Raw genomic sequence first — 60,948 nt, 5'->3', positions numbered from 1 at the left:
TTTGAAACAAAGAGTAGAAGCGAATACTCCCTTTGTTCCAAAATTTACATCCGTCTTTAGACAAATCTAAGACAAGAATTTAGAATTTTGGGACAGAGGGAGTATAATGCAAACCGAATAATAAGGATTTTTTTAAGAAGGATTACATTAGCTGGCATTATTATCATAACTATCCGCCTTCGTTGTTCATTTGACTGCACTCAGTGTACAGAATGCAACAAATCAAGAATGCTCGTGATGATCGGACGACAAATATCACCCAAAAAATAAAAACTAATGTATTGCATGGTAGTGATGATAACCAAATCCAGGTTACCAGATGCAGGCAAAGTTTATTTCACCAGCCTCTGTCAAACCATACAGAGACATGCTTGAGCGATGTTCAACAAATCGTACCGACAAAACTGGATTCACTGAATCCTCCAACGACAGAAAAAAAATAATGAAACCATCGTATTGGTAATCCACCAATAACCGCCCAATCATATACACTCTACACCGGACCTTCCTAGGCTATAAGACAACTTGGGGACGCGCCCCACCCACAGGGCTCATTTAACAAATTTCATCAACCAAACGGAGCCGGAGCTCTGGACCAAAACAGCATCATAACAAGTGTGTAGTATCATCCGTAGGGCTCGCACCGCCCATAAACAAATAGACCGAGGCTGCAAGAGATTATCCCACGATGGTAATGTTGTCTGACTTCTTCTATTCCAAGAATTGTGTGCCTCAGGCCTCCAAAAACAAGTAGACCAAGGCTGCAAAAACCCATTGCCTGCGATCACCAAATCACAGGCACTGGCCTGCAACAAAACTCAAGACAAACAACCATTGCTATAATTCATTCATCACTGTGCATTTGCTTTCTCCAACTTCTCTTTCTCAATTTCAACTTTTCTTTCCTCAGCATGCTGAGCAACGCCATTAGCCAGTGCCTGGTAGTGAAAATCCAGTGTCTGCATAAGGCTCTGGAACCTGGCTGGGTCGGATGCTTGTACAGCTGGACAAAATAATTATTGCCTTGTCAACAACTTTTGGGCACAAATAAATACTGCAAAAGAATATACAGTGGGAAATATTCTCTACCTTGGATGGTTCCAACAAAGAAGATAAATGGATCAACCTCATCTATCGGGGTCTGCAGCTCCTCGTCATCACTAAAATCATCATCAGAATCATCATCATCATCATCCTCATCATGGAGCTGAAAACCTCTTGCCTGAATTACCACAAGGGTGTAAAGAGTGATCACAGGGTGCTATAAAAACGCAAAGAAAATTATACCCAAAATACTGATGTGACATCGTTGCTACAGTATCTTTTCACTTGTTCTTTGCAGACAACATTGTTAACAAAAGGAGACTGAGGAGTTCTTTCCAGTGCAGCTAACAGCACATGAACTGTGTCCGTGTGTACACAGGGAGGCAAAAGGCTCATCAAGCTGCTAACAGGCCTATGAAACAAGGGCAGGTGATTTTATGAAGCCACAAGTGAAGTGTGCGCTTTACTTATCATCTTTCCCTAGAGTACTAGTATTGAAGATATAAATTTCTTGTTGGAGATGTGCTATTCATGCAGATTAAGGCCCCAGCTCCAGGTACCATTCGCCCCTGCCTACCAGAGGGGAGATCTTCTGTGAACCTCAGGAGTCCAAAGCAAGGTGAAGTTACCTGCCAATGCTACCCAACTTCCCAACATACATATATTTGAAGCAGCCCTTTCATCGCAGACCTCTCTTTCAGTGTTTCTAGAGCCAATAACATTGTTTTTAGGACTTATCTACTAATCGCTGCCAGAATCAAGCATATTCTATTCTGTATGCTTTTATCAGGAGCTGGTTGGCTGGAAAATTGGGATCTGGAACTCTACCAAGCAGTCTACGAATTTATGTAATGATAATGACTTCCTCTTGGCAATTCTCTGATGCTCATATTTGAAGGTAATAAGCACCTTCACCAGAGATTGCGTTAGCTCTATTAACCATTCCATCATGACAAGCACTTGTAGATAAAATTCACATGGTGGGCATATAAAATAAAAATTAAACCATGCCAATAGGATCTCCTAATGCGAATTTTACTCGAGACAAGATATGAAAACAAACCTGCACTAGCTTCTGTATATTAAGACTATTTACTTCATCCTGATCTTCATCATCAACCCCCATCTCCCCATCATCCTCATCCTCCTCATTCTCTTCTTCATCAGCATCAAATTCATCCACATCATCATCAGCAGCATCATTTTGCCTCTTAGATTCTGGTATATTAAGGCAAAAGATTAAGATTTAACTGAAGAAGAAATTTAAGCATTTCACTAATACACTACATATATAATAAGTTCTATAACAGCAAGAGGCAAAATAAAGTTGGAAGTCTTAGTATGTTATTTCCTTTTTTTTCTTGCATAAATATGCAGTGGGAGTCTCTCCTACTTTCTCTGACAGAATACAAGGAAACTCTTGATTTGCAAAAGTGCGAAACAATATATGAAAGTGCTTAATCAACCCGGTGCCTGAAATCTCAGGAATATATGGTAGTTTTTCAAGGGCTAGCGCTTTATATCATACAATAAATAAGAGATGCACCTGCAACTTGCTCCTTGTATGCAACAAGCAGCTCCAGTGTTGCCTTGAAAATGCGTTCTAGAGCCTCTGCTGGAATATGATTAGCTGGAAGTCCAATAAGTGAAGTCAATCCTAAGCAGCAGACTTTCTTGTCATGCTCTCTGAAAATAAAGCAAAGCACCATTTGTCGAGTCAGTACAGCAAATAAACACAAAGGAATAATTTTACAGGCGAGCTAATTAAACTTACCTCTTGAAGTTCACCCTCTTGCCACTTTTTTTCACTTGTTGTAACATGACAAACCAAAGATTGAAAATTTCTGTCGCAACTCCAAGTTTGTGCAACATTGCAAGTGTCAACGAAGGATTGTAGTAGAATACGTTAGCTATCTGCAGTAGGCATGGAGAGTGTGATAAGTAACTTTGCTGACTCAACATGAGTACATGGCTGTCAAGAGGGCCAACCCACGCAATCAGTAGTATCAATTCTAGACACAGAAATCAGAAGGAACACACGGTCTGCCTACTATGACATGAGGTTGCTTCATACAATATGAAATACACAAATGTGCTCATTTAAGATACATGAAATTATATAGTGATTTTACTTTGAGCAATAGCTACGGACCTATGGCACTGTAGGCCTAGAAAACCATATGTGCTTTACCTTCACAGGAAAAAATAACATTTTACAAACAAGAACAAGGCATTATATATCTTGCTGCATTCTGAATATACCCCACATGTCAGAAATTATCTTCAGGAAAAAAGGCATGCAAAAATGAACCCCATGAACATGTAAAACGGTTGCTCCATATGAATCTAAAGTTTGAAACGACTGATCATAATATATAAAAATATATATGATAATGATTTTGGTTTATATAATTTCTTACAGAGAACAGTACGTACCCAGCATAAAGCAGTTGGACAGTCTATCACATAGTTCAATAAACTGAGGTTAGTATTGCTGATTAGTTACTGTAAATCATGGCAAACAAGGTACTCCCTCCTTCCATCTATATAGGGCCTAATGCATTTTTCGAGGCTAACTTTGACCAAATGTTAGAGCAATAATATATGACATGCAACTTACTACACAAAGCACATCGTCAAATTCGTATGTGAAAGGAGCTTTCAATGACATAATTTTCACATTATGCATGTCATGTACTATTAATCTTGTCAATAGTCAAACGCGGTCTTGAAAAACGCATTAGGCCCTATACAAATTACAGAAGCCCTGTTTGGAATCAACTTATTTTGAAAAAAATGTATTAAAAAATTGCAAAAAAAAAGGTTGCATCTATGGAGTGGCAGAGCTCACATGTATTAGCAAAGCCCAAGGTGAGTTTACCAACTAACCGATCTAAAAATAATTTGAATAAGATTGCATTCATGCATATATATAATTACCTGAATGTATTTGGCTATCTAGCTTTATAGTTTGTGGTAAGCAGTTAAAGTATTTAGGAGCATTTTTTTATTGAACTCTTTGAACTCACCGGTCTACAAATAATTAACACAAGATTGCATGCATCCATGCACACAATTAAAATGCCACAGTTTATAAGAGTAGTCCTTATATCCAAATGGCTCAGATTATTTAAAACTCTAATTTTCCAGAAACAATGGTGTTTCAAGAGAGCGCCAATATATTATGTATCCAAACGGGGTCTTAATAGTTCACTTTGGAAAAGTGACCAAAAGAAGGGAGGTAAATGTAGGCCAACAGTTAACAGCTCAGGGTTACCAAACCAGGCTGCGGAATACATTTTAAGTTGATCATTTATGTTTAACACTACACTTAGATATCGTCTATTTTTTAAGTACTACTCAAAGTCCACTCTACACTGACAGACAATGTTACTTATACACAACTGATACAGAAAAGCTAAAAACAGCAAAACCAAATAATGCATACTATGATAGAGATCTTTAGCTGGTCAGCATGTTTTGGAACAGATAAAGGGAAATATGCACATTTCATACCACTTGCACAAGGAGAGATTTCAGATAAGGCTTCTCTGCTCGACGGAGCCTATCAATCGTAAGCCTGAGATACGGCTCAACCCAATGATCAACTTGCCCTTTGCAGTTTTGGAAAAACACTTCAATGAGCTTGGGTGCCGGCACAATATCTGAATCTTCCATATTTTGGTCTGTCATAACCTAGAGAAATGTTGATATGCCACTGTAAGAGCAGAACTACTTACACATTCAGAACAAATTAAAGCTAAAAATGAATCAAATCTACACTCACAGATGACAGTCCTTTCCATAAGCTTTGTTGATAATCAGGATCTTTGCAGGTAACAAAATGTTCAGTGCCACGAGAAATGTAATTGTCTAGTGGGACAAGAATATCTGCACGGCAACAAAAGTATTTAACAATGAGCTGCTGTAAAAAAATAATGTATGTCTATCAAAATTAATCCAACTAGTAGGAGATTGGCTATCAGGTCAGTTTGCTAACAAGTAGCCTAGCAGATAAGCACTTTATAATAACAGCCCACAGACCAGACCAGATACTGTACCAATTATGTCAAATGGAGCAAGAAAAGGCACAACATGCCTGCTGTTTATATATCTAAAAAAGAGAAACAACACGCCGATGAATTAGCGTTTTACCCAAAAGATATCAGATACCAGGATGCTAAATTACTGTTTTGGACATCATGATGCTGGTTTTGGACTTGTTTGGATGTTGCGTTGTCTTTCGGATATTATTATGATTTCTAAAAAATACCATAGTACCATAGAACTTTGAGATCTTTACACGCAAAAGAAAATCACTCTTACATCCCATATTAATTGACGCTCAAACGGATGTATCTAGCACTGAAACACATCTAGATACATCCGTTTGAGTGTCAATTAGTATGGGACGGAGGTAACGGAGGTAGTACTTATAAACATGTTCATCCCAGATAACATGTCTTTCTAAAGCAAACTACGGATGTCACTTGACTTTTGATCATCACCGAGCAATATTGTAACAGATGTGTACATGGTGGAAAAACTGTGGAGCATCCGTACTTGGTAGGGGAACTGCAATGGTATCCAATACCTCATCGGACACAGAAAGGTGCAGATACATCACCAGTGACATATCTGGCTGGATAAACATCAAGAATAGACAGTATGTACCAGGGATACTTCATGGACACGCTGTCCAACAAGACAAAAAGGTTCAACCCTTGGTGGGTGTCCCTCGCATGCAAACACTCGCATGAGAACTTCCTGTACCCACTGGGACATGCCCATGGCGACCAGGCGACCACCACCAGCCAGCAGCAAGAATCTTCCCACCCCAACATCAAGTGCTTATATGAAAAGAGCAAGCAGCTATGTTCATGTTGTTCTTCAAAGTTACTATTGTTTTTTGGTTTCCTGATTCCAAGGAAAACTCATCACTGAGAAATTATTTGGACACAACTAATCGATGAGCATGACAAAATCACATGCAAACTAGTCAGCTAATTAAGACACAGAGCAAAACAAATACAACTTGCAAACATAAAGGAAATGGAAAAATAATATAATAAGTAGCATGGTATCCAAATAACCAAATGAAGACACCACACACAAAGATAGCGAAGTCCCTTCGTTCCCAAATACTTAGCACCGTTAACGAGACAGGAAAACTATGTTTTGGATGAAATATGACCATAGTACTTTCAGTTATATCTCAAGTTCCCTTCTCGGCCCACTTTCGGGTGTTTGGTAGAGTGTATGAAGGGTGCATGAGTCCACACTAGCTCAACACAAATACACTATGAGCATGCATGAGGAGAGCATGCATGAAGAGGGATGTTGAGATGAGCATGCACGAAGAGGGAACAACTATGCTGAGATGAGAATGCAACCAAACACACCCTTAAAAAGGTGGCAAAGTGAGGGGTGCGAGTGGAGATAATCAAGGTGATCTAGGAAAGTGCCAGTGATTTGGAAAGACCTTTTTCCTCAGAAGTGATAATTATTTGGACGCAGAAAGCGTAACAGACAAAAAGCAAGAATTCAGTTTCCAGCATATAACAAATTTAACAGCAACATGTTCAAAACTAGACTTACTCTCAAAGAAATCAATGGCCCAATCATTAAGAGCCTCCATCATCAATGGCCACAAGCTCCACATGTCCAAAGAAATTGTTGGTGAGTAAAAGGTCAGATAGGACACTATTTCTAGAACCTCTTCATAAACATCTGCAAAACAGAGTCGAATGCATCAGCACAAATTGAAGGAAGAAAAAACAAAGTTTATAAAATCAAAACTGATATTAACACAAAAAAACTTCATCTCCCATAAACCGCTAATAATTATCAAGTTCTTACATCTTTCCTAGCAAATTTAGGGGAGGGAGTGTAGAGATAACTGTAAATACCTACAAGCTTCTAATGAGCTGAAAGGTTTTATCACTGTCATCAAAAGGAAAGTCTAAAGAAAGAGAAGACTACCACAATTCAGAAACCAATTATGTGTCATCAAAAGGAAAGTCTAAAGAAAGAGAAGACTACCACAATTCAGAAACCAATTACGTCTAAGTTCGCTTTAACTACATCTATCCAAGCTTCTAATGAGCTGAAAGGTTTTATCACAGTCATCAAAAGGAAAGTTTAAAGAAAGAGAAGACTACCACAATTCAGAAACCAATTATGTCTAAGTTCGCTTTAACTACATCTAGAGGAATCGATATCCTGAACAACCAAGATTAGTTCCAGTAAGGGACTGACAAAACTGATGTGTAAACAACCAGTTGAGACTATAAATATCCTTGAAATGTAACACACTCTGTTGTTATAATTAGACAACAAAATACCTTGACCATCCGAAGTCAACATCCTGCGCAAAATAGGCAACAAAGTGGGCTCTATTTGGATAAAAAGATGGGGAAGACTGCTAATGGACTCAAGGATTGTGCTTAAAGCACGTAAGCAACCAACAGCAGCCAAAGCACCAGAGTCCTCTACTTCATCATCAGCTTCTGAACTAGCCATGCATCTCCAGAAGGCAGCAGCCTATAAAATTAGTAAGCATGAAGTTTCAGGAAGGTAGATTCAGTGCAGCATGTGACCATATATTGAGTTAAACTTAAATCAAGGGCCAACATACCAAACTCTGGCACAAGCCAAGGGCATATGGTGCCATCTCTTCACCAAATCTATCAACAATTGTCTCGAGAGTGAAAACAAGATCCTCATTCTCAACTTCACCCATAAGCTTAAAAAATTCTGCAAATAAATAACAATCAAACCACAACAAAATCACCATTCCTACCAAGGTTGAATAAAGTAGTTCTTACCATCAAGAAGCTGTGGAAGGATAGGACGGATCTCATCCAGATCTGTAGAATGGGACAGAAATTGTAAGGAACAAACAGAGCAAAGTTGATAACTGACTAGGTATCAAGAAGCTCACCTTTGCATGCTTCAACGAAAGAACGGAGAGCAAAGACTGAATCGACCCTGACAGGAAGTTCTGGATCACGCAAACCAGAGATTACACAATGCATAGCTTTGCGAAAATTGTCCTGGTCTGAGAAGGTGATGTGCGCATACTGCCCTGCCACCCATGCTGCCTATTGTCCATATGATATATTAGTCTGATGTCACATAGAAGTAGCGAGTACATCAAGGAAAACTAGGGAAGGTGAGCATAACCATAGAAATAAAGAAAAATAAGAACTTTAATACTACTCCCTCCGTCCCATAATGTAATACATTTTTTTACACTACACTAGTGTAAAGAAACGTCTTAAATTATGGGACAGAGGGAGTAATTATTAAACAAATAAACTTGGATTATAACAGAGCATATAAAGTGTTCTGTTAAAATAAAATTGAATAAAGGGTTCCCTAAGGATAGCAATTAATTAAAATATGACAAGTGGTCACAATGTGCAGTCAACTTTTGAGATTGTGGTCAGCAGCTCATCTTCTCGTGGACTAATACTAGACTTGATGGCATACTGGTTATGTTGCTGGCACCTAATATCAGATAATCTAAGGTGGTAACCCAGGTGCTGAGAGTAACACTTGGATCCAAGGTAGTTACAGTGCTCTCTCAGCTCAAGACATTATTAGCATCTGTCACTTTGAACTGCATCTGGACAAATTCCCTTTCGGATACAAGAGAAGACGCCATTTTCTGGCGCTTATCTCCAAAACTTCAGTAGTCCGGCCAAGTCAGAGTATAAGGATTCCTTCTCTGAACAAATTAACTTCCATTGTCCTCATTTATTTTGTTAAGATAATGTAGCGCTCAAGAGTTGATTCTTTGGATTGAGCTGCAACACCATTGCTTGGCTACAGGTTACCTTGCGCACTGTCAGCTCCCAACCATGATTTCTGTCCTCTACGCACAAGAGCCAGAGACGATACAGCACTTCTTTGTGTGTTGCTCCTGGATCTGGCAGCTTTCAATCAGGACGACTGCATGCAGCTTGGAATATTCAGTTTGGAAGAAAGAGCCAGTTTTTTCAGGTCTATCAGCATGATCTGAGAACGGTGGACAATGCTATCAAAACAGAAGTAGAGCGTTGGAGGGCAAGCTTCACATTAGGCTGTGAGAGCTACTGAGATTAGCATTTTGTTTCATGTTGAAAAGTTGTGTGTCGTTGTTCCCTAGTGAATTGCTGGCTCATGGCTAGACCATCCAGAACCTAAAGCATGCCCTTCAGCCCTTCTCCTTAATGACAACTTGTTGCAGGAATACATCCCCTGTTCCTAAATATAAGACGTTTTTGTGGTAGTGGATAGAATATTCACAAGACACAATTAATTGTGTTTGGTTTTAAGATGAAAATTCCCAGCACCCTTTCTTAAACTATTATACAGGCTGTTACAAAGAGGAATAGTGGACAGAGGTATCTTGGAAAAGTACAAGTGAACATGGTAACTTTTGGACCTGAGGTGGGGGAAATTTCTGGGACAAATAAACATATTTCTAACTTTCTAATTAAAAAGGTAGAACGCTTCAATGCACAGGCTTCAACAAATTGTACACATGATCTGAATGTTTAAATGATAATAAGGAACAAAAGGTAGAACTGCTGGCCAAGTTGGAGCATACTACCTTCGCACGCAAGTGCCCAACATGACTACTGAACTCTGGAAAGACATGCTGAACTAACATTCGCTCTAGCTCAGCCTTGTACGGATCAGTTTGTTTCAGCCTATCACATAATGTCCCAATGGCAAGAAGGGCACCATCTTTTTGGCGATAGGGCTTCACTTCAATTGATGCCTCATTATACCTACCAAGTTATTCTTGAATTAGGTAGCTCATAAAGGTTGAGGATCACAGCACAAATCACAAAAACGATGCATACCTCATGAATATCTCCACAATAAATTGGATGAACTTTTGTAGGTTGCCTTTTCCCCGTTTTCTTACCAATTCGCTGACAAAATCCATAGCAGCTGTTCGAGGACTATACAAATCTTCAATTATATCTGTATGCAAAAAAATGGCATCATGAGTAAACAGATGAACACTGAAAACAGTGCATGTTACCTTACATCATTGAGAGGAATTTGATCATGCAATTTTACCATAGCCTTTCCGAACATACTCATGTGGATCTTCATCCCATAACATTTGGTCATTGTCATTGAAGCACATTAGTGGAAATATTATCTCAAAAAGAATTATGTCGATTTGTGGTTGCATCAGCTGGTACATGCTGTTCTTTGTGAGACTGCAAGAACAAGTAACCCATTACAGTTAGTCATCGCACATTTAATGATCACCAGGTACACATATTTTGCGTGGTAGATCCAACATGCATATGAGGAGATATCAGTAAGCTACAGATAAATATGCCAAACAAGAAATTTTCAACATACAGCTAGTAAATGTCAAACACAAAACTACTACGTTCAAAAAGGAAGAACATAAATCTAACAGTGGTTATTAAAGATACATTCTGCTAGGCAAATTATACACTCACAGGAAAGATGGAAGATGAAAGAGAATTTGTAACATTAGTAATCTCAGTAGAGCAAGTTGTGTTGCTGAAATTATCTAACAGGCATAGAGAGACATGCACAGCAAGCTCATGACTAGTGGGACATGCAGAAACCAGAAATTATGGAAGGTGGCAATCTGAACATTATGAAAGCTGGTTTGTCCTTTGGAAGTACATAATGCTGCTGCATAAAAAGTCTCCCACGAACCTGTTGGTGAGATATTGAAGGATAAGATTGATAACCCTATCAGGCAAATAGCCACCAGTGCGAATTGCATTGAGCAACTGTAGATGGCATCCCAGAATTTTTCCAGCATAGTTCTTTTGAAACATTTGAGCAAAAGCTTTACTCTCTGGTTTATGAACCTTCATATCAGCAAACCTGTCAATGACAAATGAGTAACCAAGTAAAAAATAATGATTTACGAAAAACAAACCAACTTCTTTCAATACTGACCGACTGTATAAACGGTTCAAGATATGGGTAATCCATTTCTTGACTTTCCACCAGCCCCAAGCTTTCCTAGCGTCAGGATCAGATGGTTGCCCTTCCAATGGAACTGGCCTTTCCAACAAGTTTAAGAATAGAACAATCCATGCATTGAAGATGTTTGGTTCAAACAGTTGCTTTGGAATTTCTAGCTGCAGAAAGCACATGACACGAGCATAAGCGTACATGAAAAGGGGGGGGGGTGTAAATTAATAAGTTAATAAGACCATGAACGTACATAAATTGAGGACCAGAATATTTTGCAGATCAGCTTGATCAAGTCAGCAACTTCAATTGGAGGATTCACAATCTGGACAAGTGTGCTGAATATATTCAACAAACGAGGAAAACACTCCTCAACAATTTGATACAAAGGTATCCTTTCCTCCTCTGATTTGAACCTAAACCATGAGGCATATAAATAGGATAAGTGTGCCAACTCATATAGAAGTAAAACAAAAGCATTGTGCTGCAATGTCATCAAGACCAACAGCAAAATTTCAGTAAAGATTTATGATAGATGGAAAAGGTGGTATGTATGCTCACTCATATTTCCGGGATAGGATCCTTAGCACATAAAGTGCTCCGAAAATTTGATCCTGTGATTCCATGTTATGTGTAACCCAATGTAGAAGACTAGGCCACTGCTCAGGGTAATCCGCAAGGATCAAGGTCTTGATACTTTCTCCAAGCTGTGCTCTAAAGATATTCATGAAAGATGTGTCAATTATCCATATGTTTATCATCAACAAATGCCAAATGTTATGCTTCCGCCATTAAGAAAACTTATATAAGACAAGAATATGTGAACCGGTATGGCTAGCCAAAAAAAATTACCATGTGGCCACATTACAACTTGAGAAAGTACTTTGCATAATGCTTCTCTACAAATGGAGGTTTAATACAGAGAAAAAAAGGGAACAGATGCATTCAAGAACTAACAACAAGCCAGCGTCTATTATTACCCATAATGTGTTTCATGAAGGCAAAGTCAATATTTTTTTACTACATATTGCTTCTATTAGAAACAAAATGGAGCTTCAAGCAGCATAAAGAAAAACATAAAAGCTTCATTTTTAATTGCAATTAGCTGGAAGATGAAGTATAAGTAGGCCGAAACTAAAATTGGTCGACATTATTTTCCCTCCATTGGAGCTCTATGGTGAAGGCGGAGTCACCCGTTCGAGGCAACCGGTGATGACGATGACGCTTGCGACTCCTCGGCAAATGTCTTTCTTCTTTGCACCTTCAGGTTTCATGTCGGTGGCCAGATTGGCCGGTGGTGCCCAGGTCATATGGGTTGGGTTGTATCGGTTTTAGCTCGGTTTTCCGTCAATTAACCGGGCAATTCTCTTCTTCTTAATCAACAAAAATGGCAAGTCTTTTGCCTCGTTTCAAAAAAAAAAATACACTATTGAAAACTACAGGCACTAGAATTCAGTTTATCTGGTAAAAAACTGACAATATAACAAAATAACCAAAAACAATGAGCAGTACAATTGTAGCAAGCAGCTATGACAGTAAAACGTTACTACTTGTTAAGGAAAGGACAGGTGGATTGCGGCAAAGTTATTTTTACCTTAGCAGTGGAGGCAATTGAGTAACAAAGCCCAGTATATTCTCACGAACCATAGACTTGTCACCTTCTGGAATTTTACGTGTTTCATCTACAGAAAGGAAGAAAAATTGTCAAGTTACCAAAATGAAGGGAACAATGCCCAGGTATTACCCTCCACGTACCAGGATCAATAGGTGACCAGGCTTTTGAAACAAAGTTCTTGAAGTGAATGCTTGCGACCTGTCTCACAGCCATATCACAACTTCCATCGATGATGATCTGTAACAATCTCACCAGATGTTGTTGCGTATACTGAAGCTGCAGGAATCGCAGGAACTTCAGTACAAGGGTCCGAAATGAAATAACATATGCATATAGCATTGCAACATGTATAGAACAAAAAAGACAGGAAACACTGAATAAGAATGAACAATACAAAACAAAATGGCCAGCTTAGTTAGAGCATTCTGCATTATTCCTTTGGGTATGTTAACAAGTAATGCACTGTAGTTAATCCATTTCTCATTCTTGGAAAAGGGGTAGCTATTCATCAATCACAAACAAATGCAAATTAAGTTTCTAAGAAAAATAAGAACATGGCAATATGAGCTGCTTTGCAATTTTCTGGGTACATGGTAACTTTCTATTTCAAAATACTAAATCTTCCACGAGTGTTGGTTTTGGCTCAAATTCTGTTAGCGCATATTGTAGTATTGAAATTCACTATTATACAATAAAAGAACAAAAACAAGTTTGAACTTCAGAAAACACAGCAGCAGTCGCTTCATATATGATTAATAACTATAGGCAAACACACTTACAATAGGTTATTAAGGCGACCGGGTAGATTTGTCTGTTCTGTATACAGATCAGCTCAAATACAATTTCAACACTGATGGTCTTACACTCAGTGCGCTCTCATGAACAATAATTTCAATTACATAATATGTAAACAAGCGCTGTCCAAAATGCAGTGCACTCGAGAGCGTCATTACAACAAACATAACGATATACCAAACAGCTCCTTCTATGCACAGAAGTTGGCTAAGAAACTCTCTTTACAGACAGTTCGTCCAAGTGGACGTGTGCGGATAGCTAAAAGAAAGGATATTATCACTCTGCTCCAACAAATTTACAATCTTGTGAAAAGATTTGACTGCATCCTTACAAAGCATATAATATTATGACATTAAAAAGGAAGGGAGCAAACAAGCACCTCTGTGATGTACAAATGTTCATCGTTAAATAAGTGCTCTGTGTGCGGAGTACATGATTATATGCCACTAAAAGATTTAAATTTTATATGCTGTCTTATAGTTTCAGGTGTAATGGCAGCCTGCTTGATTGAACAGGTTGCTAAGCCTACCAACTCTGAGGTGTTCATGAGCTGGAAGTCAATAATGCCACTCGCATGAGCTAATAACACTGAGCATAGCTCCACAACAAAGTCGAACTAGATGACAACGGACAGCAAGCATCAAACCGGTCCAGAAGTGAAGCTCATACAGATAACCGGTTCAAACTGATCCAATTCAGCAACCTAGCTCCAGATCACGGAAAACATAGCAACAGCAATCAACTCGACACGGAACAGAGAAGATGCGTTGACGTGACTGGTTCGATTGAGCAGGATTCCACGGCAAAACGCACCAGCGGAGGAGGCGCGAGGCAGTGATCCGACGAACCCCTACCCCCAATCCAACCCCTTCCGCCACGGTAGGAACCCCAGGCTCCCGATAGTGGCGTCAACGATGCAAGCAACGGAGCGAGAGGCTAGAGCGGCATCAAGGCGGCAGTGGAGGGGCTAACCTGCTCGAGGCTGGCCTCAGCAGCTTTGCGCTCCTCGGGGGCGTGGCTGAGCGCCGCGCGCAGCACCAGGGTCAGGTTGGACAGATCCATCGCGGCGGGCCGGCCGAGCTCGAGCACCGACGGCGGCGGCGGGAGGGGCGAGGCCGCAACCCCGAGCTAGGGTTCTCGATGGGCGACGCGGGGTGGTGGAGAGGGAGGGGGCGGGGGTGGGGGTGGCGAGTGGGGAGAGTCGGGGTCGCCTCCTCCCACTTCAGGAGGGCCTCGCGGTCGCGGAGACCTGGGGAGTTGAGAAGCGTGCGTGCGTGCGCGCCGCACCGTGCCGTGCGTGCTCGAGGCAGAGAAAGGAGGGGTGGATCAGTGGAAGTGGTGGTGGGTATTTAAATCTAGGGTTTGGTCGAGGGGTTTTGCTCGGCCGAGCCCGAGCAAGAAGCAAGCCCGGCCTGCTGCGCGTGTGCCGCTGCTACGACCACCCCCACCGGCCGGCAGCAGCAACTTTTCTGGGGGCAAAGGCCCTCGTCCGAACCCGAGGCCCAGTATTAAGGGTGAAATTTTGGATCCGATTTATATACTCCTAGATGGATAAATGTTCATACCATATCAATATTTCGCATTCTTTTGGATTCAGATGTCATTTATAGGAGCATTGCACGTGTTGCGCCCTAGTGTCGTCACGTGTCCCACTTTGTTGAAGTGGTTTTTTTGGACGAATTATTTTTGTAATTTTCTCGCTAAGTTAAGCACGAACCCATTTTGAAAGAAAAAATTATCTTACATTTTTTTGTCACGACAATATCCTTGGTGTCTCTTTTGCATGGAAGACACATGGTCTTTGCCGTTTTCCCCTGGTCCACACGTTGCGTTGGCTCGTTGTAGCAAAGGGGGAAACACCATGGAACCCCCCCCCCCTCGACTCAGAACGTCACAAACTGTGTCGTTTTCTCCTGATAAGTCATCCAGTCGCGCAGGCCTAGCCCACCACATCTTCCCTATTCTCCCTATCTTTTTGTGGTGGCCGAGCGCACTAACAAAGAAGGGTTCTTTCTCGCCCCCTTCCCTCTCCCCTCGCCAAATATTCAAGATCTACTCATTCCGCACTCAAAATCATGGATCTAAGGGCCCCGGGCATCCTTGAGGTATTCTCCCCCCCCCCCCCCTTCTCTCATTTTTTCGGTTGAATCATCTTCTTATTATGCATTAATATTCAATATTGAGTGGTGTTAGATGAGTAGATGATTTCTTCATCTTTGGAATTTTTTTGTAGTTGGTAGACAATTTTAGAAGATTAGTGGGTACTAGATGATGTGTTCTTGAATATGTAGGCCATATTATTTCATATTGGTGCCTGTACAGGCTATTCATATGTTGCCATAGGAACCCGCATGAAGAGAGATGATGAACTCTTCAGAGTTCATTTATGGGAGCATTGCACATGTTGCGCCCTAGTGCCGTAACGTGTCGCACTTCGTTGTAGTGGGTTTTTTCGCGCGAAATTACTGTTCTGACTTTTTGGCTAAGTTAAGCACGAATTCACCCTGTTTGAAAAAAGTGTATCTGACCTTTTTTAGTGACGCCAACATCCCGCGTCCCGTTTGCATGGGAGACATCGTGGTCCCTGGTGTTTCCTCCTGGTCCACACATCATAGACCTCGACTTTTACCCTCGACCCAAAACGCCACGGACCATGGTGTTTTCTCCTGATAAGTCATCCAGCCGCGCAGGCCCAACCCACTCCATCTCCCCTATCCTCTAGCGGCGATTGAGCTAGCGCACGAACAGAGAGGGTTCTCTCTCGCCCCTTCCCTCTCCCCTCACCAAATCCTCAAGATATACTCATTCCACCACTCAAATTCGTGGATCTGAGGCCCCTAAGCATCCTCAAGGTACTCTTGCCCCTTCCCTCCAATTTATTTCGATTGAATCCTCTTCTTTTTTATTATGGTGTTAGATGAGTAGATGGTTTGTTCATTTTAGGGGGGAAATGTAGTTGGTAGATTATTTTAGATGATTGATAGGTACTAGATAATGCGTTGTTGAATTTGTAGGCCATATTAATTTGGATTGGTGCCTATATAGGCTATCCGTATGTTGTCATATGAACCCACATGAAAAGATATGATGAACATCTAATGGTTGTATATGGTATGGTTTGTTTGAGATCTTGGTTTGGTTATAGATGATTAATATTTGCATATGTTGTCCCATGGGATATTGTCGAGAGAGATGATGAAGAGATGATGGTTGTATGTGATATTGTTTGTGTTGATAATCTTGCTTGGTTTATAAATGATGTGTGTGTATGTGCTAGCAATTTGGTTTTTTTGCTTGCAAGCAAGTTCATTATGTTCAGATGATGTGTGTATGTGGTATGAAAATATATGATGTGTGGGTATGTGTCGGGGTCTAGGATCTGTGTCCAAGAAACTTCTCCAACAACTAGGGTTCGAACTCTAGGGGGGTTTGCTTGGCGACCTAAGACATTGCGACGACTACGACTGGACTGCCACGGGCACGCTGGCTCTCATCAGGCACGAAGGGGATGTGCGAGCTACCCAGGTTCGGGCCACCGTGCTGGTGTAAATACCCTACTCCTGCCTATGTTGGGTTGCTCTGTAATGGAGAGCTTGTGGCTCGAGGTACACGAGAGGTTGGGAGAATGGCTCGATCCCCTTACATGGAGGCGGCGCTGCCCCCTTTGTAGTGCCTTGGTCCCCTTCCCCGGAAATATGAGCGGGAAAGGGTGGCCATAGGGCGGCAATTCAAAGGGGGGCAGGGGCCTATGCCTATCCTCACTAAAGGCAGTTTTCGCCTGGTAAAGTAGTCTTCATGACACATTGGTGGGCTCGGCGATGACCTCTGCCCTGGCGTGCTGATCCGTCCTAATCTTCTTTCACCAGAGAGGAAATGCTTTGGGAATTGCTTTGGGGGAGACAGCGGACGCTGCTCCCTTGTCACCAGAATGGAAATTGGGCTTGGTCATGCCCCACCGTCCTTATCCTGACAGCGGGCATCCATGTGATGGGCGTGGAGCCCCGCTGCCGGCGCCGTACGACCTGCCTCATGAGGCGACCTCGTGAGGGGAGCCTCGCGAGGTAGCCCGGTGCTTGGCAGCCTCGGCAGGGCTCTGCCCCGCAGCAAGGGGCCTCGCGAGGCACACCCCCCGCGAGGCATCTTCTTGCAGAGCGGCCGGAGTAGGGCCACCTGTCATGGGCCGGCCCAGGTGCCGCCCTTTTGGCCAGAGGAAGATGGGTCGTGGTACCGTGGTTCCCACTGGGCGACAGTAGCCCCCGGGCCTGCGGCGTGCATGTTCACCCATTAGGAGCGAAATGGCACGGGGCCCGTTGAGCTGTCGGGCCCAGAGGGCGACGCGTGGCGGCTTTTACGGGGCGGGACGCCCCCACTTCCCAGGAGCCTTGGTAATCGCCGACCTGGGGATAAGCCTGGGCGCGTAGGGCGCAAGCACATCATTACTTTGTTGGGGAATGCAGTATTTCAAAAAAAATCCTACGATCACGCAAGATCTATCTAGGGATGCATAGCAACGAGAGATGAACTTTATTTTGCCATGCTGTTTTGAGAAGACATGATTGCTTAGTTAGTATGCTTGAAGTATTATTATTTTTATGTCAATATTAAACTTTTGTCTTGAATCTTTTGGATCTGAACATTCATGCCACAATAAAGAAAATTACATTGAGAATTATGCTAGGTAGCATTCCACATCAAAAATCATGTTTTTCTCATTTACCTACTCAAGGACGAGCAGGAATTAAGTTTGGAGATGCTTGATACGTTAATCTATAATTTTTTATTGTTCCATGCTATTATATTATCTATTTTGGATGTTAATGGGCTTATTTATACACTTTTATATTATTTTTGGGACTAACCTACTAACCCAAGGCCCAGTGCAAATTGCTGTTTTTTTTGCCTATTTCAGTGTTTCGCAGAAAAGGAATATCAAACGGAATCCAAACAGAATGAAACCTTCGGGAGAGTTTTTTTTGGAACAAACGTGATCCAGGGGACTTGGGGTGGACGTCAAGAAATCAACGAGGAGGCCACGTGGCAGGGAGGCGCGCCTGCCCCTGGGCGCGCCCCCACCCTCGTGGGACCCTCGTGGCTCCACCGACCTACTTCTTCCTCCTATATATATCCATATACCCTGAAAACATCCAGGAGCACCACGAAACCCTATTTCCACCGCCGCAACCTTCTGTATCCAAGAGATCCCATCTTGGGACCTTTTCCGGAGCTCCGCCGGAGTGGGGATCGATCACGGAGGGCTTCTACATCAACACCATAGCCTCTCCGATGATGTGTGAGTAGTTTACCACGGACCTTCGGGTCCATAGTTATTAGCTAGATGGTTTCTTCTCTCTCTTTGAATCTCAATACAAAGTTCTCCTTGATTCTCTTGGAGATCTATTCGATGTAACTCTTTTTGCGGTGTGTTTGTCGAGATCCGATGAATTGTGTGTTTATGATCAAGTTTATCTATGAACAATATTTGATTCTTCTCTGAAATCTTTTATGTATGATTGGTTATCTTTGCAAGTCTCTTCGAATTATCAGTTTGGTTTGGCCTACTAGATTGATCTTTCTTGCAATGGGAGAAGTGCTTGGTTTTGGGTTCAATCTTGCGGTGTCCTTTCCCAGTGACAGCAGGGGCAACAAGGCATGTATTGTATTGTTGCCATCGAGGATAAAAAGATGGGGTTTATATCATATTTCTTGAGTTTATCCCTCTACATCATGTCATCTTGCCTAATGCGTTACTCTGTTCTTATGAACTTAATACTCTAGATGCATGCTGGATAGCGGCCGATGTGTGGAGTAATAGTAGTAGATGCAGAATCATTTCGGTCTACTTGTCGCGGACGTGATGCCTATATACATGATCATGCCTAGATATTCTCATAAGTATGCACTTTTCTATCAATTGCTCGACAGTAATTTGTTCACCCACCGTAATGCTTATGCTATCTTGAGAGAAGCCACTAGTGAAACCTATGGCCCCCGGGTCTATTCTCCATTATATTAATCTCCCGTCAACTAGCTATTTCTGGTGTTGTTTATTTTGCAATATTTACTTTCAATCTATATCATAGAAATACCAAAAATATTTATCTTATTATTATTATCTCTATCAGACCTCACTCTCGTAAGTGTTCATGAAGGGATTGACAACCCCTTTATCACGTTGGTTGCAAGGTTCTTATTTGTTTGTGTAGGTACGAGAGACTTGCGTGTAGTCTCCTACTGGATTGATACCTTGGTTCTCAAAAACTGAGGGAAATACTTATGCTACTTTGCTGCATCACCCTTTCCTCTTCAAGGGAAAACCAACGCAGTGCTCAAGAGATAGCAAGAAGGGTTTTTGGCGCCGTTGCCGGGGAGATCTACATCAAGTCAAGACATACCAAGTACCTATCATAAACTCTTATCCCTCGCATTACATTATTTGCCATTTGCCTCTCGTTTTCCTCTCCCCCACTTCACCCTTGCCGTTTTATTCGCCCTCTTTTTCCGTTCCCCTTCTCTTTTGCAGTTCGTCTCTTTTCACTTGCCTCTTGTGTCGCCGTGTGTCGTCATGGCTAGTCCCTTATCTGCCCCTTTGTCTCCCGAGTTTGAAGTTCTTCACTTCAAACAATGACAAGGAGAAAATTTAAAAGATGCTTGGTTTAGGATGATGGAATCTTACCGTAACTTCACCCTAGAGGTGAATTTTAGGATTTTACTTCACAATTTTTATGTTGGGCTGAATATGTCGCATAGACAACTCTTGGATTGCGTTTCCAAAGGGAATTTTATCGAAATTGATCATAGTATTGCTCATGAAATCATAGAGGGGATAGTGGGAGAACTACCTCAACAAAAGGGGTCACATCATACCCAGGAAGACACAAGTTTTTGAAAAGATTTGCGAAGTTACGAAAATTTTACAAAAGTCTCTTGAACCTCTTAAGAGTGTTAGCCGAAACCTTCACCGCATGAATATGTTGATTACCCTTTGCAATAAGCGCTTGGATTCTTTAGATATAAAAAATTCCGAATATAAAGGGAAACGTAAAGAATCTCCCGGATTTGAGCATGACTTCGCTAAAAAATTAAAACCAAAGATGATAATACATAGATATATTCTTGCTTTTATGCCTAGCTAGGGGCGTTAAATGATAGCGCTTGTTGGGAGGCAATCCAATTTTATTTCTTGCTTTTGGGTTCTCTTTAGTAATAAATAATTCATCTAGACTTTGTTTAGATGTGGTTTTATGCTTTTAATTAGTGTTTGTGCCAAGTAGAACCTTTGGGAAGACTTGGGGAAAGTCTTTGTGATCTTGCTATAAAAAACAGAAACTTTAGTGCTCACGAGATTTGCTGCCATTTTTACTGGAGAATGCGATTAGGTTGATTCTTTTTGCAGATGATTAATAGATAAATTCCTCACGTCCAGAAATTTATTTTAGAATTTTTGGGGTTACAGAAGTATTTGAAACCTACAGATTACTACAGACTGTTATGTTTTTAACAGATTCTGTTTCTCGCGTGTTGTTTGCTTATTTTGATGAAACTATGGCTAGTATCGGAGATTATGAACCATAGAGAAGTTGGAATGCATTAGGTTTAATACCAATATAAATAAAGAATGAGTTCATTACAGTATGTTAAGTGGTGGTTTATTCTCTTATACTAACGGAGCTCATGAGATTTTCTATTTAAGTATTTTGTTGTGAAGTTTTTAAGTTTTGGGTAAAGATTTGATGGATTATGGAACAAGGAGTGGCAAGAGCCTAAGCTTGGGGATGCCCAAGGAACCCCAAGTTAAAATTCAAGGACAACCAAAAGCCTAATCTTGGGGATGCCCCGGAAGGCATCCCCTCTTACGTCTTCTTCTATCGGTAACTTTACTTGGGGCTGTATTTTATTCATTACATGATATGTGTTTTTCTTGGAGCGTATTGTATGATTTGAGTCTTTGATTTTTAGTTTACCACAATAATCCTTGCTGTACACACCTTTTGGGACAGACACACATGAATTGGAATTTATTAGAATACTCTATGTGCCTCACTTATATCTTTTGAGCTAGATAATTTTGCTCTAGTGCTTCACTTATATCTTTTAGAGCACGGTGGTGGTTTTATTTTATAGAAATTATTGATCTCTCATGCTTCACTTATATTATTTTGAGAGTCCTTTAGAACAGCATGGTAATTTGCTTTGGCTATGAAATTAGTCCTAATATGATAGGCATCCAAGATGGGTATAATAAAAAACTATCATAGAAAGTGCATTGAATAATATGAGAAGTTTGATACTTGATAATTGTTTTGAGATATAAAGATGGTGATATTAGAGTGTGCTAGTTGAGTAGTTGTGAATTTGAGAAATACTTGTGTTGAAGATTGCAAGTCCCGTAGCATGCACGTATGGTAACCGTTGTGTAATAAATTTGAAACATGAGGTGTTCTTTGATTGTCTTCCTTATGAGTGGCGGTCGGGGACGAGCGATGGTCTTTTCCTACCAATCTATCCCCCTAGGAGCATGTGCGTAGTGCTTGGTTTTTGATGACTTGTAGATTTTTTCAATAAGTATGTGAGTTCTTTAGGACTAATGTTGAGTCCATGGATTATACGCACTCTCAGCCTTCCATCATTGCTAGCCTCTTCGGTACCGTGCATTGCCCTTTCTCACCTTGAGAGTTGGTGCAAACTTCGCCGGTGCATCCAAACCCCGTGATATGATACACTCTATCACACATAAACCTCCTTATATCTTCCTCAAAACAGCCACCATACCTACCTATTATGGCATTTCCATAGCCATTCCGAGATATATTGCCATGCAACTTTCCACCGTTTCATTCATGACACGCTTCATCATTGTCATATTGCTTTGCATGATCATGTAGTTGACATCGTATTTGTGGCAAAGCCATCATGCATAATTTATCATACATGTCACTCTTGGTTCATTGCCCTTCCCGGTACACCGCCGGAGGCATTCATATAGAGTCATATTTTGTTCTACTATCGAGTTGTAATCATTGAGTTGTAAATAAATAGAAGTGTGATGATCATCATTAATAGAGCATTGTCCAAAAAAGGCCAAATAAAAAAAGTCCCAAAAAAAGAAATAAAAAGGGGCAATACTACTATCCTTTTTTCCACACTTGTGCTTCAAAGTAGCACCATGATCTTTATGATAGAGAGTCTCTTATTTTGTCACTTTCATATACTAGTGGGAATTTTTTATTATAGAACTTGGCTTGTATACTCCAACAATGGGCTTCCTCGAATGCCCTAGGTCTTCATGAGCAAGCAAGTTGGATGCACACCCACTTAGTTTCTTTTGTTGAGCTTTCATACATTTATAGCTCTAGTGCATCCGTTGCATGGCAATCCCTACTCCTTGCATTGACATCAATTGATGGGCATCTCCCTAGCCCGTTGATTAGCCGTGTCGATGTGAGACTTTCTCCTTTTTGTCTTCTCCACATAACCCCCTATCATTATTCTATTCCACCCATAGTGCTATATCCATGGCTCACGCTCATGTATTGCGTGAAAGTTGAAAAAAGTTTGAGATTACTAAAGTATGAAACAATTGCTTGGCTTGTCACCGGGGTTGTGCAAGATGAGAGCATTCTTGTGTGACGAAAATGGAGCATGACCAAACTATATGATTTTGTAGGGATGAACTTTCATTTGCCATGTTGTTTTGAGAAGACATGATTGCTTAGTTAGTATGCTTGAAATATTATTATTTTTATGTCAATATTAAACTTTTGTCTTGAGTCTTTCAGATCTGAAGATTCATGCCACAATAAAGAAAATTACATTGAGAATTATGCTAGGTAGCATTCCACATCAAAAATTCTGTTTTTATCATTTACCTACTCGAGGACGAGCGAGAATTAAGCTTGGGGATGCTTGATACGTCTCCAACGTATATATAATCTTTCATTGTTCCATGCTATTATATTATCTGTTTTGGATGTTAATGAGCTTATTTATACACTTTTATATTATTTTTGGGACTAACCTACTAACCCAAGGCCCAGTGCAAATTGCTGTTTTTTTGCCTATTTCAGTGTTTCGCAGAAAAGGAATATCAAACGGAATCCAAACGGAATAAAACCTTTGGGAGAGTTGTTTTTGGAACAAACGTGATCCATGGGACTTGGAGTGGACGTCAAGAAATCAACGAGGAGGCCATGAGGCAGGGAGGCGCGCCTGCCCCCTAGGCACGCCCCCACCCTCGTGGGCCCCTCGTGGCTCCACCGACCTACTTCCAGGAGCACCACGAAACCCTATTTCCACCGCCGCAACCTTCTGTACCCAAGAGATCCCATCTTGGGGCCTTTTCCGAAGCTCCGCCGGAGGGGGAATCGATCACGGAGGGCTTCTACATCAACGCCATAGCCTCCCCAATGATGTGTGACTAGTTTACTTGAGACCTTCGGGTCCATAGTTATTAGCTAGATGGCTTCTTCTCTCTCTCTTTGGATCTCAATACAATGTTCTCCTCGATCTTCTTGGAGATCTATTTGATGTAACTCTTTTTGCGGTGTGTTTGTCGAGATCCGATGAATTGTGGGTTTATGATCAAGTTTATCTATGAACAATATTTGATTCTTCTCTGAAATCTTTTATGTATGATTGGTTATCTTTGCAAGTCTCTTCGAATTATTAGTTTGGTTTGGCCTACTAGATTGATCTTTCTTGCAATGGGAGAAGTGCTTAGCTTTGGGTTCAATCTTGCGGTGTCCTTTCCCAGTGACAGCAGGGGAAGCAAGACACGTATTGTATTGTTGCCATCGAGGATGAAAAGATGGGGTTTATATCACATTGCTTGAGTTTATCCCTCTACATCATGTCATCTTGCCTAATGCGTCACTCTGATCTTATGAACTTAATACTCTAGATGCATGCTGGATAGCGGTCGACGTGTGGAGTAATAGTAGTAGATGCAAAATCGTTTCGGTCTACTTGTCGCGGACGTGATGCCTATATACATGATCATGCCTAGATATTCTCGTAGTTATGCACTTTTATATCAATTGCTCGACAGTAGTTTGTTCACCCACCGTAATACTTATGCTATCTTGAGAGAAGCCACTAGTGAAACCTATGGCCCCCGGGTCTATTCTCCATTATATTAATCTCCCGTCAACTAGCTATTTCTGGTGCCGTTTATTTTGCAATATTTACTTTCAATCTATATCATAAAAATACCAAAAATATGTATCTTATTATTATTATCTCTATCAGATCTCACTCTCGTAAGTGACCGTGAAGGGATGACAACCCCTTTATCGCGTTGGTTGCGAGGTTCTTATTTGTTTGTGTAGGTACGAGGGACTTGCGTGTAGTCTCCTAATGTTTATACCTTGGTTCTCAAAAACTGAGGGAAATACTTACGCTACTTTGCTGCATCACCCTTTCCTCTTCAAGGGAAAACCAACGCAGTGCTGAAGAGGTAGCAAGACACCTGTAGGGCATCTTTATAATCACCCAATTACGTTGTGGTGTTTGATAGCACACCAAGTGTTTCTCCGGTATTCGGGAGTTGCATAATATCATAGTCATAGGAACATGTATAAGCTATGGAGAAAGCAATAGCAATAAACTAAACGATCATAATGTTGGGGAACATAGTAATTTCAAAGATTTCCTACGCACACGCAAGATCATGGTGATGCATAGCAACGAGAGGAAAGAGTATCGTCCACGTACCCTCGTAGACCGTAAGCGGAAGCGTTATGAGAACGTGGTTGATGTAGTTGAACGTCTTCACGATCCGACCGATCCAAGTACCGAACGCACGACACCTCCGAGTTCAGCACATGTTCAGCTCGATGACGCCCCATGAACTCTGATCCAGCAGAGCTTCACGGGAGAGTTCCGTCAACACGACGACGTGTTGACAGTGATGATGTTGCTACCGAAGCAGGGCTTCGCCTAAGCACCGCTACAATATGATCGAGGTGGATTATGGTGGAGGGGTGCACTGTCGTGGTTCTAAGTCTGACAGTAATGTAGGGGGGTAGGTATGGAGAGGCGAGATCTTAGCTATGGAGTAGTTGTAAGCACACGAGGTTTACGAGTTCAGGCCCTTCTCGGAGGAAGTAATAGTCCTATGTCTCGGAGCCCGGAGGCGGTCGACCGGATTATGTGTGTATGAATTACAGGGGTGCGAACCCTTTACACTGAGGAGGGGGGTGGCTTATATAGAGTTCGCCAGACCCCTCTGGCTCTCAGTTATGCAGGGTTTTAAGTACAGTAAGGTCGGGCGTTACTGATAACATCCCTAATAAGTGCTATGACGACCATAAAAGCTACTTAATGCCCGACCGTTAGCGTGTGGAGTGACTTTAGGTCTCCTGGCCGTCGAGTGGTCGCTTCTTGGTCGAGTGTCTTCGAGTCTGTCGAGTGGAACACCTCCAAGTCGATTGAAAGGTGATTTCTTCTAGAGATGTCCTTGGGTAGGGCAGTTAGGACAGGTCCATGACCCTACCCTAGGTACATAGCTTCATCATTAGCCCCCGAATGGATCGAGGTTTGAGTGGGGAAGGAGTTGAGAACTTCTCCGACTCATTTTTCATGCCATGAGCATATCTTGTTTCGGATCAATGAACATGAGTGATGACAACAACTTCCTTTTCAGTCGCCTTGATCCATTCTTAATTTTTGTCGAGTGAGTTTCTTTACTTGAAAAGCTCCGAGTGACAGTGTGGAGGAGATCTTCTGTCTGACAGGTTGTTCTGCTGCCCGCAGATTTCGCGGGATTCGAATTTTGGGAAGCGCGTGGGACGGGGGAGGCCGCAGTAATCGGATGGGATAGGGCGGAGCCGCCTTGATCTCCGCGCCACCTTTTTCGCCACATATCGCGCGCGCGATTGTTACGGAATTTTACAGGATCGTCCGGGCCTACCAGTCAGCCACTCGGAAGCGACCTCATATAAGGCGTCGGACCGGGGTTTCTTGAACAGTGCGTTCTCATTTCCTCTTCTCCTCTTCAGGCTTCTTCGTCGCGCTCGCTCTCGCCCCAGTGCCGCCGCTCCGTACGCGTCTCGCCGGCGACGATGGGGAAGGAGAAGACAGTGGCTCTGGAGCGGGCGAAGAAGGCGACGGGAAAGGCGGAGGGGAAGGCGACCAGTCGGGGTGGATCTTCCTCACGAGCCGGCCTGCTGAAGGGCTGGATCCAGGGCGACCGGATCCGCTCGGCGATCCGCCAAGAAGACCTCGACGAGCTAGCCGACGGAGGACTGATCCCCCATGGATCGGCGCGGCTTCCGGGGAAGGACTCCGAGCCGCAACCTTGGGAGGGTGAGCGCGTTCTCCTTGCCACTCACGTCGACCGTGGATTTTCCTTGCCTCCTCACCCTTTCTTTTGGGGATTTCTGAATTCTTTGGGGCACAACTCCACCACTTCACTCCCAACACAATCGTGTATCTCACTGCTTTTGTGTCTTTGTGCGAGAATTTCTTGGGTTGTCGGCCTCACTGGGGTCTTTTCAAGCACATTTTCACCTGTCGTTCTCAGACGGTGAAAAAGGCCAATCCGAGTGACGAGAGAACACAAGTGATTCAGATGTGCGGGGGTCTTGGTGTTCAGATGAGAGGGAAAAGTTCCTTTCCGGCCATGATTCTTCCCGACTCGCTCCGTGGATGGCAGTCGACCTGGTTTTACTGCAAAGACCAGCCGACGCCAGGGAAGCCGACTGGCCTCCCTCCTTTTACCATGGACCGAGTGAGGAAACCCTCCTCTTTGAAGGTGATCCCGGAGGAGAGGGCGCAAGTTAAGGTGCTGGTCGATCGAGTGGTACAGCTTATCCGTGACGGGGTCACTAGTATGGATCTCTTGGAGGTTTTCCTTCGGCGGCGCATCCAGCCTCTTCAAGCTCGAGACCATCTGATGTGGATGTATTCGGGTCTTGACGACACCACTCAGATTCACCCGGAGGAGGTCGATGACGACACACTGGAGGGGTGGCTGTCGGGCATCACTGGAAACAAGGACAACCCCAGGGGAGCCAGGAGAGTTCCTCCATTTGACCAGTCCCATGAACCAGAAAAGGCCCGATTCTGAGCTTTTGATTATAATCTGAATTCACTCGCGCAGCTGTCTATACTGCGTCGACTGACTTTATTCTTCCTGCTTTCTTTCAGGCCCTTATCGAAATGTATTCAATGCCCAATGGAGAGCAAGAGCAAGACCTGGAAGGAGAGGCGAGCGGCGGCGACAGTGGCGAATGGCATTCTGACGGAGAAGGGGACGAAGAAAGCGACGACCCAAGTGACGAAGAAGAAGTCGAGTCGCCTCCTCGCAGGGAGAGGCGATCCAAGCTTGACCAAGAACGATCGAGCGCCCGTGAAAAGGCGATTGCTCAGACGGGTCAGTCTTCAAAGCGTCCTCGGACCTCTTCACCAACCCCAACTGAAAAAGCGTCAAAGCATCCCAAAGTTGTAGAGCAGAAACCTCGGAAGGCGTTGCCGAAGATTAAGATTGACATCCCCGTCGCTTCTGCGTGAGTGTCTCCCTTTGTATTCACTTGATGCTCCGTGCTGTTTATTTTTTCTTGATTTAACCAGACAAACTTTGGAACTGGCAGCGCTGCTACTTCCGGGACCTCAGCTTACAGGGATGAGGATGAGGTAATGGAGGATGCAGTCACTTCCAATCTGGGTATGATTTCTGTCATTCTGTCTTTATTTGGTCGACTCAACTGCAATGTGTACCATTGGGTGATGTGATTTTGACGATTGATCTTTGAACAGCTCCTAACATTATTGACCTCCCCGATGATGATGATGAAGAGCCTAAGAGGCCTTTGATGAGGAAAAATAGGAAAGCTCATGCAAGCAAGGTGCCACAGTCGACGCCGATGGCGGAACCAGTTGTTCAGGACGCTGGTGATGCCAACCGGGGTTCTGTTACCTTCGCCGTACCATTGTCGAGTGCCCTGCCTTCTTCGTCGACTGTTCAAGCTCCTGCCGACCCACCTTCAGTTTTTGCGATCCATCATGTCCCAGAGGACAAAGTGAATGCTGCCAAGGAAGCCATACGCCAGGCGGGCATTATGATGGAGAAGATGAAGGCGGTGCGGGACGCCAGTCAGGCCGCCTATGACGCCAGCTCGGCTCTCCAAAGCAATGTTCAGGTTAGTTGGTCACCGCTTGTTCTGTTAGGATATGCTACCTGAAGACTCTCTTTCCGAAAATCTTTGCATCTGTACACCCACTGGGTGCGTCGATTGAATTTTTGGACTAGTGGGGGCGCGCTGAGCGCACCCACTGGGTGTAGTCCCCGAGACTACGGTGGACTACTGGCAGTCGTCTGTAGTCTTTGTATTTTGATTCTTTCGCTCGATCTGGTCTGGCCGTGTCGAGTGTAAACCGAATGGGTGTTGCTGTCATTTTTGGTAGTTTCGCTCTTCCACTCGGTCTGGGCGAGTGGGATCAGAACCGGTGGGGGCACGCCAAGTGCACCCACTGGGTGTAGTCCCCGAGCCCGCGGTCGACTGCTAGCAGTCGACTGGGGTCTGAATAGCTTGTTGTCCACTTCTTTCTTGACGGCGCAATTGTTCTTTCTCTCTCTCTTTTTTTACTCCCTGCACTCGACTCCGGCGGGCCGGTCGAGTGGGATCCAAACCGGTGGGGGCACGCAAAGTGCACCCACTGGGTGTAGTCCCCGAGACTATGGTGGACTGCGGGCAGTTGACCGTAGTCTTAATTATTATCTTTGTCGTTTTCGCTGTAAAATAACTTCCCCTCCCTGACTGCAGAAATCTTGTGATCTTGGAGCTCGCTTTGCCGACTTGGAGAAACAGCAGATCCAGCTAAACCTTGACTTGGAATTGGCTCAGCAAAATCTGAAAAAAGCTCAAGACGAGGCCGCTGGTATGGAAGGTAACTGATTGCCGACTGAACTTCAATATACCTCTTTGGTCTCTTTTTTTATTCGATTATTTTTTTTGCAGAGAAAATGAAGTTGGCTCTGGACAAGAAGGACTCGGACCTCGCCGCCGCGCAAAAAGCAGCCCAGGACAAAACCGTTCTCGCAGACGAGAAGCTTGCTTCAGTCGGAACGCTTGAAGGAGAGGTGACTAGACTGACATCTTGTCTTAATGAAGCTAACCGTGAAGTGACCAGCCTGAAGAAGGATAAGGTCGCCCTGAACGAAAAGTTGGAGTCTGCGATCCGCAAGAGGAACGACACAGAAGCTTATCCGAGGACCCTTGCCAAGAAGCTTTATCTCGTGCTGGGAGGTATTTCTTTTAATCCGACTGTGTTAATGCTTGCCATCGGATTTTGTTTGGTTGATTGAACTGACTTTTGGCTGCAGAACTTTGTCAAGACTTTGATGAAGAAACTGGAAGGGTCGAGACGGGTCTGGACCCTATCGCTTCCCCGGTCTGCGATGAAACTGCGATGAACGTGCTCCGACTGGAGTCCTGTATCGCCAGCGCCACAAGCTACCACGCACGCCTGAAGGAGGTTGTCTCTCGAATCGACTCGACGCTTTGGCCGGGGGTGACACTTCAGAATGATCTGGAATCTCTGATGACTCGACTGAACGAGACCCCTGACCGAGTGCAAGAATGGAAGAAATCCTCCGCCCGGTGTGGTGCTGATGTGGCTCTATCTTTGGTTCGTGTCCACTGCAAGGAGGTGCGAGAAGATAAGCTAGCAGCAATCAAGGTCGCCAACACCCAGAGGCATGACTTCCGATCTTTTATGGAGACTTTTATTGCTGCAGCCACTCGGATCGCCGACGGCGTCGACCTGGACGAGTTCGTCGAGCCTGTCAATCCTCCTCCTGCAGAGTGAACAAACTTTTATGGCCCACTTTAAATTTGCCTCGAAATGCAGAGTGGTTTTTGTAACCGTTAAACTCTTTCGGGCTGAATGCCTGAGCACTTCGATCTGTGGTCTGGAACCTTTAGGATTTATCTGAACTTGGTTTATCGTTGAATATCTTCATGAATTCTCCGTCGAGTGGAACTCGTTCTTCACTCGAGACAACTTTTGTATTTGTGGCGCAGCTCCGAAGGAAAAGGTAGCAGTCGACCTGCATCTCTTCGTCCTTGCGGGTCGGGATGGAGCACATGTTGTATTTGTGGCGAAGCTCCGAAGGAGAAGGTGGCAGTCGACCTGCACCTCGTCGTCCTTGCGGATCGTGATGGAGCGCACATTGTATTTGTGGCGAAGCTCCGAAGGAGAAGGTGGCAGTCGACCTGCACCTCGTCATCCTTGCGGATCGGGATGGAGCGCACGTTGTATTTGTGGCGAAGCTCCAAAGGAGAAGGTGGCAGTCGACCTGCACCTCGTCGTCCTTGCGGATTGGGATGTGTTTCGTACTTAGGCGAGTACTGGACTGCAGCTAAGCCTCCGAGTGGGAGGGTCGTTCTCCACTCGGTAGGATTTTTCAAACTTAGGCGAGTACTAGACTGCAGCTAAGCCTCCGAGTGGGAGGGTCGCTCTTCACTCGGTAGGATTTTTCAAACTTAGGCGAGTACTGGACTGCAGCTAAGCCCCCGAGTGGGAGGGTCGCTCTCCACTTGGTAGGATTTTCAAACTTAGGCGAGTACTGGACTACAGCTAAGCCCTCGAGTGGGAGGGTCGCTCTCCACTCGGTAGGATTTTTCAAATACTTAGGCGAGTACTGGACTGCAGCTAAGCCCCCGAGTGGGAGGGTCGCTCTCCACTCGGTAGGATTTTCAAACTTAAGCGAGTACTGGACTGCAGCTAAGCCCCCGAGTAGGAGGGTCGCTCTCCACTCGGTAGGATTTTTCAAATACTTAGGCGAGTGCTGGACTGCAGCTAAGCCCCCGAGTGGGAGGCTGGCTCACCACTCGGTAGGATTTTCAAATACTTAGGCGAGTACTGGACTGCAGCTAAGCCCCCGAGTGGGAGGGTCGCTCTCCACTCGGTAGGATTTTTCAAATACTTAGGCGAGTACTGGACTGCAGCTAAGCCCCCGAGTGGGAGGCTGGCTCACCACTCGGTAGGATTTTCAAATACTTAGGCGAGCACTGGACTGCAGCTAAGCCCCCGAGTGGGAGCCTGGCTCACCACTCGGTAGGATTTTCAAATAATTAGGCGAAACGGGTTCGTAGCTAAGCCCCCGAGTGGGAGGGTCGCTCTCCACTCGGTAGGATTTTTCAAACACTTAGGCGAGTACTGGATTGCAGCTAAGCCCCCGAGTGGGAGGGTCGCTCTCCACTCGGTAGGATTTTTCAAACTTAGGCGAGTACTGGACTGCAGCTAAGCCCCCGAGTGGGAGGGTCGCTCTCCACTCGGTAGGATTTTTCAAACTTAGGTGAGTACTGGACTGCAGCTAAGCCCCCGAGTGGGAGGATCACTCTCCACTCGATAGGATTTTTCAAATACTTAGGCGAGTACTGGACTGCAGCTAAGCCCCCGAGTGGGAGGCTGGCTCACCACTCGGTAGGATTTTCAAATACTTAGGCGAGTACTAGACTGCAGCTAAGCCCCCGAGTGGGAGGTTGGCTCACCACTCGGTAGGATTTTCAAATACTTAGGCGAAACGGGTTCGCAGCTAAGCCCCCGAGTGGGAGGCTGGCTCACCACTCGGTAGGATTTTCAAACACTTAGGCGAAACGGGTTCGCAGCTAAGCCCCCGAGTGGGAGGCTGGCTCACCACCCGGTAGGAAATTATTTTTACAAACTTAGGCGAAACGGATTCGCAGCTAAGCCACCCACTGGGGGATTTCTCACGCAAACAAAAACAATAACAATCACTAGGAAAATTATAACGCTCTTGTCTTTGATAAATAAACTACATAAGTTTTTCTTATTACATCTCATCTGAGTGAGAATTCAAGTATAAAAGGGGCGGAGCAGCTCCGCATTCCAGGCTCGTGGCTCATCAATCTGGCGATCGACATTATAAAGGTGGTACGCTCCATTGTGGAGTACTCTGGTGACTATGAAGGGACCTTCCCAAGTAGGAGCGAGTTTGTGTGGTTTCTGTTGATCCACTTGGAGGACCAAGTCTCCTTCTTGGAAGGCTCGACTCTTCACATTTCTGGCATGGAATCGACGCAAGTCTTGCTGAAAGATGGTCGATCGGATCATGGCCATTTCTCTTTCTTCTTCCAGGAGGTCGACTGCGTCCTGCTGGGCTTGTTCTGCTTCATCTTCAGAGTAGAGCTCGACTCGGGGTGCGTTGTGAAGCAGGTCACTCGGCAAAACTGCTTCGGCTCCGTAGACTAGAAAGAATGGGGTTCTTCCAATCGATCGGTTCGGGGTTGTCCTCAATCCCCAAAGAACTGACGGAAGCTCGTCGACCCATGCACCTGCTGCGTGCTTGAGATCGCGCATCAGTCGGGGTTTCAGTCCTTTGAGAATTAAGCCGTTTGCTCTTTCCGCTTGTCCATTCGACTGGGGGTGAGCGACTGAAGCGTAGTCGACTCATGTGCCTTGAGAGGCGCAAAAGGCTCTGAATTTGTCAGAATCAAAGTTTGACCCATTGTCAGTGATGATGCTATGCGGAACTCCATATCTGAATATCAACTCTCTGATGAAACTGATAGCAGTGCAAGCATCAAGATTCTTGATAGGCTTAGCTTCAATCCATTTGGTGAACTTGTCGATTGCTACTAGCACATGAGTGAAGCCGCTCCTGCCCGTTCTCAGAGGTCCAACCATGTCCAGTCCCCAAACAGCGAAGGGCCAGACGAGTGGAATGGTTTTCAGGGCGGACGCGGGTTTGTGCGACATATGGGAGTAAAACTGACATCCTTCACATTTGTCGACTATCTCTTTCGCCATTTCATTCGCTCTTGGCCAGTAGAAACCCGCTCGGTATGCTTTAGCCACAATGGTCCGAGAGGACGCATGATGACCACAGGTCCCCGAGTGGATATCATCAAGGATTATCTGACCTTCTTCTGGTGTTATACACTTCTGACTGACTCCAGTCGCGCTTTCTCTATACAACTGTCCCTTTATGACTGTAAAGGCCTTGGATCGACGGACGATCTGTCGAGCCTCTTCTTCGTCCTCTGGGAGTTCTTTCCTTAGGATGTACGCAATGTACGGTACTGTCCAGTCGGGAGTGATGACCAAAACTTCCATGGTCAGGTCGACCACAGCTGGGACTTCAACTTTAATTGGATCCGTGGCACTTTTTGGCTGCGGGGCTTCTTCAGTGAAGGGATCCTCCTGAACTGATGGTGTGTGGATGTGTTCCAAAAACACATTGCTGGGAATGGCTTCTCTTTTGGAGCCTATTTTCGCCAAATCATCAGCTGCTTGATTTTTCAGTCGGGGTATGTGATGAAGTTCTAACCCCTTGATTTTCTTCTCCAGCTTTCTCACTGCATTGCAATAACCAGTCATTGCCGGACTTCTGACCTTCCACTCCTTCATCACTTGATTAACCACCAAATCTGAGTCGCCATAGACCATGAGGCGACGGACGCCGAGTGAAATGGCCATGCGCAACCCATATAAAAGTGCTCCATATTCTGCTTCGTTATTGGAGGAATCAAAGTGGATTTGAAGAACATATCTGAGCTTATCTCCTCAGGGGGAGACCAATACTACCCCGGCACCGAAACCATTCAGCATTTTGGAACCGTCAAAGAACATGGTCCAATTCTCCGAGTGAACCTGAGTCGGCAGTTGTTGCTCAATCCACTCGGCGACGAAATCTGCTATTGCTTGGGACTTGATAGCTTTCTTTGCCTCAAACTTGATATCTAGAGGAAGGAGTTCAATCGCCCATTTGCCACTCGACCAGTTGCATCTCTGTTGTGCAGGATCTCTGACAATGGAGCGTCGCTGACGACTGTAATGGAATGATCAGAGAAGTAGTGAGCAACCTTCTTTGTGGTCATATAAATCCCATATACAAGCTTCTGATAATGAGGATATCTTTGCTTCGACGGGGTCAAAACTTCAGAAATATAATATACTGGGCGCTGAACTTTGAAGGCTTTTCCTTCCTCTTCCCGCTCGACCGTAAGTACCGTACTGACGACTTGTCCCGTGGCTGCGATGTAAAGCAGCAAAGGCACTTTGCTGATTGGGGCAGCAAGCACCGGCTGGGTGGAGAGCAGAGCTTTGAGCTCTGCAAACGCTGCATCAGCTTCAGGACTCCACTCGAACTTGTCTGACTTCTTCATCAATCGGTAAAGAGGCAATGCCTTTTCATCGAGACGAGAGATGAATCGACTTAAAGAGGCCAAGCAACCAGTAAGCTTCTGGACGTCGTGCACTCGCATAGGACTTTTCATTCGGAGTATAGTACCGACTTTTTCTGGATTGGAGTCGATTCCCCGTTCGAAAACGAGAAAACCGAGTAACTTTCCGCCAGGAACTCCGAATGTGCACTTTGATGGACTAAGCTTGATATCATACCTCCTGAGGTTGGCAAAGGTTTCAGCAAGGTCAGTCAGCAGGTCGGAACCCTTCTGTGACTTGACCACAATATCATCCATGTATGCTTCCACATTCCGACTGATTTGAGTGAGCAAACACTTCTGAATCATCCTCATGAATGTGGCTCCGGCATTCTTGAGGCCGAATGGCATGGTAACATAATAGAAGCACCCGAATGGAGTGATGAAAGCTGTTTTGATCTCGTCAGGTCCATACAGACGGATCTGATGGTACCCGGAATAGGCGTCTAAAAAAGACAGTCGCTCACATCCCGCAGTCGAGTCGACTATCTGGTCGATGCGGGGGAGAGGAAAATGATCTTTCGGGCAGGCCCGATTGATATGTTTAAAGTCAATGCACGTGCGAAGTGACTTGTCCTTCTTGGGGACCATGACAACGTTGGCGAGCCACTCGGAGTGGTAAATCTCTCGGATGAACTCCGCTGCTAAGAGCCGAGCCACCTCCTCACCAATAGCCTTTCTCTTCTGGACGGTGGACCGTCGGAGATGTTCTTTGACAGGTTTCACTTTTGAGTCGACTCGTAGGCGGTGCTCAGCCAGCCCCCTGGGAACACCTGGCATGTCAGAAGGCTTCCATGCGAAGATGTCCCAGTTCTCACGGAGGAACTGGATGAGCGCTTCTTCCTATTTGGAGTTGACTGTTGTTGAGACATGAGTCAGAGCAGCACTGGGATCGGTCGGGTGAATGTGAACCGGCTTCGTTTCTCCAGACGACTGAAAAGCTGATTCTGTAGCGGGCTTCTTGGCTCGCAACAAATCACTCGGGTCTGCAGTCTTCTGGTACTCCTGCAGCTCCACCACTGCCATCTGAGCATCAGCGATCTTTGAGCCTTTCTGAAAACACTCTTCTGCTTTCTTCCGATTTCCCGTAACAGTGATCACACCTTTGGGACCAGGCATCTTCAATTTGAGATACACATAACATGGTCGAGCCATGAAGCGTGCATAAGCTGGCCTGCCCAAAATAGCGTGGTAAGCACTCTAGAAATCCACAACTTTGAACGTCAACTTTTCTTTACGGTAATTCTTGGAATCACCGAAAACCACATCAAGAGCAATCTGGCCGAGTGACTCAGCCTTCTTCCCAGGAATGACTCCATGGAAACTCATGTTGCCGGTACTTAGTCTGGACATTGGAATGCCCATCCCTTTCAACGTCTCAGCATACAGTATGTTCAAACCACTGCCACCATCCGTCAAGACTTTGGTCAGTCGAGTGCCTTCAACAACTGGGTCGACCACCAAAGCTTGCCTCCCAGGGGTGGCAATGTGCATTGGGTGATCGGACTGGTCGAATGTGATGGCAGTCTGAGACCACTTCAGATAACTGGGTGTCACCGGAGCAACCATATTCACCTCACGGTTGATAACTTTCAGTCGACTTTTTCTTTCAACATCAGCAAAAATCATCAGGGTGGAATTGACCTGGGGATATCCATCATCACTGTCTTCCTTGTCCTCAATTTTGTCCGTCTCCTTTTCCTTATCTTTGGGCTGTTTGCCCTGGAACTGCTGGATCAAGAGCCAACACTGTCAAGTGGTATGTTTCGGGTAAATGAAGTTACCCTCTTCGTCTTTCTTGGTGTGGATGTGATATGGAAAATCCAACACATCATTTCCGTCTTGGTCTTTAACTTTCTTGGGGTTCCAAGGCCCTTTGGGTTTCCCCTTAAACTTTCCTTGAGTTACAGCCAAGGCTTCCCCAGGAGCAGCTGGCTCGGCTTTCCGCTTCTGTTTCCGATTGGAATTTCCTCCTCTGATTTCTTGGGCGTCTGACTTGTGCTTGCCACTCCGGAGTCGATCCTCATCTTCACCATTAGTGTACTTGGTGGCAATCTCCATCATCCGATTCAGAGACATGTCTCCGGTTCGATCGAATTTTAGATTCAATTCTCTGTACTTGACGCCTTCTTTGAAGGCACAGACTGCTTGGTGATCAGGCACATTCTCTACCGTGTGATGTAACGTGATCCATCTCTGGATGTAATCCCTCAAAATTTCATTCGGCTTTTGCACGCAAGACCGCAGTTCCGTCAGCCCTGCTGGTCGCTTGCATGTTCCTTCAAATGTGGTGACAAACACTCGGGCGAGATCTTCCCAAGTGTAAATGCTGCTGGGTGCTAACTGATTCAGCCATGCTCTGGCCGAGCCCTCCAACATGAGAGGCAGGTGCTTCATGGCCAGTTCATCATTGCCACCGCCAATCTGGACAGCCACTCGGTAGTCTTCAAGCCAAGTATCAGGCTTGGACTCACCAGTGAACTTACTGACTCCAGTCGCCAACCTGAAGTTGGGAGGAATCACAGCGGCCCTGATGGCTCTACTAAAGCACTCTGACCCCGAAACATGTAGTCTGCTGCTGGTAGGTGCATCTCTGTCGTGACCTTCTCGGTGAGCTCTGTTCCTGTCGACCAAACCTTGAACGAGAATGGATCTCGCATCAAAGCCTGGTTCCCTGGTGTCGACTGGAATCCTTCGCCCAACACTATGAGGGCGCCTGTCATCCTGCTGTCAAGGCACATACGATCCACTCCTTGGGGGAGGGGTGGGCACTCGACGTCGATCATCATGATCGAATCGGTGATCATACTGCTCACAGTTCCCGTACTGATCACGCCAGTCCCCATGTCCCTCACGCCTCGGGGGCGATCTTGGGCTATGAGCCGACTTGACTGTGTCTGCAGCAATGGATCTCCTATGAATCCTGTTCCGCGACTGAGAAACAGCGGAATTCTGGTCTCCTGCTGCCCGGAGTAACGCTCTGATCTGCAGCAAGCCTCTGCCAGCCTCTGACTGGGAAGGCTGAATCGACTCTGCTATATGGGCTGCAGCTGCTAAATTCTGAATCGGAGTTCGATATACCTGCGGGGGTGGAAAGAGCTGACGTCGACTGGATTCTGGAACCCGTTGTCGCGCACGCTCATTGAGTGCTCGCTGGAGGTTCTCCAGTCGAGTGCGCTCAGCCAAGTTTGCTAGGCGCGCATCCTCCAAGGCACGAGCCTCGGGGGTTTCTCCAACGATAGGAGTGTGCAGTGCAGCCATATTCCGGCGACGAAGTTCTTCTCTCTGCAGCGACGTGAGAGGCTCGAGGAGATATTCCTCATGGGGATGCGACGGGTCGTCTCCACCTGCGCCTCCGTCGGTGCAGGGAAAACCGGGAGGACTGGGCGGTCCATCGACCATCAGAACCTCCACCGCCGGATCACTGCTATCGCACTCGGATGCGGTCTCTGCGGAGCCAGTCGAACAGGCTATAGAGGGATTCGTCGGGTTCGATCGCCGCGACTTGAGGGGTGGCCGACTGGCGTGCCACCGCGTGTCTCACCCACCGCTGAAGTCTCGACCGACCGGAGCGCTTGCGTTGGCGGGAAACAGGGAGGGAGGACAACACAGGGGCCGACCGATAATGGGTCGATGGTTGCCGCAAGAGGACGCCGTGGACGCACGCGCGTAAGTGCGTTGCCCCGCGGACAGGGAGTGCGTCCACGTCGAGCGGAGCCTCTTGAAGCCAAGCGGAGTCGTCGGCGATGAACGTGAGCGCGCCGAGACGGATCTCGCGGCCCTCCACCAAAACTCCGCCAGAAACCATGATGATTTGGATCGGAAAAGATCGCAACTCCTCCAACAGATCGCTAAAACACCTGCCCCACGGTGGGCGCCAACTGTCGTGGTTCTAAGTCTGACAGTAATGTAGGGGGGTAGGTATGGAGAGGCGAGATCTTAGCTATGGAGTAGTTGTAAGCACACGAGGTTTACGAGTTTAGGCCCTTCTCGGAGGAAGTAATAGCCCTACGTCTCGGAGCCCGGAGGCGGTCGACTGGATTATGTGTGTATGAATTACAGGGGTGCGAACCCTTTACACTGAGGAGGGGGGTGGCTTATATAGAGTTCACCAGACCCCTCCGGCTCTCAGTTATGCAGGGTTTTAAGTACATTAAGGTCGGGCGTTACTGATAACGTCCCTAATAAAGTGCTATGACGACCATAAAAGCTACTTAATGCCCGACCGTTAGCGTGCGGAGTGACTTTAGGTCTCCTGGCCGTCGAGTGGTCGCTTCTTGGTCGAGTGATTGCTTCTTGGTCGAGTGTCTTCGAGTCTGTCGAGTGGAACACCTCCAAGTCGATTGAAAGGTGATTTCTTCTAGAGATGTCCTTGGGTAGGGCAGTTAGGACAGGTCCATGACCCTACCCTAGGTACATAGCTTCATCAGGCACCGCACACGGCTAAGGGATCAATGATGAACTTGTGTGTCTAGAGGTGCCCCCCTGCCCCCGTATATAAAGGAGCAAGGGGGGAGGCCGGCTGGCCCTGTAAGGCGCGCCAGGAGAGGAGTCCTCCTCCTAGTAGGAGTAGGACTCCCCTTTCCTACTCCTACTAGGAGGAGGAAAGGAAGGGGAAAGGGGAGAAGGAAGGAGAGGGAGGAAAAGGAGGAAAGGGGGGCCGCCCCCTAGTCCAATTCGGTTTGGTCTAGGGGGGGGGCATGCACCCTTCCTCCTCTCTTCCACCACTTGGCCCATTGAGGCCCAATACTTCTTCCCGTATTCCCGTAACTCCGTGGTACTTTGAAAAATACCCAAATCACTCGGAACCTTTCCGATGTCCGAATATAGTCGTCCAATATATCGATCTTTACGTCTCGACCATTTCGAGACTCCTCGTCATGTCCCCAATCTCATCCGGGACTCCGAACTACCTTCGGTACATCAAATCACATAAACTCATAATACCGATCGACACCGAACGTTAAGCGTGCGGACCCTACGGGTTCGAGAACTATGTAGACATGACCGAGACACGTCTGCGGTCAATAACCAATAGCGGAACCTGGATGCTCATATTGGCTCCTATATATTCTACGAAGATCTTTATCGGTCAAACCGCATAACAACATACGTTGTTCCCTTTGTCATCGGAATGTTACTTGCCCGAGATTCGATCATCGGTATCTCAATACCTAGTTCAATCTCGTTACCGGCAAGTCTCTTTACTCGTTCCATAATACATCATCCCGCAATTAACTCATTAGTTACACTGCTTGCAAGGCTTATAGTGATGTGCATTACCGAGTGGGCCCAGAGATACCTCTCCGACAATCGAAGTGACAAATCCTAATCTCGAAATACGCCAACTCAACAAGTACCTTCGGAGACACCTGTAGAGCACCTTTATAATCACCCAGTTACGTTGTGACATTTGGTAGCACACAAAGTGTTCCTCCGGTAAACGGGAGTTGCATAATCTCATAGTCATAGGAACATGTATAAGTCATGAAGAAAGCAATAGCAACATACTAAACGATCAAGTGCTAAGCTAACGGAATGGGTCAAGTCAATCACATCATTCTCTAATGATGTGATCCCATTAATCAAATGACAACTCATGTCTATGGTTAGGAAACATAACCATCATTGATTCAACGAGCTAGTCAAGTAGAGGCATACTAGTGACACTTTGTTTGTCTATGTATTCACACATGTACTAAGTTTCTGGTTAATACAATTCTAGCATGAATAATAAACATTTATCATGATATAAGGAAATATAAATAACAACTTTATTATTGCCTCTAGGGCATATTTCCTTCACATAATGCTAAGCTAACGGATGGGTCAAGTCAATCACATCATTCTCTAATGATGTGATCCCGTTCATAAAATGACAACTCATGTCTATGCCTAGGAAACTTAACCATCTTTGATTAACGAGCTAGTCAAGTAGAGGCATACTAGTGACACTCTGTTTGTCTATGTATTCACACATGTACTAAGTTTCCGGTTAATACAATTCTAGCATGAATAATAAAAATTTATCGTGATATAAGGAAATATAAATAAAAACTTTATTATTGCCTCTAGGGCATATTTCCTCCAGTCTCCCACTTGCACTAGAGTCAATAATCTAGTTCACATCGCCATGTGATTTAACACCAATAGTTCACATCTCCATGTGACTAATACCCAAAGGGTTTACTAGAGTCAATAATCTAGTTCACATCGCTATTTGATTAACACCCAAAGAGTGATCATGTTTTTCTTGTGAGAGAAGTTTAGTCAACGGGCCTGCCACATTCAGAGCCGTATGTATTTTGCAAATTTTCTATGTCTACAATGCTCTGCATAGAGCTACTCTAGCTAATCGCTCCCACTTTCAATATGTATCTAGATCGAGACTTAGAGTCATCCAGATCGGTGTCAAAGCTTGCATCAATGTAACTCTTTACGATGAACTCTTTGTCACCTCCATAACCGAGAAACATTTCCTTATTCCACTAAGTATAATTTTGACCGTTGTTCAGTGATCCACTCCTGGATCACTATTGTACCCTCTTGCCAAACTCATGGTGAGTTACACAATAGGTCTGGTACACAACATAGCATACTTTATAGAACCTATGACTGAGGCATGGGGAATGACTTTTCATTCTCTTTCTATTTTTCTGTCGTGGTCGGGTTTTGAGTCTTTACTCAACTTCACACATTGCAACACAGGCAAGAACTCCTTCTTTGACTGTTCCATTTTGAACTACTTCAAAAACTTGTCAAGGTATGTACTCATTGAAAAAAATTATCAAGCGTCTTGATCTATCTCTATAGATCTCGATGCTCAATATGTAAGCAGCTTCACCAAGATCTTTCTCTGAAGAACTCCTTTCAAACACTCCTTTATGCTTTCCAGAAAATTCTATATTATTTCCGATCAACAATATGTCATTCATAATATATACTTATCAGAAATGATGTAGTGCTCCCACTCACTTTCTTGTAAATACAGGCTTCACCGCAAGTCTATATAAAACTATATGCTTTGATCAACTCATCAAAGCGTATATTCGAACTCCGAGATGTTTGCACCAGTCCATAGATGGATCACTGGAGCTTGTACACTTTGTTAGCACCTTTAGGATTGACAAAACCTTCTTGTTGTATCATATACAACTCTTCTTTAAGAAATCCATTAAGGAATGTAGTTTTGACATCCATTTGCTTGATTTCATAAAATGTGGCAATTGCTAACATGATTTGGACAAACTTAAGCATCGCTACGAGTGAGAAAATCTCATCGTAGTCAACACCTTGAACTTGTCAAAAACTTTTTGCGACAATTCGAGCTTTGTAGATAGTAACACTACTATCAGCGTCCGTCTTCCTCTTGAAGATCCATTTATTCTCAATGGCTTGCTGATCAACGGGCAAGTTCACCAAAGTCCACACTTTGTTCTCATACATGAATTTTATCTCAGATTTCATGGCCTCAAGCCATTTTGTGGAATCTGGGCTCATCATCGCTTCCTCATAGTTCGTAGGTTCGTCATGGTCAAGTAACATGACCTCCAAAACAGGATTACCGTACCACTCTGTTGCGAATCTTACTCTGGTTGACCTACGAGGTTCGGTAGTAACTTGATCAGAAGTTTCATGATCATTATCATTAGCTTCCTCACTAATTGGTGTAGGAATCACTTGAACTGATTTCGATGATGAACTACTTTCCAATAAGGGAGCAGGTACAGTTACCTCATCAAGTTCTACTTTCCTCCCACTCACTTCTTTCGAGAGAAACTCCTTCTCTAGAGAGGATCCACTCTTAGCAACAAAGATCTTGCCTTCGGATCTGTGATAGAAGGTGTACCCAACAGTTTCTTTTGGGTATCACATGAAGGTGCACTTCTCCGATTTGGGTTTGAGCTTATCAGGTTGAAACTTTTTCACATAAGCATCGCAACCCCAAACTTTAAGAAACGATAGCTTAGGTTTGTTGCTAAACCACAGTTCATACGGTGTCGTCTCAACGGATTTTAGACGGTGCCCTATTTAATGTGAATGCAGCTATCTCTAATGCATAACCCCAAAACGATAGTGGTAATTCGATAAGAGACATCATAGATTGCACCATGTCTAATAAAGTACGGCTATGCCGTTAGGACACACCATTACATTGTGGTGTTCCAGGTGGCGTGAGTTGCGATACTATTCCACATTGTTTCAAATGAAGACCAAACTCGTAACTCAAATATTTGTTTCAGCAATCAGATCGTAGAAACTTTATTTTCTTGTTACGATGATTTTCCACTTCACTCTGAAATTCTTTGAACTTTTCAAATGTTTCAGACTTATGTTTCATCAAGTAGATATACCCATATCTGCTCAAATCATGTGTGAAGGTCAGAAAATAACGATACCCGCCGCAAGCCTCGACACTCATTGGACCGCACACATCAGTATATATTATTTCCAACAAGTCTGTTACTCACTCCATTGTTCCGAAGAATGGAGTCTTAGTCATCTTGCCCATGAGGCATGGTTCGCAAGCATCAAGTGATTCCAAAAGTCCATCAACATGGAGTTTCTTCATGCGCTTTACACCAATATGACCTAAACGACAGTGCCACATATAAGTTGCACTATCATTATTAACTTTGCATCTTTTGGCTTCAATATTATGAATATGTGTATCACTACGATCGAGATCAATAAACCATTTATATTGAGTGTATGACCATAGAAGGTTTTATTCATGTAAATAGAACAACACTTATTCTTTGACTTAAGTAAATAACCTTATTGCAATAAACATGATCCAATCATATATATGCTCAACGCAAACACCAAATAACATTTATTTTAGGTTCAACACTAACCCCGAAGGTAAAGGGAGTGTAAGGTGGTGATCTTATCAACCTTGGAATCACTTCCAACTCAAATCATCACCTTGCCCTTAACTAGTCTCTGTTTATTTTGCAACTCCCGTTTCAAGTTACTACTCTTAGCAACTGAACCAGTATCAAATACTGAGGGGTTGCTATAAACACTAGTAAAGTACACACCAATAACATGTATATCAAATATACCTTTGTTCACTTTGCCATCCTTCTTATCGCCAAGTATCTAGGGCAGTTCCACTTCCAGTGACCATTTCCTTTATAGTAGAAGCACTCAGTTTCAGGCTTGGGCCTAGCTTTGGGCTTCTTCATGGGAGTGGCAACTTGCTTGCCATTTTTCTTGAAGTTCCCTTTCTTTCCCTTGCCCTTTTACTTGAAACTAGTGGTCTTGTCAACCATCAACACTTGATGCTTTTCTTGATTTCTACCTTCGCTGATTTCAACATCTCGAAGAGCTCGGGAATCGTTTCCGTCATCCCTTACATATTATAGTTCATCACGAAGTTCTAGTAACTTGGTGATAGTGACTAGAGAAGTCTGCCAATCACTATCTTATCTGGAAGATTAACTCCCACTTGATTCAAGCGATTGTAGTACTCGGACATTCTGAGCACATGATCACTGGTTGAGCTATTCTCCTCCATCTTATAGGCAAAATACTTGTCAGAGGTCTCATAGCTCTCGACTCGGGCATGGGTCTAAAATACAAATTTCAGCTCTTGGAACATCTTATATGCTCCGTGGCGTTCAAAACATTTTTGAAGTCCCGGTTCTAAGCCGTAAAGCATGGTGCACTAAACTATCAAGTAGTCATCATACCGAGCTTTGCCAAACGTTCATAACGTCTGCATCTGCTCCTGAAATAGGTCCGTCACCTAGCGGTGCATCAAGGGCATAATTCTTCTGTGCAGCAATGAGGATAATCCTCAGATCACGGACCTAGTCCGCATCATTGCTACTATCATCTTTCAACTTAGTTTTCTCTAGGAACATATAAAAAATAAACGAGGAAGCTATACGCTATCAATTGATCTACAACATAGATATGCAAATACTATCAGGGCTAAGTTCATGATAAATTAAAGTTCAATTAATCATATTACTTAAGAACTCCCACTTAGATAGACATCCCTCTAATCATCTAAGTGATCACGTGATCCATATCAACAAAACCCTGTCTGATCATCACGTGAGATGGAGTAGTTTTCAATGATGAACATCACTATGTAGATCGTATATACTATATGATTCGCGCTCGACCTTTTCGGTCTCAGTGTTCTGAGGCCATATCTGCATATGCTAGGCTCGTCAAGTTTAACCCGAGTATTCTGCTTGTGCAAAACTGGCTTGCGCCCGTTGTATGTAAACGTAGAGCTTATCACACCCGATCATCACCTAGTGTCTCGACACGATGAACTGTAGCAACGGTGCATACTCAGGGAGAACACTTATACCTTGAAATTTAGTGAGATATCATCTTATAATGCTACTGCCGTACTAAGCAAAATAAGACGCATAAAGGATAAACATCACATGCAATCAATATAAGTGATGTGATATGGCCATCATCATCTTGTGCCTTTTGATCTCCATCTCCAAGGCACCGTCATGATCACCATCATCACCGGCTTGACACTTTGATCTCCATCGTAGCATCATTGTCGTCTCGCCAACTATTGCTTCTACGACTATCGCTACCGCTTAGTGATAAAGTAAATCAATTGCATGGCGATTGCATTTCATACAATAAAGCGACAACCATATGGCTCCTGGCAGTTGCCGATAACTATGTTACAAAACATGATCATCTCATACAACAATTTATATAATCACATATTGACCATATCACATCACAACATGCCCCGCAAAAACAAGTTAGACGTCCTCTACTTTGTTGTTGCAAGTTTTACGTGGCTGCTACGGGCTTAGTAAGAATTGTTCTTACCCACGCATCAAAAACCACAACTCGGTATAGTGATTGCTTTTTGATCTTCAGAAAGAACCCTGTTCATTGAATCCGATTCAACTAAAGTTGGAGAAACTGACACCCGCCAGTCATCTGTGTGCAAAGCACGTCGGTAGAACTAGTCTCATGAACATGGTCATGTAATGTCGGTCTGGGCTGCTTCATCCAACAATACCGCCGAATCAAGAAACAACTAGTGACGACAAGCAATATGTATATACCCACATCCAGAACTCCTTTGTATTCTACTCGTGTATATAACATCTACGCATAGACGTGGCTCTGATGCCACTGTTGGGGAACGCTGTATTTCAAAAAAATTCCTACGATCACGTAAGATCTATCTAGGGATGCATAGCAATGAGAGGGAAGAGTATGCCTACGTACCCTCGTAGACCTAAAGTGGAAGCGTTAAGAAACACGGTTGATGTAGTCGAATGTCTTCGCGATCCAACCGATCAAGTATCGAACGCACGACACATCTGCGATCTGCACACGTTCAGCTCGGTGATGTCCCTCGTACTCTTGATCCAGTTGAGGCCGAGGGAGAGTTTCGTCAGCATGACGACATGTTGACGGTGATGATGAAGTTACTGGCGCAGGGCTTCGCCTAAGCACTACGACGATATGATCGAGGTGTGTATCTGCGGAGGGGGGCATTGCACACGGCTAAAACAATTGTCAACTTGTGTGTCTATGGGGTGCCCCCCTCCCCCGTATATAAAGGAGGGGAGGAAGGGGTCGGCCGGCCCTCATGGTGCGCCCTCAAGGGGGATTCCTACTCCTACTAGGAGTAGGTTTCCCCCCTTTCCTAGTCCTAATAGGAGGGGGAAGGAAGGGGAAGAGAAGAAGAAGGAAAGGGGGCCGTCCCCCATCCCAATTCGGATTGGGCTTTGGGGGGGGGGGCGCCCCCACCTCTTGGCCGCCTCCTCTCTCTTCCACTAAAGCCCATTGAGGGAGTCCTGGACTAAGGGGTCCTCGGGCGTCCGACCTATTGGATATGGGCCGGACTGATGGGCCATTTAGATACAAAGACTGAAGACTCTGCCCGTGTCCGGAATGGACTCTCCTTGGCGTGGAAGGCAAGCTTGGAGACCAAATATGAAGATTCCTTTCTCTGTAACTGACCTTGTGTAACCCTAGATCCCTCCTGTGTCTATATAAACCGGAGGGCTAGGTTCGTAGATAGTCATAATCATAGTCAGGCTAGACTTTTAGGGTTTTAGCCATTACGATCTCGTGGTAGATCAACTCTTGTAATATTCATATTCATCAAGATCAATCAAGCAAGAAGTAGGGTATTACCTCCATAGAGAGGGCCCGAACCTAGGTAAACATTGTGTCCCCCGTCTCCTGTTACCATCGATCCTAGACGCACAGTTCGGGACCCCCTACCCGAGATCCGCCGGTTTTGACACCGACATTGGTGCCTTCATTGAGAGTTCCACTGTGCCGTCGTCAAGAGGTTTGATGGCTCCTTCGATCACTTACAATGATGCTGTCCAAGGGGAAGTCTTCCTCCCCGGACAGATCTTCGTGTTCAGCGGCTTCGCACTGCGGGCCAACTCGCTTGGCCATCTGGAGCAGATCGAAAGCTACGCGCCTGGCCACCAGGTCAGATTTGGAAGATTGAACTATGTCGCAGATATCCGTGGGGACTTGATCTTCGATGGATTCGAGACCATGGCAGCCGCTCCCTGCCACCACGATGAACATGACGTAAATCTGTCATTGGTCCATACGCAGGAGATAGTACCTGTAGTTGCTCTAGCCATAGATTTTGAGCATATCGTGCCATCCGAAGACGGGAAGCTCAACCCCGCCGCGGAAGCCGCAGACTCAGCGGCATTGGAGCCGCACACAGACTTAACTTCAAGTGACATCTATGTCACCGAAGCTACAGACTCGTCTTAGGCTATAGGTTCCGAACCTTGTGCGTCCGCGTACGTCGAGCTTGATCGGTCATCGATCGTTGAATTCAACTCCGCGGACATCTTCCGACACTCGCCCTTGGGCGACATGTTAAACTCGTTAAGAGCACTATCCTTAGCGGGGGGCTCACAGCTGAACTATATCCGGTTTGAACTGGAGATTGATAATGGAGAATTTTGCTTCCCACCCACCGCCCACTTCATACACACTGTCGAAGACTTAACCGACACGCTCGACTACGTCTCTGAAGACATCGATGGTATGGATGACGATGCCGATGAGGAGCTGGGCCAAGACCTGCCGTTTACTGAACGCCTGGCGGCCACCTCTTCCTACGACGTGTACATGGTGGATACACCTAAAAGAACTAACGACGATGAGAAAGAAGATCCAGTTGAGGACGAACCTCCTGTGATACAACCAAAACGCCGGTGTCAGCGGTGCCGCTCCAAGTCGCATCATGGAATAGACGGCGATACTGGCACAGGGGAAAATAACACTCCGGAAGGTGCCGAAGACAACAAAGACCCCGTCGATGCAACTGATGTACAAAACGAACGGGAAGACGGGCAAGTTAGCCCTGATGGACAGGCCACGCATGAAGACTCGGAGAACAGTAATTATCTTCCGCTCTCCGAGGATGAGGCAAGCCTCGGCAGTGAGGATTTCATCATGCCTGAGGAACCTCAGGAGCAGGAGCGCCTTAAACGCCGGCTAATAGCCATCGCAAGGAGCCTGAAAAAGAAGCGGCAGTAGCTTCAAGCTGACCAAGATCTGCTCAACGACAGATGGACTGATGTCCTGGCAGCCGAAGAACACGGCCTCAAGCGCCCAGCCAAAAGCTACCCGAAGCGCAAATTACTGCCTCAGTTCGACGACGAGGCGCCGGAGCTCATACCATCATCGCGCAATGCGGCTGACCGACCACCATGTGGTTAGGATAAAGCGGCAACTCAAGCCGAACACCGCCTCATCATAAAGGCAGAGGCAAAACAACTCGAGGTCACACATATGACCTTCTATAAGACCTGGACAACAGAACATGACATACTAGATCGATCTACGGATCACGAGGACGTGCCCCGACATGCGACGATAGCTATCTAGACGGACATAACAAGCCTAGTCACTCCCGGGCCGAAAACCGCAGACTGACTCTGATGCGGAGCATCCCAAGGTCATCCCCATGGACCTACCATCGTCTCACCAAGTGCCTAGCGGACCCATGACACGAGCACGTGCAAGAGCTCTCGAAACCGAGGTGACATCTCTCCTCTCACAAGTTCACTTCGATGCACGTGAGACATGGCTACTACCTCAAACGGAGACATTATGCATACTGAGGTGTCAAGGAGTTAGCCATGAAGAAGCTAAGGAGCAAGGAGAATCAGAAGAGGAAGATGGACATGAAGAAGAAGAGATGCGGAAGAAGCTACAGGCTCCGGACGACCGACCAGGGCCGGACGTCCGACGATCCCTAGGCTCCGGACGTCCGACCCAGACCGGACGTCCGACACACCCACACCCGAGCCAAAACTACGGATTTCCGAAGCCACCCGGACGACCGATCCCGACCGGACGTCCGACCGAAGCACACCCGAGCCGAATCTACCGGACGACCGGTGACTCCCGGACGTCAGACGCCTGTGTGCTAATTTGTGTTGGGCCGCAGCCCATGTACCCCCACTTCGTCCCCTTTTTGCACTAAGACTATAAATAGACCTATTTTTCCTTCTAGCTAGGGTTAGCATTGGTTTAGCTCATATTAGAGATAGAGCATTGCTCATCCACATCGGATCTACTCCACGAGAGAGACCGCGGCCCCTCTTCGGAGAAGATCCCTTTGGATTCAAGACCTCCTTGCGGAGAAGAACCTCAAGACCTCCTCACGGAGAAGACCAGCTACCTTTGTATCATCCTTAGTTGTCCGTGGATCATGTGATCTCTTATTACTCGAGGATCTAGCATATGTGTGACTATTTCTTGTTGGTTTAGTGATTTTCTCGTGTTTCCCCTCGTGTTTTCCCTCGTGTTCTTCGTGTTCTTTGCGGGATTCGCTCCTTTCATGAAATATCGGCCAATTAGGGTTCTACCCTACATCATCTTGGTATCTAGAGCAACGTTGATCATGATTTCGGAGCCTCCCTGTTGTGTTTCTAGCCTAGTTTTTGTTCATTTTGTCCCTAATTCGAAAATTCCGCACAAAAATAGCACCAATTTTTTTTTGTGATTTGTTGGTGTGTTGAAATTTTGTTGGATTTGATCCATGGATTTGCTTTGCCTTGAGTGGATCTACCTTTTCCCCCTTGTCTCCACCCTTTCCATCCACAAAATCCTCCGGATTTAACCATTTTAGTCATCCCCATCACGAACCCTAGCTGTTCTTCCTGTGCCCGAAATTTCGCCCAGGCACCGGATGTCCGACCGTCTTCGGACGTCCGATGACCGGACGACCGGCCCATCCCAGACGTCCGACGTTCCCTGACGAAACTGAATTTTTTTCCGTTTTGTCACCACCACCGCCCCACAACATCCGCAATTCCACAATTCCACTTACACACTCCCACCACCATTACACCATCACCACTTCCGCATAGCACCACCATTCCTTACCCGTTTCGCACTACAACACGTGTTGCCACTTCGAGATTTGAGAATTTGAGTTGCGGTTTTGTGTCCTATTGTGTTTCGGCTATTTAGGTACGGTTCGACATCAACATCACCGCCGCTCATCCTCGCCACGGACGCGTCATCAACAACGACCACCTCGACTACATCTTGGTATTCGTGCCATCATTTTGACACAATACCGTAAGCAAGAAGCGGTAACCTCACCGTGGTATCGGACATATCATTCTTGCCATTACATTGATAGCCTTCATAGCCTTACTCCTTTGCGTCGCTTACCCATCAAGACTAGCTGTTGAGTATTGCCGGCAACGAGACTTGTGCACATTAGTGATCATACTTCCCATAGCATACATACACCATTGGTGCATATCTTGGTATCATCTCTTGTGTCACATGGTTGTCATCGCATACACAATTGCTATCTTGGTTCGTGAAGCATTGCATGAGAAAAGAGCTCAAACACCAAAGAGCCAAACAAGCTTTTAAGCAAAAGGGAAAGATAAGCAAAGAGCTTTTAAGCAAGAACCATAGCATCATACAACATTAAGATTGTCATACTAGATCATCTTGGATCATATCATAGAAACACCTTGCATAGAGCAGACTTGGGATAGAAGTTGTTGCATTTTTTCTAAGTAGGTTGTGCACAAGTCTTTGTATCCGCCTATTTGTGAAATCGTGCTAGCATCTCTCTAGAGTTGTGCAACAAGAGCATTTTTGTGGATCCCACATTTTGGCTCATCCTTGGTTGCATGACCCACTTATCTTTTTGCGTGTGTGTTTCCGTGTACCGTATATTGCTTGGTCTACTTGTTGCATTGCAAACTTGTGAATCTTTTCCAACATTATTGAAGCTCACTTACAATTGCATCAAATTTTGTGCCACCATCCTAACCAAGCTCCCACATAAGCTTTTACTTGTGTAGGTGTGAGAAACCGACAAGAATTGGTACCAATTGTGCTATTTCCTTGTCCACATTGGAGTGATCATTGGTCCACCTTCAACTTCGGTCAAGGTACATTTGGTATACGTTCTTCTCTTTCTCCCACTCCCATTTTTTTCTTGGAATGATGGATAGGCCAAGTACTTCTACCAACCCACTCTTCATCGAGCACGACGACGACATGAACTCCTACGTCACCAAAAGCCACCTCTTTGGTGCACAACGTGCTTTGCATCAAGAGCAACAAGCAATGAGTGAACGCATCGACAACCTCGCCGCCGACTTGCGACTCTCCGAGCAACGTACAAGGGACTACTTCGACCACAAGCTCGACGATCACAAGCAAGAGAACGGCGCAAGAATGGACGAGATTTGCGCTTTGTTGCTCAACCACTCTTCTTCCACTTCGTCCTCATCAAGACGGAGCCGCTCAAGTCGACACTCCGACTTCACCCTCTCCGGCTCAAGTACACCGACATCGAACACTCTTCGACGTGTCGCGCGCAACGATCGTCAAGCAAGCCTCAATCCTCTACGTGACACCGACTCTCAAGAGCACCAACAACGTCAAACCCAAGCGGCCTTTGCGCTAACACGAGAACGTCAACGACAATGCCAACATGAAGAGGAAGAGCAAGCGCGTCTACACCAAGATGCACAAGATGCCGAGGCACAACGCTAAGAACAACAACTCCGTGAAGCTCAAGCACTTGAGGCGCAACGTGCCCTCCAAGATTCAAGTCGAGCCGTACCAACTGAGGCCGACAAGTTCGTGAACATGAAGAAGCACTTCGCGAAGAAGCTCACGAACGACGATATCAAGCTCGTGTGCAACGTCAAGCTCGACAAGTTCCTCCACAAGCTCGCCAAGAACATCAAGTTCACCAAGCGCATGGCGACAATGGAAATCATCCACAACAAGACCAACATGAGGTCTACAACCCTCCTCGCCAAGAGCAAAACGAGCTTGACAATCATCAACAACATGGGCGTCATCATCCCCGACCCCAACACAATGAAGATCAACGCTAAGGCAAGCTAAAGTTCACCATGCCCAAGTTCAATGGAAGCAACGATCCCGAAGAGTACCTTTCATGGGCATTGAAGGTCGACAAAATTTTCCGTTTGCACAACTATGAAGAAGAGAAGAAGATCGCGATTGCATCCCTTGAGTTCCAAGACTATGTCCTCATTTGGTGGGAACAAGTCATCGAGCGTCGTGAGGCAAGAGGTGAACCACCCATCACTATGTGGGCACAAATGAAGGATGTCATGAGAGCACGCTCCGTGCCTACCTACTACAACCGCGAACTATTCAAGAAACTTCAACTACTCAAGCAAGGAACCAAGAGCGTTAAAGAGTACTACAAGGAAATGGAGATTGCCATGATGAGAGCCAATGTCACGGAAGATGATGAGCAAACAATGACATGTTTCTTGAATGGACTCAATCATCCTATCAAGAAGATCGCTGACTTCCAACCATACTCGAACCTCATCGAGCTCGTGCATCAAGCTACAAAAGCGGAACGTCAAGTGCAAGACGATTACAAGTATGCCAAGTTCTCATCCAAGTCATACGGCTTCTCCAACACCCAAGCTTCAACGACTCCAACACCGTTTACAAAGCCTTCTACAACCAACGTCGACAAGTCGAGTTCCAAGAAAACTTCAACTACTCCAAGTCATCCTACTACAAGCAACTTCAAGCCGAGAGCTTCATCATCATCAACCCCCACCGACGAGACTGTCAAGACAAGTTCCTTCAAATGCTTCACATGTGGAGGCCGAGGCCACAAGTCCTACAAGTGCACCAACAAGCGGACCATGATCCTCAACGACGACGGCACTTATGACTCAATGAGTGAAGGAGAAATGGAAGCCCTTGAGCAAGTGGCCACACACCGACAAGTGAATGAAGAAGACACAGAACAAGTCTTTTGCGATGAAGATTCAAGTCCCGCTCTAGTCGTCTCCAAGGTCTTGACTCTTCAACATCACCAAGAAGAAGACCAACGATGCCACATCTTTCATACCAAGGTCGGCATCAATGGAAGATCCGTCAAGGTCATCATCGATGGAGGGACTTGTCATGACCTCGCAAGTGAAGAACTTTGCTTCAAGCTCCAATTGCCCAAGATGAAGCATCCACATCCCTACAAAGTTCGATGGCTTAGCGACTCCGGCACTATCCAAGTCGAGCATCGAGTACAAGTCTCCTTCAAAATTGGTGCCTACGAAGACACTTTGGAGTGCGACGTTGTTCCAATGACCGTTTGCCACCTTCTTCTTGGACGCCCATGGCAATTTGATAGAGGTGTCATCCACAACGGCCGAACGAACCACTACATCTTCAAGATGAAAGGAAAGGAGTATGTACTTCGCCCCATGTCGCCAAGCCAAGTGATCGCCGACAAGCAAGCCACCCATCATGGATAGAATAGTGAGAGAGAGAGCCACCAAAAAGAGAGTGAGCACCACAAGCCCAAATCGAGTGCCTCCACGATGAGCGAAAAGAAGAACTTAGTCCTATTTGCCACAAAAAGTGAGATAAGAGGAGTGTGTGAGAACCCATCTAGTGTCCTACACTATGTCCTTTTGTGCAAGGATGACGCACCAAACGCTAACACCTCTCACGCTCTACCTTTAGTGTTGTCTTCTCTTTTGCAGGAATTTCAAGATGTTTTCCCCGATGAGCTACCTCCGGGACTACCTCCACTATGAGGCATCGAGCATCGCATCGAACTCATCCCCGAAGGCCTCTTCCGAACAAAGCTCCCTACTGTGTCAACCCCGAAGAAACCAAAGAAATACAAAGGCAAGCAAAGAATCTCATAGACCATGGACATGTGCATGAAAGTTTGAGCCCTTGTGCCGTCCCGGTCATTCTTGTGCCAAAATGAGACGGTACCTTTCACATGTGCTCCAATTGTAGACCTATCAATGCTATCACCATTCGCTATAGGTATCCCATTCCACGTCTTGATGATATGCTTGATGAACTTAGTGGTGCCACTATATTCTCCAAGATTGATCTTAAAAGTGGTTACTATCAAATCCGCATACATGAGGGTGATGAATGGAAAACTACTTTTAAAACCAAGTTTGGGTTGTATGAGTGGTTAGTCATGCCTATGGGTCTATCGGAAGCACCAGGTACTTTTATGCGTCTTATGAATCATGTCTTTCGCCCTTACATTGGTGTGTTTGTTGTGGTCTACTTCGATGATATCCTTGTTTATAGCAAATCTCTTCAAGATCATGTCACCCATGTTCGAACCGTTTTGCAAACTCTTCGAAAAGAGCGTCTCTATGCTAACATGGAAAAGTGCCTTTTCGGCGTTGATAAGCTCGTTTTCTTGGGTTTTGTTGTTTCCACTAAGGGTGTTCATGTTGATGACTCTAATATCAATGCTATTAAAACTTGGCCACAACCAACCAACTTGCATCAAGTGCGTAGCTTTCCTGGCCTTGCGGGTTTCTATCGTTGCTTTGTGAAAGATTTTAGCACCATTGCTTCTCCTTTGCATGCTTTGAGCAAGAAAAATGCGCCTTTTGTTTGGGGACCATCCCGAGATACCGCTTTCAATGAGCTTAAGAATTTGCTTACTCATGCTCCCGTGCTTGCATTACCCAACTTTGACAAACCCTTTGAGATTCATTGTGATGCTAGTGGTAATGGAATAGGAGGTGTGTTAACGCAAGAGAAGCGCTCCATAGCTTACTTTAGTGAGAAACTTTCCGGAGCGCAACTCAATTACCCCATCTATGACAAAGAGCTATATGCTTTAGTGCGAGTTTTGCATGAATGGGAACACTATCTTCGCCCTCATGAATTCATCATTCATACCGATCATGAAACGCTCAAGTACCTTAAGGGCCAAACCAAGTTGAACAAGCGTCATGCTAAATGGAGTGAATTCATTTAGTCTTTTCCTTATGTCATCAAGTACATCAAAGGTAAGGAAAACGTTGTGGCGGACGCTCTTTCCCGCATATGCATGCTTGTTACTCAACTTGAATTGGATGTTATTGGCTTTGAGCACATAAAAGACTTGTATGAGCATGATCCTACTTTTGCTACTCCTTATGCCAAATGTTCGACGCATACATCTTGGGAACGCTATTACATAAAAGATGGATATCTTATGAGAGCTAACAAGCTTTTCATCCCCGAGTCTTCTCTTCGTTTGTTGCTTTTGCAGGAATCTCATGGAGGAGGACTAATGGGACATTTTGGACGCAACAAGACTTTCACTACGCTCTCCAAGAACTACTATTGGCCCAAGATGTTTCGCGACGTCAACCGCTTCACCAACCGATGCTCTACATATCGCAAAGCTAAGTCTAAAGCTCAATCCCATGGCCTTTACACGCCTCTCCCAATTCCATATCAACCATGGGAAGACATTAGCATGGATTTTGTACGTGGATTTCCTAGGACTGGAAATGGAAAGGATTCGGTATTTGTCGTTGTGGATCGATTCTCTAAGATGGCACATTTCATTCCTTGCAACAAGATAGACGATGCTTCACATGTTGCCAATCTCTTTTGTAGGGAAATATTGCGTCTACATGGAGTGCCAAAGACGATCGTCTCGGACCGCGGCGTCAAGTTTCTAAGCTACTTTTGGAAGACCCTATGCACCAAGCTCGGAATCAAGCTACTCTTCTCCACGGCATATCATCCACAAACCGACGGCCAAACGGAGGTGACCAACCGCACACTCTCCGCTCTACTTCGCGTGCTCATCAAGAAGAACATCAAGCAACGGGAGGAGTGCCTACCTATCGCCGAGTTCGCCTACAACCGAGCAAGACACTCAAGAACCGACAAGTCCCCCTTCGAGGTCGTCTATGGATTCAACACATTGTCACCATTGGACATCCTTCCTCTACCACTACAAGAGCGCATCAATATGGACGCAAGTGCACGTGTGAACCATCTCAAGACGGTGCATGAAGATACAAGGCACACCATTGAGCGCCAAGTACAATGACTTGCGACCAAGCTCAACATCAACAAGCAACCCATGGTATTCGACATTGGTGATCTTGTGTGGCTACACCTTCGCAAAGACCGCTTCCCCACCGAACGCAAGTCCAAGCTTCTACCTCGAGCGGATGGACCCTTCGAGGTGCTTGCACGATACAACAACAATGCTTACAAGATCGACCTCCCGCGCGACAAGTACAATGTGAGCGACATCTTCAATGTCAAGGACCTCTCGCCCTACCATGGTGATGGAAGAATTTGATCCGAGGTCGGATCTTCCCCAAGGGAGGGGAGATGATGCGGAGCATCCCAAGGTCATCCCCATGGACCTACCATCGTCTCACCAAGTGCCTAGCAGACCCATGACACAAGAACATGCAAGAGCTCTCGAAACCAAGGTGACATCTCTCCTCTCACAAGTTCACTTCGATGCACATGAGACATGGCTACTACCTCAAACGGAGACATTAGGCATACTCAGGTGTCAAGGAGTTAGCCATGAAGAAGCTAAGGATCAAGGAGAATCAGAAGAGGAAGATGGACGTGAAGAAGAAGAGATGCAGAAGAAGCTACAGGCTCCGGACGACCGACCAGGGCCGGACGTCCGACGATCTCCAGGCTCCGGATGTCCGACCCAGACCGGATGTCCGACACACCCACACCCGAGCCAAAACTACGGATTTCCTAAGCCACCCAGACGACCGATCCCGACCGGACGTCCGATCGAAGCACACTCGAGCCAAATCTACGGACGTCCGACAAGCATCGGACGTCCGGACCCTCATGAGCCTCCAGACGACCGGTGACTCCTGGACGTCCGACACCTGTGTGCTGATTTGTGTTGGGCTGCAGCCCATGTACCCCCACTTTGTCCCCTTTTTGCACTAAGACTATAAATAGACTTCTTATTCCTTCTAGCTAGGGTTAGCATTGGTTTAGCTCATATTAGAGATAGAGCATTCCTCATACACATCGTATCTACTCCACGAGAGAGACCGCGGCCCCTCTTCGGAGAAGATCCCTTTGGATTCAAGACCTCCTTGCGGAGAAGAACCTCAAGACCTCCTCACGGAGAAGACTGACTACCCTTGTATCGTCCTTAGTTGTCCGTGGATCGTGTGATCTCTTATGTACTCGAGGATCTAGCATATGTGCGACTATTTCTTGTTGGTTTAGTGATTTTCTCGTGTTTCCTCTCGTGTTTCCCCTTGTGTTTTCCCTCGAGTTCTTCGTGTTCTTCGCGGGATCCGCTCCTTTCGTGAAAGATCGGCCGATCAGGGTTCTACCCTACATAAGACTCCATCGGAGCTATGTCATAATGTGGCCCAACATAGAGGCGCCGCACACCCTCTTTTCTTCACACACGAAGTAATGGAGCACGAATTCCCAGAAGGGTTTAAACCCATAAATATCGAATCATATGATGGAACAACTGATCCCGTGGTATGGATTGAGGATTTCCTTCTCCATATCCATATGGCCCACGGTGATGACCTTCATGCCATCAAATACCTCCCGTTAAAACTCAAAGGTCTAGCTCGGCACTGGTTGAACAGTCTGCCCGAAAATTCTATTGGCAGCTGGGAGGATTTGGAAGACGCCTTCTACGACAACTTCCAAGGCACATATGTCCGGCCACCAGACGCCGATGACTTAAGCCATATAGTTCAACAGTCAGGAGAATCAACCATGAAGCTCTAGACTAGGTTCTTAGTTAAAAAGAACCAAATCATCGACTGTCCGAACGCGAAAGCCCTAGCATCCTTCAAACACAGCGTACGGGACGGGTGGCTCGCCCGCCACATTGCTGAAGAAGAACCAAAATCCATGTCAGCCCTTACCACTCTGATGACCCGCTTTTGCGTGGGAGAAGACAACTGCCTCGCTCGTAGAAGCAACAACGCCAACGATTCGGGCACTTTCGAAGTCCAAAACGGCAATGGCAAACCTCGATGCAACAAACACAAACGTCGCAATGATAATGAAAGAACGCGCGACACAACGGTCAATGCTAGATTCAGCGCCCCCAAACCCGGTCAACGGAAAAAACCATTCAAGGCAAACAAAGACGAACCATCCACCTTACACAAGATATTGGATCGACCCTGCCTGATTTATGGCAACCCCGATAAACTAGCTAATCACACCAATAGAAGCTGTTGGGTCTTCAAGTAGGCCGGCAAGCTCAACGCCGGACACAAGGGGGAAAGACCGCCCAGTGATAGCGATGATGAAGAGATTCACCACCCAGATACCGGTAAAAACAGTGAACATGGTATACATGACACACGGCCCTACAGAGGAGCATGAGACGTACGCCCTCCGGACTGAGGATCATACTACGTTCCCTCCAGCCAGAGTACAAGTCGGCCTTATTAAACCACGTACCTTGTCGGCCATTAAGCCGTCTGTCTCCATTTAGCAGGACCGACCAATTATGGAGCTGGACTAGCAGTTCGGCCTTCGCCGTCCGCCTCATACACCTGCGAAATCCATAACGCGCATACATAACTATGCACTTAAAATACCATGGGCATCGGCGGAGGCACAATACGGACGGGCCTACAAGTACTTCTATAACCCCTTCCTTTTCAATTCTTTTCTGACCACTCTTCTTTTTTCATTATCCTTTATCATAGGTGACTCGTAGGCTGGTCATCTCACCGACTCCATCGGAGTTCCGGTTTGTACATTCATCCAAAAGTTACTCCCTTTAAGGAGCCCCTTCATTGAGGAAAGGCGGCACAGACGTGCGACAGGAGGTCCAAAACAACTTCTTTTAGACCGTACTCTCTATTTTGCGAGCCTGTAAAGTGCCTTCTACCTGAGTCGTCGACCCTTGGCATGTCAAATAGCGAGGTTCGTGGCGTTATTATATACGAAACAGTGATTGGCATGTTACTCAAGTTCTAGTAAATATAATCTATATCTCGTATTCACTTTTCGCTAAAAAAACTATATTTTGCTCCTTGTGTTATTTCACACGCCCCGCCAGGGGCTCGATATGGGAACAAACTAAATTGCCAATAAGTCTGAACAGCTTTATAGCATACTTCGGCGTCGCGAGTTTGGCCTTATATGCATCAACTCCGAATCATGTCTTGGGTCAATAGTTGGGTTGCCCGGCTCCTGTGCTTGCTACATTACGTTCCGCTCTATCGGCTAAGGTAGTAAAGGGAGAACTACTGTGATTGTGCCCTGGTTTACCCAGACGAGCAGCTCAATAGAGAAAACCAAAAACTGATTGTCATGATGCGGCGAGAGCTGGTCAACCACTCGACGACTTATCAGAATCTTTCGCGATTCCCTCTGTATTACACGAAGGACCTTTCTTTAGGTCATACATGTAAGCGCACCACATTGGGATAACAACGTACATACCAGGGTTTATATCATAGACCCACCATAAAACTCCTATGGCTAAGTGAAAGTGTTAACGCCCTATAGTCCGATTGCCTCGTTCACCGCATTGGCACCTCCTTCATGGACCAAGACGTTGGGTTAAGAGTGATCATGTGCTTTTCCGAACACCCCCATATTTTCCACATGGGGGCTGAAGCCGACGACTGGAAAACTTTCAGATTATGCGAAAACGGCCGCACAGGAGGAACCAAAAGCTTTCAAGCACAAATCATAATATTATCATCATATTGTCTTTTACAATTCAATACATTTCATTCAAATATTATATCTTTCGAGCACTGACCCTCTATCAAGCGGGCACCCTCTAAGATGTCCTCGAAATAGTGTTCGGGTGTGTGATGGTCCTTCCCTTGAGGGGACTCCTCGCTGCAACATCAGTGGCCTTCATCTTGGCCCAATATGTTTTGACATGGGCAAAGGCCATCCGTGCACCTTCAATGCACGTTGAACGCTTAACGGTGTCGATACGCGGCACCGCATCCACAAGCCGCTGCACCAAACCGAAGTAGCTATTCGGAATGGGCTCAGTAGGCCACAACCGGACTATGACGTCCTTCATGGCAGAACCAGATATCCTGTGGAGCTCGGCCCACTGGGCCATTTGCTCATTTAGTAACAACTAACGCTTTGGCGCGCCGAACTGTGACCAAAAAAGATTCTCCATGGCACACCCTTCCTGCACTTAGTAAAATTGTGCCGCGCCTGGAGAACGCCACATTTGGTTAAGCGGGGAATACTTCGGATCACCGAACTTCGTCTGTAATAAGAAAGGCTTAGCAGCCGCTATCTCCCCAACTTGCCGAATCTCTTCCCGAGCCGCTCTAGACTCAGATCGTGCTTCTTTCGCCTCTTGTAAGGCCTTGTTGAGATTGGTCTCTTTGGCCTTGTTATCCTTCTCGAGGAATTCACACTGGACGGCGGTCTCCTCCAGCTTGCGCGCCATGGTAGTAATTCTTTCCTCACACTGGCGCCGAACAGCCTGTTCGGTTTTTAACTCTTTAGTCGCCTTATGGGCAGCCAAATTACTTATCCAGGTTTGCTCCTTAGCAAGGGCAAGTTTAGCTCGAAGGGCCTCCACCGTAGCAGCACCATCTATAGTTATGCATGTCTCAGTATACAATTCCAGCTTCATGCTCATGTTATCATGCATAAATATACTAGCTGGCCCAAAAACATACCTCGCGCCTCGTCAAGACGCATGTTGATCAGTGTGATGTCATCATCTGCCTCATCAATCTTCCGCTGCAGATCCGCAACCTCTGCGGATCGGGCAGTTGCAGGGGAGGTAACAGCCTATGTTCCAAGTAGTCAGATTATTTCCTGGATAAATATTTTTGATCCTCTGATTGCCTCCCTTCAGAAGCCTATCAGAGTCTCAGGGGCTACTATCTATACACATGAGTATTTTGTGAATAAAACACAATTGAAAGCATTACATCACAAACCTCGAAACCTCTTAGCAGGCTCGTGAAGGCCTCATTCAATCCGCTTTTCGCGGATAGGACCTTTTCAACCACCATACCCATCAAGGTACGATGGTCTTCGAAGACGGACGCCTGTCACAGC

At 45.4% G+C, this 60,948-nt stretch overlaps 1 protein-coding gene and 1 long non-coding RNA gene across 2 annotated transcripts; one reads left to right on the top strand and one right to left on the bottom strand.

Moving 5' to 3' along the window:
- Positions 1-292: 292 nt before the first annotated feature.
- Positions 293-14,754, bottom strand: LOC125537838 (importin beta-like SAD2). Its single transcript, XM_048701154.2, has 22 exons — positions 14,396-14,754; positions 12,769-12,904; positions 12,608-12,695; positions 11,575-11,727; positions 11,267-11,429; positions 10,996-11,180; positions 10,747-10,920; positions 10,123-10,268; positions 9,900-10,023; positions 9,644-9,824; positions 7,988-8,147; positions 7,872-7,913; positions 7,682-7,800; positions 7,389-7,587; positions 6,643-6,774; positions 4,832-4,935; positions 4,561-4,740; positions 2,819-2,958; positions 2,591-2,730; positions 2,108-2,262; positions 1,090-1,222; positions 293-1,003 (listed from the first exon to the last, which is right to left on the bottom strand). Exons 1-22 carry the CDS (start codon positions 14,483-14,485, stop codon positions 852-854), a joined length of 3,096 nt encoding a protein of 1,031 aa, XP_048557111.2. The 5' UTR covers positions 14,486-14,754; the 3' UTR covers positions 293-851.
- Positions 14,755-15,389: 635 nt separating this feature from the next.
- Positions 15,390-18,928, top strand: LOC147985376 (uncharacterized). Its single transcript, XR_015615117.1, has 2 exons — positions 15,390-15,528; positions 15,961-18,928. It is a non-coding gene; the product is annotated as an uncharacterized LOC147985376 (long non-coding RNA).
- The last annotated feature ends 42,020 nt before the right edge of the window (positions 18,929-60,948 follow it).

Source organism: Triticum urartu, chromosome 2A (assembly GCF_056163025.1).
Source record: "Triticum urartu cultivar PI428250 chromosome 2A, HENAU_Tu73, whole genome shotgun sequence".
NCBI classification, from domain to species: domain Eukaryota; kingdom Viridiplantae; phylum Streptophyta; class Magnoliopsida; order Poales; family Poaceae; genus Triticum; species Triticum urartu.
The sequence above is the reverse complement of the archived record's forward strand: the minus strand, read 5'-3'. Positions and strand labels throughout refer to the sequence as shown.

Excerpts from the sequence above, each read along its gene's own strand:
- LOC125537838 (XM_048701154.2), bottom strand. The coding sequence starts at position 14,485 with ATGGATCTGTCCAACCTGACCCTGGTGCTGCGCGCGGCGCTCAGCCAC. Across the intron at positions 12,905-14,395 it reads CTGAGGCCAGCCTCGAGCAG|CTTCAGTATACGCAACAACA; the intron begins GTTAGCCCCTCC and ends CGATTCCTGCAG. Across the intron at positions 1,223-2,107 it reads ATATACAGAAGCTAGTGCAG|GCAAGAGGTTTTCAGCTCCA; the intron begins GTTTGTTTTCAT and ends GTGGTAATTCAG.